Raw genomic sequence first — 57,061 nt, 5'->3', positions numbered from 1 at the left:
CGTCATCAAAGATGGCAAATGAAGAGGACCTCTTGCAAGCTACGGCTCACCGGCAGAGAGGGAACAGTGAACCCAGGCAGACATCTTTTTTATTCATCATGTCACTCGCTTGGGCTTCTGCTTATGCAAAAATGGGGCACAGCAATAAAGAGAGTACTGAACCCCCCAGCTCTCTGCTGGAAGGCTTGGCAGGGCTGAGAATTCGGCACATCTTGACTAAAATGTCTGGCATTAAACTCTTGCTGAACTGGAGCAGGTATCGACGAGTAGAGGCAAAGACTTCCTGCATTTCAAAGAGGATGTGTTTGCCTTCCAGATATGTTTCCTGTTAAGAGTTTCCGTTTTAAGTATGTTGAAATTCTGGGTCAGCCAGGTGATGACACATAACATGATCATTCACTAAAGATTAAACAATAAAACATTGTCAGTGTGAAAGCAAATTGACAAAGAAACAAAGAAATGTCACCTCATGACCCCTTAAAGGTGCAGTGTGTGTAGAATTAAGTGGCATCTAGCAGAACGGACGGAAGTGGAATAATATTCATAAGTATGTTTTAATTAGTGTATAATCACCTGAAAATAACAATCATTGTTATTTGTTACCTTAAAATGAACCCTTTATTTCTACATAGGGAGTGGGTCCTCTTCCACAGAGCCCGCCATGTTGCATCATCATGTTTCTACAGTAGCCCAGAATGGACTAACCAAACATTTTTTGCGAGTTTAGTGGTCACCGTAGGTTCTCCTACACCCTTGGAAGGAGAGGTGTATTCAGTTGGTTGGACTGAATCACTGCTAAATGCTAAATCCTACACACTGGTCCTTTAATGAAAAGTTCAACTTTTCATGAGCTATGAGCACACGAAGCAACGAGTGATTTTTAGTAATGCTACCAGCAAGGTTATATGGATGGCAATAGTCCGAACGGAAATATCAAAACAACTATCAGATGGATTAAAATGACACTGTATACAGACATTCATGGTCACCAGAGGATGAAACTCAAGGACTTTGATGATCGATCTCGACTTTTTCTCTACGGCCACCATGAGGTTCATATTTGTGTTTTTTAGAGAAACATCTCAACAGATTGACATGAAATTTATTACATATTTCCCACAAGATGAATTGTAATAAAGTCTAATAATTTAATAATCAGGTCAACATTGTAATATGTCCGGTACTTTGGTTTATGACCAAATACCTGCAAAACAAACGACATTCCCATCAACCTCAGCTATACTTTGGTAATTAAACAATGTTTGCGTGTTAACTCTGAGATGGTGAACATGATAAACATTATACCTGCTTATTTTGCTCTTTTAGTCTATTGTACACACATCTGTTGCACGTCTGTCCGTCCTGGGAGAGGGATCTGCTCTGTTGCTCTTCCTGAGTTTTCTTCCATTTTTCCGCCATTAAAGGTTTTTTTTAAAAGTTTTTTCTTAGTCTAATCAAGGATCTAAAGATAGAGGATGTTGTATTGCTGTACAGATTGTAAAGCCCCCTGAGGCAAATTTGTAACTTATGATATTGGGCTATATAAATAAAAATAGACTTGACTTAAACATCACGATGTTGCCATGTAGACCGTCAGTCTTGTTACCTTCTCAGATTGCATTTTGAGTAGATTTTACAAGCTTGAAGGGGTAAAACTCTCCAGCATTTCACAAAAACATAGCAATGATGAGAGAAAGTTTATGTACCAAACACAATTAGAGCTGAAACAATTAACTGATGAGCCAATTAGTCGACTGACAGAAGATTTATCAACAATTTTCATGAGTCATAAATAATTTAAGTAATTTATTATGCTGAAATGCCAAATATTCTCTAGTTCCAGCTTCTCAGATGTGAACAACTGCTGCTTGTCTGTTTTGTATGATTGTAAATTTAATATTTTGGGGGTGTGGACTGTTAGTCAAACAAAACAACCAATTTGAAGGTGTGACACTAGTTTCTGGATGCATGCGACGGGCAATTTTCATTCAATTTGTAGTCTAAACAATTAATCATAGGAAATGATGGCCAGATTAGTCACCTATCAAAATAATCTCCAATTGCAGTCCTAGCTACAACATCGGTGTTGATCCACATCCGAACCAGGACAAAGTCAAAGAGACTGGCTGATTTAGCAGTAATTTATTGTACATTACAACATTTCCCACAAACCTCCAGCACACTAGAGTGTGTTCACACAATGATGGATGCACAGCGGCCATCATCAAAAGACACAATCATCATTATAATCATTAAAAGTGTCATAGTTATCATCGTCATAAGTCATTTTAACTATTACCACCACCAGTAACCCAACACCACCTCACATGAATCTCCTTCTGAATATCCAAACAGAAATGTCTCTGCTGAAGCAAGACCCCACTGAGGTCTGCAACGCCGCAAACTGAGGTCAAATCGCTGAATTTGTGTTAACCTGCATGGGACTTACTTCTGATGGGCAATTCAGATCATCCAATCAGAGATATGTAAAATACTGTCCTGACTGTCTAAACCTTCTGGTAGTTTTTATCTTCACATTTAAATCTGTTTCACAAAGCAGATTTTACAGATGATTTCATAGAACTGCTTCGTGAAACAGGACCCTGCAAATCTGTGCAAGTTACGACGAAACACCAGGAATCATTTCGTAGATGCTCCCAATTTGACCCCAGTTTGCATCATTTCATACTGCACATACCGGAAATCACACTGTACAACAGCAAGGGCACTGCCCCGAGTTTCTTTTAAAATGGACAACACGGACAACAAACATACAAATGCAAAGATGTACAGTGGCAAAGGAAGGGTGAGGTGATTATATTTTGTTTGTTTTGTTCTCTTTTTTTTGCCATTGTAAAAAAAAAAAAGAAGTTTTATTTGATCCCAAAAGCATTTTGTGATAAACACTTTTGGCCACTGCATGGGTATACTTGGAGGGCCAGATGGGCTTTATTGAGCACAAAGAGAGCGGTGCCCCCCTGGGAGTGTGCAAGGTGGGCCTGGGACAGTCACTTCTGGAGAAGGGAACCACTTATTTATTTATTTATTTTTTTTACATCACTGCCACAGACCCCAGAGGAGCCCAGGGGTCCATCTGACTCCATTTAGTGTCATCTTTTCAGTGAAAGATGAGGAATGAGGCTCAAGTGCAGGCCGTTATCGTGTGGCCGTTTCAAGTCACGAAAAAATAACAGCGCAGGTTTTAAGAGCAACATCAAGCACAATTCTTAACACCGAACTGAAAGAAATAAACATTTCAAACACCCTATTGAACATTTTAAATTGATTTTCTTGAACATCTTTTGAAACCTACAGAAGTCCTGTGAATTCACCTTTGATGGATTCATCTGTCAGGACAAACGCGACCACAGATGTGTGTGTAGCTCTTAAAGGCGTACAGTGTTGATTCGCAGCGGCTGCACGTTCTTGCCGTTGGCGTGACTCTGGCCGGGACTGAAGTAGGGGAAGACCTTGGTGGGGAATTTCTCCCTGTAGGTGTAGAGCCAGGACATGTCGTCTGCGTTGTAGAAGATGAGCAGGCCTTTGGGGTAGTCCAGGTACACCCCCACCTTCTCCAGCTTGCTCTTGACGTTGAGACGGGTCCAGGGCTCGGTGCAGGCGCTGTACTGGTTCCCGTCGTGCATAACAATGCAGTAGAAGCCGCGGCTTGGCTGGATCTGGATGCTGCCCTTGCGACTGACTGTCTCGCTGGCCACACCGATCATCCACTGGGTCTTCTCTGACACCATCACCTCCCAGTAATGGACGCCCGACACAAAGCCCTCTGCGCCCAGAACGGACACCTCCACGTCAAAGCGGCGCGGGGAGTCCTGCAGCGGCTGCGGGTGGAGATTCCCGTAAGCCACGATGGTACAGTCATCTGAGAGGATCAGTCTTTGGTGGGCTGTGATGGGGTCGAGAGTCAACGCCGCTGGCACTGAGGAAGAATACAGATGAGCTGAGTTTAGCATAGAGACAAATTAATTTCAATTTTAGATTTAATATAGCGGAGAGACAACTGCCAGCCTAGATAAACAGGCCGATCATATATATGAATATAAGAGAAAACAAAAAAAAACAAACACATCAATGTGTTATGACTGAGTCGGGACAAACAGAGCAGCAAGGACTGCAGTGTCATTCTCAGCGCCTCATTTTTCTTTAGTGCTGCAGATGCTGCTTGAACAGTTTTATGCTGAGGCAGACGCAGTAAGTAAATACATCCAGACTGTTCAGACACTTTACAGGAGAAGCAGGTCAAAGTAATGACCAGAGGGTTGTACTACGAAGTGAGATTAGTGGGTTAGCGAGGTGTGTTGAGCCTAAAGCCAGGGTTTTCAATGTCACGAAAGGTGGCTCTCTTTTAACCTGGCTACATCACCATGGTAATTTATACTGCAAACTTAACCTGGTCCCGAGCAGGTTATTTTCCGAGTTTCAGCTTAAATTGGCAATAAAAAGTGCTGCGCTTTTACTAACTACCTGGTACGCAGCTATTAGAACACCGATTAGAAAATTGATTAGTCTTTTATCATACTTACCATTGATTTGATATGTCGTATTGTAAATTTGTAATTTGAGGTTAGGGTTACTTGTGGGATGGGATTTTGTTACAATATATCAAACTGTTTCAAATTAATAAAAAACTAATGAAAAAATACTTTGAACAAAAAAATGAATAAATAAATAAATTGAATCGTCTATTGGTATTTATCACAGATAATATTCAATCTATACTATTAATTTCACTTTGATTTGGCCAGAATCTAAAGTGATCTCCACTTATCCTTCATTATGGGACAGAGTCAGACCTGAATGCACCTCTTGAATATAATGTTTAAATCTGCTACATCAAGTTTAAGAGCTCTGGATGTGGGAGGCATGAAGAGAGCATTGAGTGGTAAAATAAGTATATTAACTAATTATGAATTAGTTTTTTAATTAACAAATTTACACAATCAGTTATTTTCTGCCAGCATTCCTCTCTCGCCTTATTTGCAGCAACAGTGTTGCTTTTTGCTGTGATAACGTATTATTATTCATCATATCTGTCCATCATAATGATCTGTTCCTCCTGACTGAAGTAGCCGGCACGCGATCGGTCGATTTTGTGCGGAAAAAAGAGTCAAATGACACACCAAACGCCTCGTTTTATGGGGACATGCGCAGAGCCTGAAGCAGAAAGCCTGAGTTAACAAAGAAAGTTCATAACTACCGTTGTGATACCAGTTATCTCTGATCACGAGTTTAGGGTTTGTTGAGCCAGCTCACACAAAGAGAGCTTGGGTATGTTGAACTTGCTTTGTAGTACACTCCTCTGATCTCTGAAATGCTCCCATGGGAAAATAAACAAACAATCACAAAAAATCACAGGCAGTCTGACAGAAAATTTGTACTGATGAAGATTTTACATTTTGACCAGGAGTTCATGTGAAAAGCTTAAAAGGATGGTTTTGATTTTATCTGCTCAGGTTGTGATATATAGATCGAGATTAGATGAGATTTTTGCCTCCACCATGACACAGCAGAGGTGGATGGAATTACATTTGTGGAGCTCAAAGCCTTGAAAAATTATATTTTTAAAAGATTTTTTTTTTTTGTGGCATTTTCAAAACTGACATTATATTATATATATATTTTGATATTAGAGACAAAGAAAGGGAAAAGTGGGGAGAGAGCAAGTAGTGATTACATGAATGTGCAGGGACATCATGAAAAAAACTTAAAATCAACTTCAAATCTCTCCATAAACCATGTTCTGTTATCTCACTGTGGACAGTTTTAATTGTAACTACTTTCTACCAATGAAATATAACTACTGTGTGTTATCAAGAGTAAAGAGGACACTGTTATATATAAAATAAGATGAGAAGGCCTTATATCTTATAAGATACAACAAGATAAGAGATGTTTCTGTTTTATTGAAAAATTAAAATGTAATTTTTAAATGCTGTGAGTACCACAAACAAATTTCCATTCACCTCCGTGTGTGGGGTTAAAGATATATATCAGATATCCTGAAACCTGGACAAATAAAACCAAAACTATGAGTATGTCAAGAAAGCACTAGAGGTAAGTGTTATATGAAATGTGTTTTGTATTTTGGGTGAAGTGAGTCTTTTAGACCAACAGACTAGTGGAAACATTTCAGTGTATATATATGTATCACTACTGCCAGAGTTAGAGTAAAGTGATCAAAGCCGTGCCCTGTGGTAAAAGATGACTGATGGCTTGTTATTAAACGGCGCACCCAACTGCTGCTCCACTCTTATTTCAGGAAACGAGAAGTTGTGCGACTGCGAGTAGAGCACGATACATTTTTTATAATCTGTTTTTACCTTCATGCATAAAGCAGTGTCTTCAAAGTCAAGTGCTCTCTGGAGTCTGATAAGGTGGCTCAGTTTGAGCAATACCATACGAACGGTGCAAACAGTACAGTGAGGCGGTAATTATAGCGACGGCGGGAGGAGCTGCTCCAGCTCGCTCCACAGGCTCCAGGCTGGTGGGAGGCTGATTCTCAGTTTGCAGTTATGCGGTTTTAGGGAGGGAGGCTCTGCACCCAAGTCTGCTGAAAGCATTCAGTTTTTAGGGAACCATGACAGGCTGAACAATAACTGCTTGTTCCCTTTGCTCTTTTTTACATAAAGCAGATGCAGGAAAGAGTAGGAAAGGCTTTTTTTCCCCCCAGTTCCTCTGTATTTATATCTGCTGGGATAAATGGAGGTGAAACGTCTGGTGGGCGGCTAGCAGACAGGACAACGCCTGCTTCACTCAATGACATCTCCAGTGTTTGTTACAATCAACTCATTAAAATTTCATAACCCGAGCGCCTCTTTGTGTCATGCAGAGAAACATGCAAGAACACAAACATCAGCGGAGGAACCATTTTTCCTGCTGAACGAGAGAGAGAGAGTGAGAGGAGGAGGCAGGGGGGGGGGGAAAGCACATCGTCTGGTAGTTATTCCCACTAACCCATCAGTGACAGCGAGGGATGAGGGATGATGGGAGGAATGTCTTTGTCCCCGTCTCTGGCAACCACTGGTGATGGATTGTAACCAATTGTTCCATTTGGCAGCCAGTCAAGGGAGGCCAAAAAACTGCCTGGCCTCCCCTCAGCAGCCAGCTGGAATGGGAGAATTGATTGAGTAAAAAAAAAAAAAAAAAAAAAAAAATCCTCGGCACATTATTTTAAATAATCTCCTGTGAGTGAGTGATGGCTGTAGGCAGAGGGAGTAGAGCGCCTCTCAGCACTGTCAAATGCAGAAGGACATCACCGCCCTCCAGGTCTGACCACCATTTCTCATTAACAGAGGGGGGGAAAAAAAAAAAAAAGCTCAAAGCATACAGACAGACAATTTTAATGCTGGTCAGGATTAGTTCCTGCACTGTGTATTTCTGAATCAAACAGTCTGCAACTGAAGGAAAATTAGATAATCGGTCTATTTTGACTCGATTGTGACAAACACCGGACATATCGCTGTCCTTTCACCTAAATTTATCCCAGAAAATATAAAAAGCTCTTTCCTGACTCTGCTCTATCTAAAGGAACAAGTAGTCATTGTTCACCTTAGAATAGATTCCACGCTGTATGTTTGTTAACCCTCATGTTTGAGTGTTACACGGCTCACGTTTCGGTAATAATCGTTCACACATACCTGGAGAAATATCCTGGAAGAGCGACTTCCATATCGTGTACTGTAAGGGCCCCATGTACTTGGATGTCGGGAAGTCTTCATACGTCAGATTGGTCTCATGTATCTTCCCTTTAATCCTGGGACAGAAAAACAGATCAATAACAGGCTAAATCCAATTTGCTGCTTTCCACCCAAATAATGCTGAGCCTTGTTCAACCCACCATGTCGATGCTTTGAGTCATTTATCTGATTTGTGTCTTGGAAATGTGCTGTTATCGGCATTGGACAACTGACAAACTGCTTCATAAATCTCCAGTACAGAGATGACTATCAGTGAGAGGAGGTCAAAGCTCTAATGCCATTATGATATGATAACAATATGCACCTCCACATGAATCACTCAGTGCACTTCTTCATGTAGTCCAAAGTTCAAGATATTTAGTGGGTTGGTTACAGCACTGAAATCCGCAAAAGCACAGAACAATATGTTGAAAAAAGGGACTTTGCTCTGTAGCATCAAGCTACTTGTAGTGTACTGTCTCACAAGGGAAACTTTTAGGGCCCATTTTGCTTGTGGTTGTTATGTTTTATTATGATTTGCAGGAGCTTTCTCATGCCAAAGCACGACATAAGATCAACTCTTGAAACCATCACAGTCCACCTTATTGTATCCCCTCAAACTGGAAGATATACAAATGTGTGATGCCCAATATAAAGTGTTTTATTAAGGTGTTGAGCCACCATGAGCCTCCACAACAATTTCAGTGCTCCTTGGCAAAGAATGTACATGTCTGTGGATAGAAGAACACCATTCGTCTAAAAGATATTCCCTCTTTTTTTGCTTTGATGTTGTTTTATCTGCTTTTTATACAGTCAGACTTGTTTGTTTCTTCTAATCTATGACATCCACCTACCAAGGTACTGCTGATGACAATTAGCCTCTTGGCAAGATGTGACACATTTACATCATATCAATGTTAATTGATGTGTGTTATCTCTAATAAATAAATGAAAAAAATAAAGTGCTGTTTAACATTTTGGTCCAAAATCTCCTGTTCAGTCGGGTTGAAAGACTGTAGATTGTGACTCAAACCATCCAGAGACACCTTGTTACCTGTATGGAAGCATCAGAGTTCTTTATGTTTCTCCGCTCATTTATTCCGATTTTTTCCATAATTTGTCGCCCACCTGCGTGTTGTTATGGATGCTACTGCTGTGACACAAGACTTAGATTACGGTCCTGCATTGTGGTCAGTGCAATGTAGTGACTCACATTAACCGTCTTTTCCTGTACAGATACAATTTATGGACCCTATCTATAGAGCTGGTTTGAAATAATATAATAACACTGCCTTTATTTGTGTAAACATTTGTCTGCAAAACTATATTTTTCATTTGTCAAAAAAATCCTCTCAATGCATCAGTAATTAATACTGTGTTAAGATAAGCTTTTTCTAACTAACTTCTGTTAGGAAGCTATACCATCCACCCTTAGATTAGATCAAATAATACTAATAAAACTATTTTAGCACTATTGATATTGTGATATGAAGTCAAGGATTTGTGATGTTTGAATCCGTCACTCTCGCTAGCTTTTTATTCAACCTCATTAAGCTGCTCTAAGATATTAAACTGTTCAATTAAATCGTCCTCAAGTACCCTCCCAGATTAAACACTGCAGCTGGTTTATTTCAGGACTAATACACCATCTGTTCAGGGATTAGCTAATGCTGTTGCTCAAATCTGTACTTCCTCCAAATTTTCAGCAGCCTTACTGAGCAAAAGCAAGAATACACATTTTGAGTGTATCACCGTGGCAACAATGTTAATGCAATTGATAACACAGTTTAAGTGTTGACATGAGACTTTGAAAGCTGATTAAATCTGATCCTTCTTGAATTACTTTCAACCACATTCTCTTTCTTGCAGAGATGATACTAAGGCTGTTTTTGCAAACTCAGGGCAGGTGAAGCACCTCTCCGATGTGACAGCTACTCCTTCCAGGAAGTCGTGGCGCCCTGTCTCGTTGAGGCGCTCCTGCAGGATCTGGATGCCCTCCTTGACGTCGCGCAGCTGCTGGCTGTAGCGTTGGATCTTGTGCTCGATGTCGGCCAGCTTGCGGGCCGTATCCATCTCCAGCTCTTCCAGCATGCTCTTCTGGCGCTCGCGCAGGAAGCGGTGGAGGCGCTCAAATGCGTCGCCGATGGTTGCACGCAGGCTCTTGGCTGAGGACTGGAAAATAGAGGCAAAAGATAAAACCAAACCATCCTCTTTTGGGTTTTTTATTAGTGCCATTACAGGACTGCAAGTATTTTACTCATCTGGGTTCGTTGAGTGTTTCAGTCACAGTAGCCTGACTCTTAATTAGGTAAGGGTCAGTAATTCAAGGGCTTACAAAGTGCTCTAAATTGTGTTAATATTACATTAACAATCATTCATTGATTCAGCTCGTATTGATTTTATGTGGCTCTCTGAGAACAGTGTGTGTACAACCTTCTACAGAAAAAATAAAGTAGTTTTAACACTTCTATAGTGAGTGAAAACAAACAAGAAACTGCCTAAAAAGATGACCAGGAGGGGGTCGCGAGGGACGTCCTCTGTGGGAAGTCTGTTGATTACGAGACCAACGTACAGCCAGAAAAGCTGAAGCCAATACAGACAGAGCCGAGCAGCTTGCGGGGGACAGCAGACTGGCAGCTGAAGAGACGGGGGGGGGGGGGGGGGGGGGAGTTGAAGAAACAGATTTGTAGCCGAGAAAAGAAAAATGGGAAGCTGGATATCAAAGAGAATGAATCATCTGAGTGTTAGCAGTCTGAGTGTCAGAGAGACAGAACAAAGAGGTTTTATGTGAAAACCCTGCAAGAGGAGCCGGAGCCTCTTAATTTGAAGCCTCTGAAGGATGCAAAGGCTGGACTTCATTCAGCATTTTGTTCAAATGTTCTGTCGTCCATCCTTAACAGTCATCGTTTTACTCAAAAGTTTAACTTGTGTTTGTACACAGTTTCAAAAGAAATCCCAACAGCTGCCCATCAAAGACCAACTCAGAACAAGAGAAAATTAATGACTACTGAATCAAAGTGAACTAGATCTAAATAAGACTTTCAAATGAAACTTATTTGTATGAACCTTTGATGAAATAAGCCTAGTTTCCTCTTGTGAATATCAACCACTCCTCTGATCTTAGGAGAAGGAGTTGGATTTGGGAACTGTGATCTGAGCTTTAATTACACTTGCCTAAAAACTCAATCAATCCCCTTCAAACAGCAGGCCTGTGTCTGCTGCTCTTTCTCAGACCAGGGGCAGGTATTCTCTCTGTGCCTGTGGGAACCTATTAAGATGACTATTTCTCTGCAAGCATGAGAGCTATGACATTAAGGTGGGCTGTATCTCAGCCCTCCTACCTAGTTAAGAGTTGAGAACTGATGGTATGAAGGAGGAGGAGGAGGAGGAGGAGGAGGAGGAGGAGGAGGAGGAGGACTGCAGCAGCCCAGCGATCAGTCTCACAGACATGCCCGCTGCTTTGGCCCAGCAGGCTGTGGTGGCACTGAAAGGGTGTCTGCAGCCCTTGGAGACAGGAGACTGGCTACCTTTCAGGGAAGCATGTGATTATCAAGCGTATCCCTGGTGGGTATATGAATAGTACACAATGTCTATCCTACCGATGAAGATCCTCCCGAGCACACATGAGCCAAAGACTTAAATTGGAGTGCAAGGCAGGGACATTCGACTAAAACGAGCGCTGGGTTGCTGCAGGGTTTCCTCCTCAATCTTTCTACACGCAGCTCAGACTGATGTTAACTACAACGGAGGAGAAAAAGCAAAGAACAAACAACCTCGAATTTAGCAGGACGAAGAAGAGACGCAGGGAGACTTTTCATTGTCAACCACCTAAATGCATCAGAGATCAATGTGGTCACAGTGTGGCCCTCTTCCAGGCAGAGCACTCTGTGCAAATGGATGTAAATCTAATGAGATCAGCTCATTTCCAGTGAGGAGTGGGGGCGGCTGAGAGGCCTGCCTCATGCAGTTAAGAGTGAGTCGATGGATGGACTGAAATGGATGGGGCCTGGCTCTCTCTGGCAGCGCAGGGTCCTGCAGTGCAGAACTTGGACGGGAAGATGAGTGATGCCCTGACGTCGGACAGCAGGTACAAAAACAGGAGAGAAGAATGTGCTCCCGAAATGACAAGTAATGCTGACGGCTGCGACACTGTCTCTGCCAGAGACCCTCCCCTGCTCAATAGCTTCAATGTCACTACAGGAGAGAGAAGAGAGAGGCGTGTGTGTGTGTGTGCCTGTGTGTGTGTGTGTGTATGGGGACTGACATATTGACTGGATGCTCATGGTTCGCTAATTAAAACAAGGTGTTGAGATTAAAGAGATGCTCAATAAACCAATTTAAGTGTCGGAATTTAACTGTCAATCCAAATCAGTTAGGGAGGAAGATGGATAATTAGTGAGTGAAAGACAGCACACGTTAAAGGACCAGTATGTAGAATTTATTAGCATCTAGCGGTGAGGTTGCAGGTTGCAACCAACTGAAAACCAATTTCCTCACCCTCCAAGCATGTAGGAAAACTTATAGGTGGGTGCAAATCTCATGAAAAACGTGAAAGGCCAGTGTTTGGTTTGTCTGTTCAAAGCTACTGTAGAGATATGGCGGTGCAACATGGCGGGCTCTGTGAAAGAGGACCTGCTCCCTATGTAGACATACATAAGATAAGATTCTTATTTTCATGGGATTGTACACAAATTAAAACATACTTATGAATATTATATATTTATGCCAAGTCCGTTCCACTAGATGTCTCTAAATTCTACACACTGCACCTTTAAAAACAGAAAGGTCCTTTATTTCCTGCTCACAGAGACATTTTGGTCATTTTACTAAGTGAGTAATATGCTCTCATTTTGGATGCAAACAAGGATGTCTTGTTTCTGTAAATATCAACACAATCTGTTCTGCGTGACTTCAGATGCCAATTGCTGCTCTATGATTACTTGTTGAATTAAAACAAGAATTATCATTGAGAAGTGTAAGTAGCACCGCATATGAGTAGGGCTGCAACAAACAATTATTTTCCATTATCTAGTAAATGTTCGAACATAGTTGAGAATGGCTTTTACTTGAGGCCAAGGTAACATCTTAAAATGAATCTAAAACTCAAAAGATATTCAGTTTAATATCATACAGGACAAAAAAGCAGCACATGATCTCAAGTGAGAAGCTAGAACAGGGCAACATTTAGCATTTTTGCTTGAAAACTCACTTGAGCAAAAATAGTGTTCTATGTAGTGTTCAGTGTAACAATTAGTACAGGATAATTAGTCGATTAACTGTTCAATCTTAAGTTGTTTATCCAGCAAAAATGCCAAACATTTCCTGGTCCCAGCTTAATGTTAAAATCTTCTGTTTTACATCAGCATAAACAGAATATTTTAGACTATTGGTCTGATAAAGCAAGACGTCACATTTTGGATCTGCAAATCTGTGATGGCCAATTTTTCCTGATATATAAACAAAATCGATAATGAAAATGATCTTTAGATGCAGCTGTAGAGACAATGCTGGCTGTTGATCCAGCTCTGTATATGAGAACTGTTGTCGTTACAGTACCTTGGTCTCTGTGAGTTGTCTCTGCAGGAGCTGCAGGGCTTCAGTGTGTCCCTTCTCACTGTCCTGCAGGGTGGCAAGCTGCTCCTTCATCTCCCTCTGCAACACAACAAACACCAAACAGGTCAGAAACTAGTGACATTAAAACTACATTCAATCAGACAAACTAAGAGATTTTATTTAATCCGGTATGACACTCCACTGCTGCTTTGTTTAAAAAAATGTCTCAAAAGCACTGACAGTTACATAACAATAATGCTAATATATTTGGCAGACGGATATTTTTGCAAGTCAAAATCCTATCGTGTTGATTTAACTTGTATTATTTGCATAACTGCTCACTGTGCTCGGGAACAAGGCGGCAAAGCCTCAGCTACAAAACAAGTGAGCCAGACGGAGAGTGAGATATGAAAGAGATGAAATGAAATCTCTGGAGATGTTGGGCTGTTTCAGAGAAAAACTGGGTCTCATCTCTAGTCAGGCACATGCTGGCAGAACCTGCACCGTTCAGCCACCTCCAAGTCTCCCCGAGGCAGGAGCGAGACTCTGTGGGAGCTGGCTGGGACGGCTGTCCTGAGTTTTATGCAGGTCCCATGTGCCAACAACACCGGTGCATGCAGATTCAGGTTTTAGGACAGAAGTGGTTCAGCAGATGAACTCCCTTCAGTGCAGACTTGTATGTATAAATGTACAAAGGCTCAAGGTGCAGCTCTGTGCTTCGAAATCAGCACTCGGCCCAACTAAAGATGAATGAGCGGGTAGAGACTGAGTTTGAAATTCAGTGTCTCATTGAAAAAGCTGAACCTGTTGCTAGGACACCATATTGGTGTTAAAGGACGGCTTCACGTTTTCATTCTTTATTTTAGTCTTATTCACATGCCCATGTAAGATGAAAAAGTTTTAGGTTACTGTAATTATTCTTCCTGATACTGCCGGCCTTGAAGAGATCTTATTTTGACTTCAGTAGAAGAGATGTGGGATAAAATCCTCATTCTGTGCAAAAATACAGTTTAAGGTTCAGCTGAAGTTAATGAAGCTGCGGTGGTCTGAGCTAGTCGTATGAAGTCGGCGTCTTCCAAAGCGAAAGTCTTTTTAGTGTGAGATTTTTGTAATGTTGCCTTCTATATTTTGTATTTATTGTCATTTCTATTTTTTTTTTATTTTTAGAAAGACGACTTATTTGATGGATTGTATATAAAGACATTGGAAGCAACCTTATGTAGGCAAGGTAGCTGAAAACATTTGGTTGTAGTGTATTGGAGAAGTGTTATGTGTCTGGATTCATTTTGAGAGTTTTCCTCAAGACCAAACACCCCCCATCTGACCAGATTTATGAATCAAGATAGCAGCAATCAAAACACAAGCCTTTATCAGAGAGACATACAGGTTAAGCAATCATACCCATGTATATATGAGGAAGTACTAACATTGTGTTACTACAGTGATGTGGATCCTGTTTTCATCTGATGAGTCTGAACACTGCAGCATTTCATGAGCTGGCAGACTATTAAAACCTGAATAAGCATGACTTGCATTTAACGAAAAAAAGCAACAAACAAAACAAAAAAAACCCCAAACCTAAATATCACAAAATAACAAAGCCTTTTTATGGCAAAACAGCATTCTGGTAACAGTCTAAGGAGTCTGGATCTCTGCTTATTAATAAAAAAAACAAAAAAACCCCAAATATGAACAACAGCATTACACATTATGAATGAGACAAAAGCTGGCAGGAAAAATCTTATCTGCTCTGATTCCAGGTGAAATGAAAACTGGAATCTAAAAGGAAATACAACCTGATACAAGCCTCATTTATTTTAAACCCCCTTGTTAAGCCACCCTGCTGCCTGGTCTCTTTACTCATGTAACCTGTGCGTCACCTTCTCTGTGATCCACAAAGTGTTGCCTCCCTTGAACACCAACTGCAGCAAAAATCCACCAAATGGAAGTGTCAGCTTAGCGAGGCTAATGAAACAACCATCACTCAGCTACCGGGCTGAAATAAATGCCAGAGGAAATCTCCACTGACAGGAAAAATACATCATAATTTAAACCATCTACTCTAAAAGGAAAAAGGTAACAGAAGAGAGGGGGTAAAAAAAAAAAGCATCAATTTGTGATGTATTAGAAGATCCTTGACCTCAGTTGTTGCAAAATTAAACAGGGCAAATGTAGTCTGTTGAAGATGAAGCGTGTCTCTTCTGAAAGACAGAAAAGGAGGAAAACAATGGTTGCTGCAGAGGGGGAGCGTGACTCTCCATGTTAATGATAGGAGTGCGGCAGGCTCAGCAGGCTCTCCGCCTCATCGCTACGCGCTTGTCTGCAGCAGGTCAAAGGCCGCTCCCACACAGTGGGGCAGACTGATACTGACAGACTGGCAGAGAAAACATGTTCCTTCGACTCTTCTGTTGCACATCGTCTGACTGACTGGTCGGAGAAGGGTAGTGTTAATCGTGGATGCTGCCAATAGATTGATATATCTTACACAAACCCACACATCTCTGAAAACTCCACATCGATCGCAGAGGGTCTCTTTTAATACACGACATTTTAAGATTTGTTATGCAAAAAGTCATTTTCTGGGAGTTTTGCGTCATCCTCTGCATCACAGTGTGTAACAACCTTGATATACCCACCCTGGTTTCCTGTTACTGAATAGGACTTGTCGCTAAAATTAAATACACTGGAGAACATGTGTACTTAAGCTGAATTTAAGCAGGCAAAGCAGGCACTGTTGCAGTTTAGAAACAGCAAAAATCAACCTCTGTGAAATCATCTTCATACGTTTCAAGGCCCCAAACCTCCTCCATAACGTGCAATTATATAATCCTCTTTAATCTTCCTGGAAGCAAAACCCGTCCTTTGAGTATCCTACAGATGGAGATTTTCTGTGATGACATTTCTAGCAGAAACGAGAGAAAAAAGCCGCAGCTGTAGTGTCCATTACTACACACGGGCATAAGAATTAGATCTGAATTGGATGTGATTCACGGACATCTGGAGAAGGGCTGCAACTAACGTTTACTTCCATTATAGATTAATCTGTCCATTATTTTCTTGATTAAATCGATAAGTTCTTTGGTCCGTAAGATTGTGAAAAATGTTGATCACCCTTTCCCAAAGCCTCAAATGTCTTGTTTTGAAAAGATATTCAGTATACTGTCATAGAAGAATAAAGAAACCAGAAAATATTCACATTTGAGAAGCTGCAATCATCACTTTTTTTCTTAAAAAATGACTCAAAACGATTGATTATCAAAATAGTTGTAGTAGTTGGCAATGAATCGATTAAATGACTAATCGTTGCAGCTCTTATCTAGAGACAGAGTGTGTGTGTGACGGCGAGCAAACCCTTATTATGAGACACAACAAAAGCAAAAAGATGCAGGTGGATGAATGCTGGTATAATCAGAGACTCTGACAGAAGTGTGTGTGTGTGTTTTTGTCTAGTGTGTGTGGAGGTGTCTCTCTCCTGTCCATCGCATCTGGCCAACACAAGTCTGACGTGACATTTCCCCAGGACGTCAAGTTGCAGGAAATGGGGGTCACGGCTGGGGGATTATAAATCTAAAACTCATTTCATCCTGCTGTCATTCCCTTCTTCCTCTTCCACTATCGTCACGCTAGAGGCTCTTGGGTTTATATTTACAAGTAAATGAATAAAATAATAGACTATTGGTGAATGTTTCTCCTGAAAAATTGTGCATGGAGCTTAAAATTTCCTCAAACTTTCTTCACAGCTGCAAGCTTTATTATGTTCAGCAGCTTGCTCAGGATTTAAAGAGCATTATTGGCTTCAAACTGCCAGCCCTGATGAAGAGGCGAACAAAAACAACATGCAGTGTCACAGCATGAATAATAAAAAGCCTACAGGATGGAGAACTTCCTCTCACACACAGACAAAAGTATCTTCCAGTGATTTCACTCGCATACACAGGATGACAGGAAAAAAAAATAATAATAAAGAAAATTTGCAACTTATCTCCTCGCTGGAAGCAGAGGATACAGGATGCAGAGCCAAAAATGCTATTTAGACTTATAATTTCAGTGGGATGCCTTCAAATGCTTATCATTCAGCGGTACGAGTGCAAAACCCCAGCAGAGCCCACAATAACTCAACATACTGCCAGTGATTTTCACAAGGACATTTTAGCATAACCTTCGTACAGGCTGAGGGGTGTAATTCTGTCAGGTAGCGGACAGGGTGGGTAAATAGACCCACGCCAATAAACGCAGCAGTGAACACACAGCAGCCGTTACAGTCAGGCAGTAAGTTTACGGGCTTGTTGTGATTTAGCATGGGCTGAGTCTGAAAAAATGTTGCACACACCCAGATACAGAGTCACAGGGGCTACAACATATGGCAAGTTCAAGGCTGTGTGCTTGGATGTAATGCACTCACACACACACACACACACACACACACACACACACACACACACACACACACACACACACACACACACACACACACACACACACACACACACACACACACACACACACACACACACACACACACACACACACACACACAACAACTCTCCCATTTTTCCTTACCATTAACTATTTGTAGACAGAGCACACGTTATGGGCGCTTTTACACCTCACCTGTTTGGTTTGATGCAATCAAAATCTGATACATTTGCCTGCTGGTTTGGTTTGATAACGTTGGTGTGAAAGCATCAATCATAAGTCATCAAGTTTAAAGCAGATTCTGGTGAGATTTTGTTTATGTTGTAAAAGCAAATCAGATCAACCACAGGATTATGTGGACGTGTGATGATTTTAGCATTAGTGAATCAAAAGCTACACTATTGTTAAATCCATCTGCTGATGGTGAACTGTAAAGAAAGAGATTTCCTGATTGGTAGGCTATAAGTGATGTATAGCTTTATATGATATACTGTACCATATAACAAAATGAAAAGGAGTAAAAAGAGAGGTGTCCTATTCTGTCTATTTTAAAGGTGCTTCTTTCTTGTCCTGTTTGCATCTGTGCGTCACTATTTATACATGATATTATATTAAAGGTCCAGTTGAAGTTTGGACTAACAATACTCATGATCATATGTTTTTGTGAGCTCTTTGTGACACCAGAGAACATAAATAAACTGATGATGATGATGATTCACACATGACTTCATGTTTTCTCCTCTTGGTTTGTTTGTGATAAGTCATTATGAACACAAACCAAACTGGAACTAAAAAGAAATAAGTGTATCATTTTCTAATATTCAGTCCTGCTCAATCACATGTTTTTCTGTGATTCCTGGCGACAGGAAGGGAATAAAAAATGAGTTAAATGGCAGGATGACAGATGAAATGTCAACACTCATGTCATTAGTAGATTCAGCTGAAGGTAAATATGGTACAAATGAGGAGAAATGCAAAGAAACAAGACAGCAAACAGAGGAAGGAGCCAAGACAAATAATCTGCTAGTAGACCAAAAGTAAGTGGAACTCTAAAAAGTGCTGCGCTTTCTAATTGGGATCCAGAAACAAGGACTGAGTAAAAAAATATATCATCTCCACACACACATACACACACATACACACACACACACACACAGAGTGCGGCCCATCTCATCAGCAGGTTGTCCTGATGAAACACAGCGACAAGTGATGCGGCAGCGACAAGACTGTGCATGCGTGGTCCTGTCTTTGCAGCGCGAGGACCCTTTAACAGCACTCAGTGCCAAACCGAGTGCAGCCTGGAGACACTGACACAAACTGCAGCGAAAGAGCTACTAACAGCAGACAGCAACGACTGATGTCACAACTACAGAAATGCTTGCTGTCATATGAACTTTATGTTTTGAGATGTAGGATTTTAAAAATATTTTTGTGATGTGTAGTTCTTACAAGGAGTGCCATTCAGTGCAAAATCTAAATGCAGACCGATGACTACTGGGAATACAACACATTGTGTAAGCACACAATTTTCCTTGAAATATAATAGAGGTCATCGTTTTCATCTGTGAGGCAATAGCAGCTGATTTACTTCAGTGAGCAAAGTTATAATAAACTGTTCAGGCCCTTCATGAAAATGTTTCACCTGTCTGTCTGGTGCGATGGCTGCTCTGCTTTCAGCCCTGGTGGCAACTGAAACAAAAACTTGTGAAAAGAAACAAAAAGCAGAATAACAAAAATGCTGTCTCAGGCTGCAAGGTCGGGTGTGTTTGTTCCAAGACATCAAATTGAGCTCAAGCTGTGCCTTACATCCCGGAGCCTTGTTTCCTTTAGCATCAGCAGAGCCTGCAGCCTCTCCGGGGGGACGAGCGCGTCCCTGCAGCCTGAGCTCAGCCAGCAGAGCAGGCAGAGGCCAGCTGAGCTGACTGAGCAGGACTGGCTCAGAAGGCTGGAGGACAAAGAGACACTTTTCACCTCCAACATCTGTCCTATTGAGAGAGGGGCCGGCTGAGACAAGAACAGTCTGTACGGTATGTTGGTAGGTGTGCATCTGTCCCAAAGGTCTGGCTGTGGTGCTGTCAAACTTTCTGTTCTGGCCCGACAGAAGTTATGAAAGATGTTTCTCTTGTGTGCATCTGTAAACTCCACCAACTCCTCAGTTATAATGCAGGCCCTGTTCTATGACAGCTTGTAGATACTTGTATTACTTGTAGATAGCCATACGTTATCATTTTTATTAGGGCTGCAATTATTTTTATTTTTGATTATACTTTCTACTAATCATGTTGAAAAGAGTAGATTAATCAATCAGTTGATTGACAGAAAATGAATCTTCAACCTTCAATCTTGTCAAGCAAAACTGTCAAACACTCTGGTTCCTGTTTCTTAAATGTGAGAATTTGCCGCTTTCCGTTTTTTATGACTGTAAATTAAATATATTTGGGGTTTGAACTGCTGTTTAGACAAAACTTGTGATGAGCATTTTTCACTATTTTATTTACATAAATCAAAAAAAACAAACAAACAAACAACAAAAATAACAGTGAGTTGTACCCCTAAATCATCATTGTTTAGTCAATAAAATCGCTGAAAAACACTGAAAAATGCAAAACAAATTGTGATTTCTCAGACTATGAGGTGATATGTTTGAGTTGTTTGTTTTGTTTGACCAACAGTCCAAAATCCAAAAATGTTCAATTTACAACAACACAGTACCAGTCAAAGGTTTGGACACACCGTCCCATTGAATGAGAAAGTGTGTCCAAACTTTTGTATATAACAGAAAAGCATCCAATCCCCACATTCAAGAAGCTGAAACCAGCAAATGTTCTGCATTTTTCATGTATTTTCTGTTGATCTACTTTATGTTTCAGCAAGAATCCCCCCCCCCCCCCCACCATTGGACTGTTCAATTCCCAAGCATCATATAACAACAAATGGTAAATCCATCATCTGGACCATAAAAAATGTCACTATTATAGTATATGCCAAATATGTGATAAAAAATATATTATATTTGACAGATGGAACAGCTCTGCTCTGAATGATCTTGGAGCATCAGATCACAAATGACCCCCACATCTTCAACTTCTATTTTACAGGGAACATTTGGTAAAAGCAGTGAGGATGAGTGGAAGCACTGTTGCTGGCGGCCTCCTCCAGTCCTCTGAATATAGGGCACGTCATGTAAATGATGAATGCTCAGAGGCTGCTGCTCCACTTCCTGGAGCGAGGAAGGGCACAGAGTATGCAAATGTATTACCCCAAACATGAATAGCTCAGGAAGAAAAAAAAAAAACAACACTACATGTCAGTTTTAATATTTTTACCTTTAAAATGAAAAGAAATTTATGATGTTTGAACTGCTGACAAAGGTCTTCAGATTTTCTAAGCTGAGGGAGTTAGAGTTAAGTGTGGGCGGCAAATTAGGTGGATGTCTGAGACAAACAGGTCTCAGAGCCATCAATGTTAACTTTGATCATCTAAATGGTGCAGGACAGGCCATTTAAGAGGAACAGGGGGTTTGTTGTTGGCACTGGAGTGGAAATCTGAGAAGTGTTGAGTGATAAGAGCAGGCCTGCTGTTTGTACAGAGTCACCTTCAGTCTGGAGGCTCTTACAGCTCGTCTTGTCCCGACGGCTGAGCGGATCTAGCTTCTACCAAGCTATTTAAATAAGCAGTCCGAGGTACTGACAATTTTCACAGTTTAAAAGTTAGAAATATTTCACAGGCAGCCGGTTCCAGTGCTCACGGGTCTAATGTGAATTTTCTTGTTATCAGAATATTCTCACTGAAGCAGCCAGTTTCAACTCCTCTCTGAAGAGCTATCCATCAACTCTGTTGGAAGAGACATGCTAATCTTACAGAGGGTTATACATCATCTCAACAGGCAACTGATAAAGGAAAAAATACATTAACATAAAAAAAAAAAAGTACTTCCTTTAGGCTTGTAACATTACACACTATCTTTTCAGACCTTTCAGGCCTCCTCAGATTTTACCATCGTTGTGTATCGTTCTGAATGTTCAGACCTAATGGGTGACATCACGCTCACTTTGAGCTTTAGCAGTCTCAATAACTTACACTTTGAGTAAAATCTACGTTCAATGCTTAAGGTAATCTCCAGCAACGACAATGTTCTGTGTTTTGAATCGGCAGCAGCTGGATGCAACGCCTCCGTCACGGCTCCTGGCTACTTCCTGATCTATCAGCCCTAATGAGACTTTAAAGCTGATGCTCTGCCGATACTGATTCTCTTAATTGACTTTTCTCTGCTTATGAAAATCAGGAAACTCAGATATGAGTAAAATCATCTCCTCCTCGCTGTGGTTTCTGTGGTTGCCACGGTCGCACAATGAGCTGTGGTGCCAAGTTGAAAAAGCTGAACCATCATAAATTTCAACTGCGAGAGGCGCAGCAGCAAGTAGAGGGAGGGCGGCTGCTGCTCGCCATTGTGTTTATATTGAAAACAATGGAGGCGGCAGTGGCAAGTCAAGTCAAGTCAGTTTTATTTTTATAGCCCAATATCACAAATCATTTGCCTCAAGGGCCTTTACTATCTGTACAGCAATACATCTTCTATCTTTAGACTCTCTGTTACACTTTCACTTACACTTCAATTGCTTTTAACTATCACATGTAAACTGACACTTTACAGCGCAGACACTTGAACTGTCTTCAGCACTTCCACTTCAACTGAAATTTCAACTAGTTGTACCACTGACATGTAATTTGACACTTCAACTACATTTGTTTGTTGCTCTTTGACTGAAAAATGAACTGCTTTCAGTGACTACGTGTCAACTGACGAGTTCATCTGCTTTCAGAGATTACACTCCAACTCACACTTCAACTCCTTTTAATTCTACACTTAAACTGATAGTTCAAACCCTTTCAAGTCTCACATCTTCACCTTGGGAAAAAAACATCTTCAGGTTTTTTGAGTCGCGCAGCTTCCATAGTTCATACACAATTTACTCACTTACACTTCAATTAACACCTTTCAGTTCATATACTTGAGCTTCCACCATAACAGATACTTCCAGCTCAATTTATGACATATGTTTCGACTAACATTTCAGCTCCTTTCAGTGCTTGAACTTCCTCTGGATCTTCAACTTCTTTCCAGACTTTCACTTCAACTGATCAAATGATTCAAATTTTTCTCAGTGCTTAAATTGACAATTCAGCTTAATTCAGTGCTGAAACCTCAACTTATTCGAAAACTTCTATTTAAGTAATTATATCTCGACTTTCGCCTCAACTACAACTTTCACTGTTTCGGAGTTAATTTAATCTACTTAAAATGTCTCAACTGCAAAATTTCAGCAGTGAGTTCTCCAATGTTGCCTTTTGTTGTTTCCAAAGAAAGAGGTCATTAGTTAGACTTGTTTTAACAGCTATATTTGGAAGCTCCACCTTGCTGTGCAGAAACAAGAAACACAGAAAAACAAAACTCAAATGTTAGGCATAACAAGCTCTGGAGAACTGCATTTCCTGCTAACACTATTATCTCTTTCCTACTGCAGAGTGGACACAGTGAGTAAACACATCCTGAAAACGACCCTTGGATATGTTTGACTGCCAGAGGATTTTCACCATAACCTAATACACGCTGGTGTCATCTTTTAAAAAAAAGCTTCTTAGGATTATTCAGACCTCTACTAGTCAGCATGTTGTTAATATAAAACCATGTAGTATGTGTCAGGCATACAAATCACCTTGTGCAAAAGCATGATGTTGTTGCATGCCAGCCAGCGCCACACGGCAGGGATAACAAACAGAGTTGTTTGCCTCTACTTCGTCTTAGCGGCATGGGTGCAGCTGGAAGCTATTCTGTTATAGCTGGTGTGTATGCAGGAGTGATTGCTACAGCTTGCCAGCAGCTCTATCTGACCAAATAAAGTCTGCGTCTGCTTCTCTTTCACTCAGTCCCCCTGACGTCAAATAAATATTTGGGATGTATGCCTCTTTTGTCAAGTCACACTGTAAAATAACAAGACTGTTTTTCCAGACAGTGTTTTGGCAATACAGGTCTATAAATTTTAAGTACAGCCTCCAGTCAGGTCTGCATGTTACTGAATCTCCTGATGATTTCCAATGATCTGCATATTATAGACTGGATCCTCATATTAAAAACTAATTTCAGGTAATGCTGTTTAAAGTTAATGCATGTCTTGTTTGCATAATATTGAGCAGCTGCAACCAACGCATGTCTTCATCGAGGTTCCCCAAACTTTATATATTAATATCAGTTTTTCAAGAACACACTATCTTTGTTTTATGACTTAATTATATACATATATACTTGTGACCAGAGTACTGTGCAAACAAGATACAGCAAATACCAAATAAATGATTAATAAATAAATCTAAGTAACTACCACAGTAGAGAGAGCCAAATATGTCCTCCCTTTAGTCTGGCTGAAGCAAGTGAAACAGACTTGCTTCAGCCAGACATTGTTTGCATAGAGGGGTTCTTTCATTGGGCGCTGTAATAATTAAAGGGTTTTTTATCCATATAGTCAGATAAATGTGTAACTGCTGCTGTAACTGGACAATAAAATCTGAGCAGCTAATCATTTTTCAAATCGTTCAACAACTTTCGGCTCCGATTAGACCCACAGATGCTAGAGTTGATGAATTTTATATGAATTTATTCAAATTTTACGGTCCAGCACAGAAGTAGATACAGTTCGGCTAAAAATATGAACAAAACTCCCCCTCCCTCCCCCCCAGGATTGTGATATTGCTTTTCAGAAAGACGGATCTGAAGACTCAAAATATGTTGAGAAGCAAAAGCTAGTGGAACAGAAGCTAACCTGAAAGTTGGACCCCATGTGGATCTCTTTTTAAAAAAAAAAGAGGTATCTGCGTTCATGCTAAACAGTGAAAACACTGTTTATGTATGAAAAAACGCTCACAAGATCTCAGTCCACGCTTAACAGCAGAAAAATGGCTAAATCTCTTATTTGTCCTTTTATGGTCAGGAAATAAAATTAAAGCCGCAAGCAGAGACGAACGGGCCCTCGTACCTCGCGCCCGTCAGAAGGAGCGGCAGCCGTCCTTTCACTACTGGAGGTCGGTTGAAACAGCTCAGAATTTTCAGGATTATCAGACACTGTGTGAATGGGTAAAATATTATTTCCTGTGTGCAGTACGTGGCGCTGGAGATGACATGTTGGAAATTGTGTATCCATTTGATGAACTATGTGTCATTTAGGCTGCACTTCCTGTTGCCTGTTAACAATACTACATAAGTGAAATATTAATGCAGCGATACATTTATCAGAAGGCAATGGACATTTCAACATTTTCATGAATATTGCACATTGCATGTAGGAGATAACTATCACACAGCCAAAACCAATTAAAACCAGCTGGTTACTCAGATGTTGATTAAACCGGTATTTTATGATAGAAAAGTCACCTGGCACAATCAACATAACCACACCTCAGTTGTCCTCTTAACTAACTAACTCACAACCCTTTTTTTGCTTTTGCGACGTGTTTCCCTGTCTACACTAAAACACGGTGTCAGTGCTTTCAGATTCATCCACTCTGGAGACTATTTTCAAATTGCTTTTTATTTTTGGGAACTCAGAAATGTCAGCTTAGTGTGGACAAAAGGCCAAAGCAGGAAAAAAAAAAAGATTTTCAAATTTGGCTGTTTTAGCGTTAGTGAACGTACTCTGAGACCCTGTTTACACTTTGTTTTAAAATGCGTCTCGAGTGATTGGATCACAAGTGGACAACGTTTAATACAAGTTTAAACAACCACCAAGATCCGATCGCTCAAACCACTCGCTGAGTTGGTCTGAGAGGCATTTGACCACATGTCTTTTGTAATGTAAATGCTAATGTGTCCTGATGCGTTCCTGACTAGGAAGTAACAGGAGAATACATCATCAAAGGATGTGGTGGTTGTTTTGGTGACAGCGTGCCAACGCCAACAGTTCGAGTAGACCATCCATGTGTATTATTTCTTGAAACATTTTTGTTTTTGGAACTAGCTCATGTGAAACAAATATGGTGCTTGTCTGGCTAAAGACTGACGTAATAACTGTGCGCGGGGCCCTTGGACCTTCTAGTGGAAGTGACGTAGGCACTAACGAAATCTAAAAACAAATGGTCGGCTGGACACCTTAGAGATGCACGATAGACACAGGCGTGAACGGCGATGTGTCTCGGCTGTCAACTTGTGTTCAGATCACCGAAACGCATTTTAAAACCAAGTGTAATCAGCCTCTTAAAGACCAATCAACACTCGCAAGCATCTCTGCCTCTCTCTAATCCATAACATCTTTTTAATGAAACTCTTTTTATATACGCCACTGAGAAATATGTTAGATGAAGTGAAATGAGTTTTTGAAAGCATAATGTGTTGCAGAAAAAAAAAAGTAATGACTTTCAATAGAGGAGTTGGGAGTTTTCTGTCACTACAATATATTAGACTCCTGATAAAAGGGATGTTCTTACTTGACTCTTCATGATTAAAGCTGCAACACTTTTCACAGTGCTCTGAACCATCTGACAGCTTACACTTTTAATGCTTGAGGAATTCTCACTTGTTTTACAGCTGCAGTTATTGTAAGTCAAAGCAGATAAGAGCTTCTGCTAAATGCCTGAACTGTAAACAGCTGCTAAAGCAGGAAACCTTGTTAATGTGCAAACTACAGCTGTGTCTCAAATCAGGGGCTGCATCCTCTAAAGACTACATTTGAAGATCGAATGCGTCACAGCGGTGCAACCAAGCCAGTCCCGTTTTGAAAGCTCCTTAAAATGTTTCTGAAAAATGCGGCTATCTTTTCCCGAATTCTGAGGATTTTGCACCAACAGGCAGCGATATGGCAAGATTTTGAGCCAGGCTAAGCTGTCACTTTATTTAGTTTTAATATTTTTTCCAGGCGAGAAAAAAAAACATTTAGGTTCCTAATATGTGGTCAGTTTATCCAAATAACGCCTATTTGGAAATTTGCTCCGATGTTTTCGGAGATGTGAGAAGACGCCGCTGGCCGGGTGAGACCAGGCAGTCATCTCAGCTGTTAGTAATCCGACTCCTGAGATGATTGGCCGGTCAATGTCCGTTGTCATCCCAGGGAAAACATGATCCCATGAACTGATATGTGCAGTTCTTTGGTGATTTACTGCCAGCTCTGATGTCTCTGTAGCATTTTGATATATGATATAATTCCTTTTGGAAGATAAATGTTGGTCTCACAGATGAAATCTAGGAGAGCAGAGAGAGAACGGACAAGCCCTTCTCTCTACTCCAGAGATCAGTTGAAAAATAAAAAATACTGAATGAATGAATTAAAATAAAGTAATTGTTAAATACATTGATTATTTTATTTACAACAGACTTTACAACTATTTACAACATAAATAAAGTACATAAGAAGTGGAATAACAGGGTGTCTACAGGTCCTTAAAAAGTCTTACAGTAAATTCAATTTTTATAAATAATAGGCCTTAGAAAATGTGTTTTTGAGTATTTTGGTTCAGCTGAGCAGAGAGTCCCTGGTGGTGCTGCTGGACCTGGATGGGCTACCACAATAATAAAATTAAAATTTCTGGCTTCATTTCTACTAGCTGTGTCTCGATTGTCAACTGCAGCTGTCAAGGTTGCTAGGCGACAGGAGCGGCACTTTGTGACGCAAGAGTGAGGGCGGGCAAAAATGACGCAAATAGGAAATCCACCGCAGACCAGACCGTCTCATTTAACAACATTCAAGTCCGACCTTACAGTTTATGGAGGACACGCCTTTGTAGACCATGTCGTTTGAAAGACGCAGCCCCTGAATTGAGAAGCAGCTTATAGGAAGCAGGGCGAGGACACACAATACAGCTGGCTGCTCCTCACTGATTAACCTGACCCTTGACCTAAATGCATTATGGGAAATAAACAAGCTCTAAGAATACCTGACCTGAGAAATCAGAACTGGCTGTACATCACATCAACAAGCATTTAGGTGTTATGGAGGTTAAATTGCTAATGAGGATACAAGTTATTATACAGGTCATACCAGGGTAGTCATGCAGAACTTAGTGACTTATTCACTTTTATCTTGTTTTTTTTCCCTATTCAACAGATAATCACTAAAACCGATTATTTAACAAGCTTTTTTTCCCCTTACAACTCTGATAATTACAAAAGAACTATTGTTTAATTTGACCCTTAACCCTGCACATAAAACTGAAACTGAGAATGTGAAAGTGTTCCCAGCACCTGCCCTGCTGGCCTATCAGTCACCGCCTATCCCTCTGCACCTGGATTGCGACGAGAACCACGGGTTTGATAAGTAAACAGAGATACAGCTCGATATTTTCTCTCTCTCTCTCTCTCTCTCTCTCTCTCTCTCTCTCTCTAACACTAAGGGGAGGGCGGTCAGATCTGAGTCTGGCTGATTTGGAAGCTGAAATGAGCAGGACTCCTATCAGCAGCAGGTCTAATTAAATCATCTGCAGCAAATCACAGACACAGGGAATTACAAGAGATTACAGCCTGGTTCGGCCCTGCCCAGACCCCCGAGAACAATGGCCTGTAATCTGTCTTAATTCCCCAGCTAATCAAGCAACGCAGGGCTCAGAGTCTCATGGCTGCGGCGGCGGGGTGCAGCGGTTCACAGCTGTCCAGATATCAAAGTGGCACAGACAAAACTAAAAGGCAGAAAAGTCTGAATTATAACTGCTCTGTGGTCATTCAACATTCACGGATTTTTTTAATATTTACCGAAATCTGCAACGGTCTCTGCCTAAAACCCGTCTTCCTCAAAATTCTCATTTCATATTCATCGCTTTTTACAGGCTGCTCTATGTATTAAGGAGTTAGAGAAAAAAGTTTTGTATAACACCTTTCACTGCCTGGTCTTTTATTCAATTAAGTCTTCATAGCGGTGTCACTAGCGTGCAGGCTGCTTTCCCTGCCTCACATTAGGGGGCCAAGAGCTCAACATTAAGCCTCACTTTAAGCCGCAAAACTTAAAGGACAGCACTTCCCCTTTCATTCACTAAGATGACCAGGAAATCCCTCCTCTCCCCTCTCTCTGGCCTGTAAGACCAGTTGCAGCACGCGGAGCACTCCCGTGACCTGCGGGTTTAACTGGCTGACAGGTACATGTCCAACTACTGATGTCGCTACAATAGATTCAACTGAAATGAATCATCAAAATACAGTGCGTGTAGGAGCTTGTGTACTTCTGTGGAAAAGGATCACAGACCACACCTCCCCAGAAGACTCTATTTCTTGAGGCTGTATAATGTTGCAATGCAAATATATACTCAGTCTCCAGTTTATTCAACATGTAATCCAAACTAATACAGTCTAACAGCGCTGCAATAAATCTTAATGAACGTGACAAAATTCAGTTGAAACCATTTGACCGAGGTGGTAATTCATCATTGAGGATAGACTAAATATTATAAACACTCATTGTCTGTATTATGCAATACAATTCAACTGCACCCCAAACTGCAGCCTCCCAGATGACAATTAAGTTTAATCAACACTTCTTTCTCAGTTTCAACAATAACTGAACATTTTAACCTCTGTGAAGGTTGAATTTGTACGACCAATTCTAAAAGTGTCTTAAGTTGCGACGCTTTTGGGAAACAGTTGTTGATCACGAGGAGATTTGTAAAATGGATTTTACGACCGTCTTTACGATATTCAAGATACCTGAAGATACTTTTGGGAAACAGGACTGTAGTCTCTTTGTATCCTATAGTGTGCATCTCTTAAACATTTTTTCGCCTGCATGTTTCTTAGAAACAGACTCCTCGGCGCAGGAGGCTGACATAAACATTTCTAATGCACAACAGATGTACCGACATCTGACTCATTTAAGTTATGCGCGAGCCAAAGTAATCATCTTAACAAGACTAAATATTTTGTGTGATGGACGCTGCTCCGGCTTTACTTTCTCCAGTCGATGCAGCCGTTTATCTGCTAATCTAACGACAGCATGGGCTGAAGTAAACATGCAGCATGCCTCGAGCATCATCAGTGGTATGAGTAATGAGTGCAGTATGAGCTACCGCCTCTCTCTGGATGAGGACGTTATGCCAGCACTCCTCTAATGGAACATGACTGTTGTTTCTTTCCCGTGGCTCCACTTCCGCATGAATGCTGCCTCTCTGCCACACCACCCTGAGTGACCGCCAAGCTGTACAAACTCATTTGTTTGGGATGGGTGGGTGGTGTTGGGAAATAAGATGGATGGGAGGCTGGGAACGATGTTCCTCATAAAACCTGGTTGCCAAAAATGATCTGTGGCGTTTAATAAAGCACATAACTCAGACGCAAGGAGAAGATTTCTGAGAGAGAAGATGGCACAGGAGAGAGAGAGAGAAAAAAAAGGGGGAGACAGAGAAAGAGAGAAAGAGATGGAGCTGCTGGAGAAAAGGAGAGCAGACTGAGGTAAGCCACAGGGGAGATGGCAGCCGTGGGTGCCCTTGAAATTGCCTGACTCATTACTGCAGCAGCACGGTCATGCGTGGTGATGGTAGACTCACAGAGCGCTCTCGGCCGGGCTCTGACAGTCGGGAGAGTGAACGACAGCCCTGTTTTTAAAACCGTCAGAGGAAAGCTTCAGAGGCTGGCATGCTCATCCTCCCTTTTCAAAACACCATACTTCATTACAGAGAGGCAGATTGGAAAAACACTAATGCATTTTCATAATTAACCCCTGTGTTTGTGGTCTGATAAGGAAAGAATAATTAGGTATAACAATGGTGTTAATAGAGGACAGCGTGCAGTTGCATCTGGACACTTTGAACGATAGGCGTGTGTGGGTGACTCAACACCACAGTAATCATTTAGTTCTTCAGCAGTGTGGGCTTCAGACTGCAGGCCAGCGTCACTGCACAGCTGCTATTCATCTTTCACATACCATCTGCAGTATCTATAGTCTCTGGAACAAAGTTAAGTCCCTAAATATGCATGAATAAACAGGGTCTGCAGTATTATAGCCCTCCTTCTCTTCTTATCTGGTCTTACACCGCTGTCAAGTAGAGCGTAAAGATGTCTCTAGGGCATATAGACAGCAGGAAGAGCCCTGCAATACTGTGGTCACACACAGCCCCCTGACAGTCTCGATCATCGCAATTAACGCGCCGTGGCTGCTGCGGCTCCCGCTTTGTCCACCGCAGGAGTTGACTGCCAACTTTAGGCCAAAGTGGTGTGATAATAAGTGCACAGCTTCGTCCAGCTCCAATCAGGATTACAGCGATCCAGCCAATCTCCATTTAAGATGCTGCCAGCGCTCCGAGTGTAGCATGACTGAGGGAGGCGACTGTTATCTCATCACCATTAACTATGTTGCCTAAAATAAAGGCATTATTTCCCAGAACATAAAGCACATACTTTAAAGGGTGAAGGATGTGGCTCAGTAGATAACAATGTCTGGCTTTGACCTCATTTAATGAGTTCAAAGTAAGACTGAAAAAGTAAAAAAAAATTTCCCGACAAAAAACAGCGGATGAAGTGATTCATTTGCTTGATGCGTATTAAGAATTTGATTGCGCTTCAGTTGAAAGTTTCGATTCTCAAGAAGTTTGAAATTATTTTGCATTGAGAGGGTTTTTTTTTTTGTACGTTAGGTTTAAATTGTGTTTAATGCCATCCAGTATGATCAGTAGAATAAACCCCCTTCTAATCATAATGCGTTTGTTCTGTAGATTCTCCGCTCCCTGAAGCAAATGGCCGAGCCGCAGACAAATCCTCCTCGATCCTACCTTAATATCCTTTATGTTGTGAAATATGCGCGAGCAAGTAATTATGTGTTGGCTGAATTTTTGCCAGATGTGTGTGCGTCACCATGCAACGGTCGGGTGCTGGATGTGTTTGAGCGTTACAGATTTGGCCGCAGGAGCGTTTACGGGGATGCAAATCAGCAGGAGGTAAAGCTCTCGATGCAGCAACAAGATTCAGGGCCTGAGGTCAGCGGAGTGACATGCCAGGCTAAGGAGATTACAGCCTGCTACAGACCAACCAAAGGCTGCCCTTGTCAATGGCCACCAGCCAGCCAAACACACTGTCAACACATAGTTAAGGCGGTGGTGGCATGACATAACAGAAGTCTGTCATATTTCTGAACCCTGTGGGAATCTAGTCCGTTTGAGAATAGAAAATCAAAGGCTTTGGATACTGAAATGCGTGGTAACAGTGAGTCAAAGCTTATGTAAAATATAAGCCACGAATGCTTTCACATTGTAAAATTGTGAATTCTACTCTTCCTGATGAAATGTTTCACCAAAGTTAGTCTTTATTTCTTCAGCAAGTCTTGTTGAGATCAAGATCTCTTTTGCAAGAGAGACCCCGAGAAAAATAGAGAAACCTAAGAAGAAATTCTGACAATTTGGCCAAAACACAGCGCTTCTGAGTCATGACAGACCATGTTTTAATGTTTCTGTATTTCATCATGGTGGCCCATTAGAGGCGTTGGTTCAGGCGGCTCAGTTTTAAATAAGCGTCTACTGCAGATGTTGAAACTTCACTGTCATCCTTGTAGCGTTGATTATGAAACAAACTAACCCGTGTTCTTCTGTCTGAGGATAAAAAGGATAACAACAGGGAGGTGGAGGAGGCTCCTCTATTGGGCGATGAGGTGAGAAGATGACATGACCTAAAAGCAAACACTGCTGGGAAAATTGGAGCATAATAGCGAACCGTTATTACTCAGACATTATTTTTTTTGGACACAGACTATTAGGCAATTTAAACCAAACCACAGAAGTTATCCTTCTACTTTTTGTGAACTGAAAAAGAGTCATAATTTTCAAGAATCTCACGGATGATTAGCAATATAACGTTAACAGAGGCAAACAAGAGAACAAGATTTAAAGCAGACCCAGTTAAAGCCAATCCTGAGTGCCATGTGCCAAACTGTCAAACAATTCGATACAAAGAGGCCAAGCTTTGGCTCTCGACCTACCAAATCCTTTCCTCCTCATCTACAAACTTTCCCACCCTAGAAAAACACTCAGGTTCATTTTAAAGATGCCATCAAGCTGGCAGTGCATGTGCCTCTCTGGCCTAGATGGTCACAACACTGGAGCTGATTGCAGTTACACTTTAACACATCGTCACCATGTTATTGTTGGCACTTCAGTTAAGCATTGTCGAGCCTCGTGTTAAAAGGGAAGTTTGCGTCTGCGGGCACAGCTCTCACACATTTGTTCCTATCTGACACACAGCTCCTGTCTGCTCACTGGAAAGAAAAAAGGAACAATAATGAACCTTGTTCAAACAAGTGAGAGAATAAAGTTACAACAGACGCGTTCGTAAACATGAACTTTGTGATCTGAAATGACATAATAGAAAATAACTGTAACACCATCTGCAACCTTGTTCTGATGTTTTTCTTTGTAAGGATAAGAAATTACGTAACAAACCCACAAACCCCACTTGTAGATCTTAAAAGGCGAGTACGCCAAGCTCATCATGGGACATGGTTGCTTCCAATGGGTCCCTCTGTGTACGCATACTGTACTCCCTTTCAGTATTGTAGATCTGGGAAGCCTCCAAAGCTCCTGCCAGAGTACAAAATGCCAGACTTCCGCCTTGAAAAGAGCTCCAAGCAAAGGGACAAGCTGCTGTCCAAGAAAAAAGAAACGTCTTGTGCTGGGCCTAATTACTTCTGCTCCAAGATTATACAGTTTTGACCTTTCTCAGGCTTCCAGCACAGAGCCTGATTGGAAATTAAGGAGGACACCATTGATGTTCACAGTGGTGTTAATTATATTTAATGCAGAACACAGAAGGGCACAGCTGCTCTATACCACCCACCAACCGCCTGACTATGTTTACATGCAATCTATTAATTTAATCTGTTGAACTTGTCTTTCATTCCAAGTTTTAATCCTTTATTCTCTCCTCACAAACACGTCAGTGGATTTAATTGGTGACTATTCAATTAAAACATTAAAGAAAATTTCTTGTAAAAGCCGATAACAATTTACAGCAGTTGACTGATTTTCCATTTAATCTCATTTGTTCATGTTAGTCTTGTTAGTCACTTATTGGTTAGTCCAAACCAATAAGTGAGTAACATATCTGTTCTGTGAATTAATGTCTAGTCGACATAAAAGCTGCAGTAGCGGCTGCTTTGTTTTTCATGATGATCTAAGAAATATCTCGATTTAAGAGTTCTTATCATTGTAAATTGACTTGCATGTATATAATCTCATCCAAACTTGTTGCTATTTTTGAGGCTGTCTTTCCTGTTGCCATATTTCTGGCTCTGGCATATGAAGACAATGTCCCTTAGCCTAAATCCATCTTACAAAGCTCTGATTGATTCAGCCATCAGGGAGCACGACACTAACCAATTTGAATCACTGAAAAATCTGAGATGCCAGCAGCCTCCAAGGTCTGCAACCAGGCTAGCGGATGTTAAGGCTGGGCGATAACATTAAATGTAATGATGTTTTTTGGCTATTTATAGTGTCGTTCAAAAAAAATAAATGACAAAAATGAATGTCAATCATCGGTTTTGTCAGATGTTTGAATCAGTTGCGGTCTCTATATAAACCTGCTCACTGACTGTGATGCAGAATGAACTTGCCAGTATCAAAGATACACTTTGAGACGGATATAAGAGGTCTCTGCAACAAGGACATAAGATAATAAAGTTGCATGTGTTTTTAAAGAGTCATTTAAAAAAAAATGTACGATACAGTAAAGATGATAGCAAAATCAAAGTTACGAATCATCAAAACTGTGAAACCAGAATCTCAGATAACATTACTGTGACATCCGATGTGGCCTTTGTTGTGGTCTGAGCTGCACTGACAATGATGATGAGTATAAACCCCCCCAAAGATTCAGTGGCACAGTTGAGTGTTAACCATCAACACTTTTCTTATCAGAAAGCTCCCTCGTCTGCCAAGAAAACTGGAAACCAAATGTTGTTTTTTTTTTTCTATGTTACATACAACAGATGTGAACATCTCCATTGGTAACAGCAGACACAAGAAACAAGACAGACGATATAAAATTAGACAGGAATGTGTTTCTGTGCGTACTGGAACGAAGGAGGAACAGGATTAGGAGCTTTGTTTCACAGTTATTGGATTTTAGCTCTGTGGGAATGGAATTATCCAAACACTGAGAGGAAAGTAAACACTGAACCATTCCTGCTAATGTGGAAAATATGACTCATTGTGAATACATAGGACACATTAAAATAAGCTTCATAAGAAGTTTGTATCATCAAAGTCTCTGTCAAGAAATATTCTTATAATCGATCATTGAGGGATTTCTTTTACATCTGCTCATGCGCTTGAGTTCCTTGCTGAGTCAAGATCTCTTTACTCAAACAAACCACGTTTCTCATTTGTATAAAACATAATTTAAACACTTGGATGTTTTGTCTATGTGATAAATGATGTGAAGGAACTTTACAGAAGCAACCACTGGACATAAGATGCTCATGAGCAAAGAATTAAACCCCATCAGTGGAGCCGCTCCGTGGCAGTAGAGGACTGAGGCTGAGCTGTCTGGGCAGCTCGCACGGGGTGAACGAGTGCAACTGGCTGAGTGTGATGCCTGGTGCTGATGGGCTTTAAGAAAATGTCAGCCTCACCCTTGCTAATGAGCTGTCAAAGTGTGTGTACTAGAACTGACCTGTATCTCCTCGTAAGCCTCGTCAATGGTGGTCACTTGGTGCTGCTCGTGTAGCGCTGGTTCGTCACAGAAAAAGCACACAAGGCTTTTGTCGGTGAGGCAGAAGAGCTTGACCTTCTCGTGGTCCTTGCAGGGATAGGAGCTCCTCTGGGCGTTAAGGATGGCGTCCAGCGGGAAGGCCGAGTAGCGCTCCACAATGTTGGATAACTTGAGGCTCGGCGAGAGGAGAGGATCGGTGAAGGTCCTGCGGCACTCAGGGCAGTCCCGCGCTCCGTGAGGCTCCTGTCTGCTCCAATGCTCGGTGATACACTTTCGGCAGAAGTAGTGCTCGCAGCCAAAGCTGACCGGGTCCTGGTAAATGCTGAGGCAGATGGAACAGAGGAGCTCGTCCTTCAGACAGCAAGCCATTTGCAAAGACGGAGACTGAGCGGCATCTACGAGGGCAGTGCTTTGGAGCTGAGTGTACTTGGTTTAATCTTCAGCTGAGTGGTTCACTGCCATGTGGGAGTTGACTGACAAAACTCAGGAATCTTGGAACTTCACCTTTATTGTCTCTGTTAGAATATATTAAATAACAACAATGAGATGTCAGTAATCTGTGATTAGAAAGTACCATCACCCCTGCATGATCTAATACATTTATAACAAAGAAATCATTGACAGCGGCAAATTCTTTGGTTATACATTAACACAATGATCTCCAATGTGTGCCCATTTTCCTTATAGTCTTCCTCACAGAGATTTCCATGAGCTGTCATACAGCTAACAATTTATTATCGATTCATTTGTCAATTATTTTCTTGATTTATCAATTAGTTGTTTGGTATATAAAATGGCAGAAAATGACAAAAAATGTTGATCACTGTTTCCCAGAGCCTAAGCCGACGTCCTCAAATGTCTATTTTTTTCCCTGACCAACAGTCCACAATGCAAAGATATTCAATTTACTGTCATAGAGGACTAAAGAAACCAGGACATGTTCACAGTTAAGAATCTGGAATCAGAAATTTGGAGATTTTCTTAAAAATGACTCAAAACCATGAATCGATTGAAAAAATAGTTAACAATTAATTTAATATGTAATTAATGGTCTAATGGTTGCAGCTCTAGTTTAATTGATAAATCAGTCAACAGAAATTTAATCAGCAACAATTTTGATAACTATATTTTTTAAGAAAAACATTCACAAGCTCCACAAATCTTAATGTCTGCTGGTTCTCTTTACCTTTTATGATAATATATTGAATATCTTTTGGTGTTGGACTGTTGGTCAAAAGAATCAAGTGATTTGAGGATGTCATCATGGGCAGTTTTCACTATTATTATTAGTCTTTATTAAACAAGGACCATGCATAAAAAACATTCATCTCAAAATGAGAAAAGATGATTTAAGCCAGATTTAGCTATTACCTAATTTCCATCAATTTCCATCATTACCTTCTAACATTTTATACACCTAACCACTAATCAATTCAGAAAATAATCATCAGATTAACGATTAATGAAAATGATTGTTAGTTGCAGCCCTATTTGAAAGCACTATTGCTCGGGGAACACTTGTGCTATTGATCAAATCACCTTAAAAACAAGCACAAACTTAAAGATGACAGAGTAAAGAACCTGCAAAACGTCCCATGTTGCTCTTCTAACCTTTAAAAATTAAACTCCATTTTAATGCCATTTCATTTAGCTGTCACCAGAGAACAGATGCAATCCAGTTCCGCTTTGCTTCCTCTACACCTGCAAAAACACCTGCACACGTTCGAGATGCTTTTTTTTTTTTTATCAAAACACATTTCAACCTTGCTGCATCCCTTTTTACACCCTCATTGTGGAGGATCTTTTCATTTCCAGAGCTGACAGTCTGCACCAACCAACAGGCAAACACCTGCAGCAGTATTATCTCCGGTGCTGTCTTCCAACATGCTTTCCTTTTAAATTCCCCTTTCAGGAGAGTTTCAGCAGCCCGGACTGAGCTGTCTAAATCTTCCTATCAACCACAAACTATCGAGTCAACATCTACAGATTAGCGTACATGCTATTTAATTGGCTTGCTCCACCTTGCTTGCTAGCTGGATTTGTAAACATAACCGACCAGAACCACGACACCAGCAGCCACAGTGGGAGGATGAGAGGGGACAGACACACACAAAAAAGGGGGCAAAACACTAATTTCATATGCTAAACATTAAAACAGGTGAATTCGGGGAAGGCATATGAATCGTAAAGGTATCTTCATATGACAATTAATAATCTAAGGAAAGGATAAAACGGAGAAAAAAATCCTTCAACTCACCAGTGACTCTGCGGCGACATCAGCGGCTCCAGAGCAAGTCTCTTCCAGGAAGGAGAGCAACACACAGCGGCAACAGACGAAACCAATTGTTTTGAACGATGGGGGGGGGGGGGTTATCGAAAGCAAAAATGTTTACAGGATAACAGCAGTCCGTCTATGGATACGACGTGAGAAGAATTTGAGTCAATCAATATTTGATGTATTGTTTTAAGTGATTTTTTAGTGAATACGAGACGTAAAAAATAAAATAAAATTTGGAAGTTGTGTCCCCCTCTAATAATGGAATGACTCAGACCCCCCCAGCTCTCCCCCGCTCTCCCGGTTTTCCTTGCATCGCTGTTTTGCTACATTGATTGCAACAAACAAACACACCAAAATACACCGATTGCAACTTAATCCGTATGTGAAACTGTTTAATTTGAAAACAAGTGTAGGAGTTGCCATCAACATGGACTGTCACTGTTCAAAGAGACGTCTTTACGAGCCGAGCGACAGCGGTGGTCAGAGGCTGCAGTGTCTGCTTTCAACCAGCAGGTGTCAGGTCAGGAGCGTCCGCAGAAAACTCCCCAGTATTTCCAGTTTACATGCGGTGAGCAAATATTCATGACATACACCCATTAAACTAATCACTCACTCATCCATCTGACGGAGCTTCCTTACAAGAATTATGGGAAAATCACAGGTTTTTTTTTTTTTTTTTTTTTTTTTTTTAACCAATTTAACACATGTAGTTCAGTTTAATCATCATGAGGAGAACTGAAACCAGTTGTATGTTCTATCAGGAAGGGGGGGAAAGGCCTGAATTATAAAGTGGGGGTGTGGAGTTTAATCAAAGATGGTTTTGAGTTGCATTATGGGAATTGTAGGATCTAGCATATCTGGAGCTTGAGCCATACTGGAGACTAAAAGTCAGGATATCTGGGGCTCTGCTGCACCAGTTCTGACCATTCTTTTGTTTAACATGTCTCTTTTGAGTCCACTAACTTCATAAAAGTGCAATACTAAATTGCTGGAGTTTTCCTTTCATAAAAGGTCTATAGTTTTTGTGTATTTTGTCTTTAAAATGATGTGTACATGTATGACACCAATTTAGAGTCACATAGGCTACATGTTTTGTATGTAACTTACGCAGTACTTTTTCCCACCCATCCCCCACAGGTCCTTTTAAAATTTATAACAACTCGATATCAGTGAAAATACAATATTCACATGTTTATTTACACAGTACTATTTATACATATAAACACACAAAGTGGAGGTTGATCTGTCATTTCATTAGTATGTTTCTTGTCATGAAACATACTACACTTACAAGTGCTTTTGTCAGTCAGAAATATTATTTTAAATGTTGTATCATTATAGAAAGAAGGTGTTGATGCAGGCGACTCATGTACTGTAACTAGTGCTCTCCTGCACTGACATCAGCGACTGCTTGCCGGCTTCTTGCTGTGGGATACATGAGCACTCTTCTTCCTCTCCAAAGGGGAGTTTAGGGTCTGTCTGCATGACGCATGAGTCTGTGGGTATGACGGATGATGTCTTGCTAGACCCGTTTCCAATGTGGAAAGTGATGTTGACGTTGACTTGGGGACTGGGGGTCACGGGGCTGATGATCTGCGGGCTTGTGGACTGAAAGGAGGACTCTGTTGGGATACTGGGCTGTGGTGTGATAGGCTCAGTGTTGGACATTAAGGTCATGGGCTCCGACAGAGCAGAGTAAGGATTGTCAAGGGCTAGGGTGGATTGCAAAGGGCTGATAGACTCGTGGCTGCTGCAGCCATCTGTTCTGGTTAAAGTGTCAGTATTGCTGCTACACTGACTGAGGTCATTGCCGTCTTCCACTTTCTCCAGCAGACACTGTTGTTCTGCCGTGGTAACTGTGAATGAAGTCAGCTGAGTTTGATTGATCTGCAGTTAAAAGAAGTGAAAAGTTAAATTCTCAGTATTTTATATGGCAACAACTACTGTACACTCAGAAAACAGGACAACTCACTTCATCACCACTTTGACAGTTTCCGTTTGCATCTACTTTAGGAAATCTTGCTGTGTCTAGGAAAAAAAGCAGATTGAACATGCATAAACAGTGAGTAATGCAGTCATGACAACAATATCAGATGCTGATATAGACACTTTTTATCGTCATTATGACTCCTTATAATCAAATTGAGATGTTGATGTAATCATAGCTTTTCCAAAAAAACAAGAACATGATTAATGCACTTTTTTGTAGGCTACATTTACCTTTATTCCGGATTGCTTTACGAATGCACCGCCAAATAATGATGATAATCAAAAGTAAAATGATCACAGTGGTGATGACTGCAACTAACAGATAAACAGACACAACACAGTGGCAGAAAGAAATACATGTCAAAACACTGATTAGAGCTCACGTATTTCTTATTATGACTGCTTAGAAACACCAAATCGGTTGCTGTACCCAGTTTATTGTCAGTTTCTGTACTTAGGGATGGGCTTTTTGTTGGGTAGGACATATCAGTTCTCCTCATCCCTGGACTTGAAGTTGTGTACGCAGGCTCACTTGTTGAGGTCTGAGGCTGTGTGCTGGCCCCCGATTCACACACTGTGTCTGAGGTAGTGTTGCCTGTTTGGACAACAGCCCTCCCATGACAGCTGGAGAGAAACACAGAGAGAGGTGAAATATCTGCACTCCAAACAGCTGAATACAGGTATGTCCGCACTTCACTCACTTTGTATGAGGCCGACAGGGGTCCGTGTAGGAGACTGTGTCAGAGAACGTCCCGGCAGGGCACGGTTCACACTTCACATCTTTGTTTGCTTTCCCTGAAAACCACACCGAAACAAGTTTGATTTTTACTTACATTTCACTACTGCATCATATTTAATTTTAACTTAATGATACACACTGTAACATGGCATATTTTGGATTAGCCTAATACATAAGTTTGATAGTGTACAGTGGTTTTTATTTAATATGCCAGATTTGACACTGTAAGTTTGATTGTATGTTTATTACAGAAATATAGAAATATTGATTGACCTTTGCAACATGAATACACTCACCGAACACTTTATTAGGAACATCTGTGTAATCTAATGTAATCCAATAGAGCAACTCTGCCGTAAATTCTACTTTTATGAAGCTTATACATTTTCAGGGTTTTTTGACATTGTCGGAAAGGTGATAATTCTACTTTATGTTTATTATTGAGGTCGTAGTGCGTGGCGGTGGTGTACTGGGGTGCATTACATTGAAAACTGTTCCTAATATTTTGTCCACCCTGTTAATATACATGAGGGGGGTCAAACTGTAATTACTTTGTTGACACGTGTAATTTTCAATAAATATAGGGCCCCCCTCGAAAACAAGATGGCGGATATTAACAATTTTAAATACAATAGGTCTGCAATTAACAATTATTTTCATTTTTGATTAATCTGCAGATTATTTTCTTTATGAATTGTTTTGTCTATAAAATGTCAAAAAAAAAATTAGTGAAATATGGCAGTTATCATTTCTTTGAGTCCAAAATTCAAAGATATTCAGTATTCTATCATATATGACACATTAAAGTTTAAAATCCCCACATCCAAGAAGTTGCAACCAGCAAAAGTAACGATTATTATTATTGTTATTATAGTGAAGAAGATACGTTTCCGGGCATCTACTAGTCATTGACTGTATGTATCAATGAACATGGTGAAATGTGGTGAAATGGTGAAAAATAGTAGATGCTGCACCTGACACAGAGACTCCAAAACCGGCATTGCATTCAGTGTACTTCTGACATTCGCTGCATTGTTCATTGCTTTCATCAAATCCCATGAAGCAATACATCCCAGGCTGGCACACACAGTTGGAATTTGCAGTAGAGGAGCAATTCTGGGCTGGCTGCAGACCTTTTACTGGTTATACACAGAAAAGTATAGTTCAATTGCAGGGGCAGTGATGTGTAAAAACAATAAATAAAAGCTGCATTTTTATAACATAGAGATTTAAAGTGCAGCTACTGACTTGTTTTGCATTTGGAACAGGAGAAGCAGTTCGGACTATAGTTCCAGTCCGTGATGTACCGGCCCTTTGGACATGATTCACACTCAGTCTCTTCAGATTCAGAGCACTTCTTTTTCAGTCGCTGTCCTGTTATAAAAAGATACATGAATAAATCCATGTTAGTCACTTTTAATGCATTTCATAATAGCATATAGTCAACTATAATAATCCACTAGAAACACAAACAATTCAATACATTTCAGTATTACTAAAATATACTACTTGGTGCTTACCTCACTCTATAGTACAGGAGTATAGTACATACACAATAATACACAATTATACAAAACAATTAACTCAAAACTGAGTGGGAGAGAAACAGTAAGCAGGCACATGAGATCAAGTTATTGCTTGAGCACACCAGGAATTTTTACAGCCCAAATCGTTATAAGAAGATTGGGAAGGGGTGGGGATGACATCTGATTAAAAAGCTTTAAAAAGGAAACTCACATGGGACCATGTCTACACTAATGCGGGCAACGTGTCTGCATTTCTGCTCTTCATGAGCTCCAACTTTGCATGTTGCACTGGTGGCCACCCCAAGATCACTGATGTCGCAGCAGGTGCTTTTTAAAACCAAAACACTTTCGTCTGTACTTTTCATCTCTGTTCAGAGTCTGGAGAGTGGTGCATTTTTAAACATTTTAAAACCAAAAACACAAGAGCAAAAGTGGTTTATCTGCTCTAATGCAAGCTGCAATTGTTACCATGTCTGATATACCTACAGTAGCAACTGAGCATTAGCCTCAACACCAAGGAGCACAACATAAACCATGTACCATGTTCTATTAGGCTACAGTTTGTGTTAAAAAAAAGGCCACTTCACGACTAGCACATCCACTCAGTAGTATTTGCCCACTGTATGAAGGCTGACCCTGGAAGCTACCAGAGTTTAGGGTGACATCCAGGTCACTCCCAGTCAGGGTTAGCTGAGATAGCGGTATGTTTGCCAAACAAATCCTCATATTAAAAGCCTTTCTTGTGTAACATTTAAAGTGAAACATACAGTTTCAAAATTCGAACAAGTTTATAAGCAGCCAAACAAGATTATGTTGTAACAAAATGTCAGTCAGATCTTAGTTGTCAACGTCACACTACATAGTAGCATTGTCAATGAACTCATGGAGTTAACATTTAATTAGAGAGTTAAAGGACCAATGTGTAGGATTTAGTGGCATCTAGTGGTGAGGTTGCAGATTGCAACCAACTGATAACCTCTCCCCTCCCCTTCTCCTTCCAAGTATGTAGGCGAACCTACAGTGGCCTCGAAACTCATGAAAAATGCAAAAGGCCCTCTCTAGAACCAGTGTTTGGTTTGTCCATTCTAGGCTACTGTAGAAACATGGCGGTGCAACATGGAGGGCTCCATAGAAGAGGACCTGCTCCCTATGTAGGTATAAAGGGCTCATTCTAAGGCAACGAAAACACGATTCTTATTTTCAGGTGATTATATACTAATCAAAACATACTTATGAATATTCCCCGAATCCTACACACTGGTACTTTAACTACAGCTGATCAGCTGAAATGTCAAACCTGCTTTTCTCTACCTCTGTCCGAAAAATATTACAAAAATTACTAAGGATTTTGAGCCACCATTGCCATTGTTAATTACATATGTGCCATGTGAGAATGAAACATTTGACAAACGTAGCAACAGTAATTGAACAATGTATAGTGAACTGTACTGAGTGAGACATTTTACAGTTCAAAAATAAACTTGTCAGTGCTATGATAGAAAAACATGTAATGATAACACTGTTTCTAACTACCTCTAATCTATTTTGGTATTTCTGTGGTGCATTTTCTCTTATACTGTCAAATATACCGATACTGATACAGTATATATCTGCTCAGACGATATAATAGCCCGGCCAATTTATCAGTCTAGCTCTACTTTAAAGTAGTAATTTTTCTAAAGTGAATAGTGTGCATAGTAAGCTCAGGGTGGCATCACATTTCTTGTCTCATGAGCCAAGTAAATAGCAGCTGAAAAATGTCTTTAGCTACAGTAAGTGTTATAATCTTCTTTCACACCTCCACGCCCAAGCTTTTACCAACTTGTGTCAAGACTTGTGCCACCAATTTTTTTTTTTTTTACTGTGTATGGAGTCAGCTTTGTCTTTCAGTACATTATGCACCTGAGTGTTGGTATGAGTGGGTGTCATCTAAGAAACTTTAAAAATTGTTAGATCTTACCAGGGGGGCACTTCTTGCAACACAGGTGGGAATATTCTGGCACATACTCTCTTACCGAGTCGTTACACTTTCCATCTGACCTTTGATAGGGCACAGACCAAACCTAATGGGAAAGAAAGAATATAGTGAAGGGCAACTCATCTTCTGCTGTCCAGATGAGGGATTGAGAACATTACAGTCTTTTCTTGTAACCCACTGGTATACATGAACCTCATTAAAACGGCTGCAGTTTCAAGGTAAATTGAGTCATTTTGATATGAGTTACATGGAAAATATTTGCATCCCACTTTTGTTACAGTCAGACACGCTCCTTTGAAATGCACTTTCTCTGAGGTAAACCAAAAATCTACAACTCCATCAATCAGTCAGTAAATGTAGTAATTTTAAAGTCAACAGTTTAGTCATTAACTTACAAAGGAAAACAGATAAGTTGACCAGTGACTGATAAAGTGTTTTTGCTTGGTTAAACAGAAGCTTGAAATAGTACCGGGCTACCCACACCTGAGCCCACTTTTTCGCTTCTGGTAATGCTGCTGGCCTGAGCTGCAGACACAGTCAAACAGGTACCTATTGTTCTGAATTTGAGGAGGCATATCACCTTTATCTCTCCTCTCTGTGGGGCCCTCCAAAATCCTTGGACTCGGGGCACTGCACACATGCATCAATGCAGTCATTCACGCACAACCTCTCTCTTTCTCTCTCAATACAGCTCGCACACAGTATTGATGTGCTGGAGGAAGTCATGACAAAGTGTGATTCACACACCTGTCCTGCGCTAAAGACGTGAAACCAGTTCACCGCAGTGCCCTCCGATGACAAGCAAAAGTTAAAATATGCTGACAGCAGCAGGTTATTTCTCGAATTACAGGAAACAGAGGCGGCAACCCAGAAGCCCTCGGCTCAGGAGCGCACAGTGTGACCACTGGTAGCACGGGGTGTGACGATGAAGACAAGCTTCTGTGAAAACTTCATGTTCTTAATTACCGGCAGTATGTCACAGAGAACATTCTGTTGTTTCCTTTTTCTCTTGGCTGTATGCCCAAACAAACTCACCATTTTCAAGAGAAATTCACAGTAATACTGGAAGTAAAAATCATTTCCTGACTGGCTGCTTTAACAGTGAGATATTCACCTTGAAACTGCATTAGATGCCAAACAACTGAAACCAAATATTCATACAGGTCCATCACACCACAACTATGTGTTAAATCTTTTTCTACTGTAATGTATCATTTTTACACTAAGGACAAAACTGATATTGATGTAGAAAAGAACATTTTTAAGAAGCGTTTTACAAGAAATGAGAAATTCCTGTTTTGGCTCCATGCCAGGGTACAAAGATAGCCGGACTATGAAAAACATGTATAAAAGCGAGGAAAAAACTTTCAGCTATATGACACAAAAATCATTTAACACATTTTTAAATGCTGATTTTGAATGTACTTTATAGTTGTAATGTTTAACTTCACACTCACTCGTGACATTGTTTAACCTCACACAAGTGTATATTATCTCTGAGCAGTGCGTTGGTCACACCCGCTGATATCCAACCTGTCCGATGTCCCGAGCAACACCATGCATAACAGACTCACAGTCAACACACAGGGCTTACCTTGGTAACGTGGACATTCAGCAGAACCAGTAGTACCAGTATGTCCTTCATTGCTTCTTTAAAGCAAATTGTAGAATGTAGAGAATAAAGTTACCAGCGTGTGAACTGTACTGTTCATTTTACAAAGGCGGGCCGGCAGTCTGTGCAAGACAGGAGCAATTTCCTTGAACTGAGCCGAGTGCTTGGAGGAGGAGGAAGGAAACAAGCGAGCAGTGTCTAACCCACATTTACTCATCTGCTGCGAATAACCAGTATGAGGTTTAGATGAGGTTCAAATCCGATGCTGTATTTCCACATGTTAGACAGCTGATACTGTATAAACAACAGAAAAATACTATAAATGTGTTTTTGGTTGACTTGTAGCTAATTAGAGGAAAGAACAGTGCCTGTGAAGTGTGAAACCCCCTTGGAAATTTTCATGCTTTCCAACATTGAATCAAAGGGGATTTAATGTGGCTTTTGACAGTGGTCAACAAAATGACACATAAATAACAAAGTGAAAACAGATCTCTACAAAGGGATCTACCAATTACAAACTAATTACAAATGTAAAATACAAAATACTTGCACAGGTACTCAACACCGTCAATAGAACAAGCCAGTCATCTCTGGTGTTGCCAACTGGTTTTTAGAAGTCATGTTATTAATTAAATTGAGATCACCTGTGTGTTATCAAAGGGTTTCAGTCTGGAAACCTGGTCTCAGCATTTCAGTCTTTAGTAGAAATGTAAAGACCCTACATGACTAGAAGTTATCCCCTATGTTTTGCTCATAAATTAACTTAAAAAAGTATGGAAGCTGTGTAGAAAATTGAAACCATGTGAAAATGAGCTATTTCTACCTGCTGCCCTCCGTATGTTTATTTGATTTGGGTGATTTGGTGGGAAATATACAGCGCCGGCTTTGTGTCACAAAATGAAGCCATTTCCAAAGCAGGATGTAGATTTCCTCTTGTTTATATGCTGACAGGCCCACGCATAATGTAGTCCCAGAGTGTCCTCTGTAACAATACTTGTTTTAGTTAGAACAGGATTTGAATCATAAAGATAACGAAATCATTTACTCAGTGCGTAGTTAAAATGAATTGATCTGTGCCTGTTTCTGTGCAGTGGCAGGATATTGTGTCAGTCAGTTACACAACTGCAGTCTTTTTGTTTTGTTTCACATTTACCTTAGTGATTACAGTAACAAGTATCTCCTCTAGGTGCAAAAGTACATCTCTGACTGCTAGATTTTGTCACTGAAGCTTACAACTTCATCCCCGACCTTAATCTCCCGGTGGAGACGCGGGAATGAAATCATACAAATGTGAAAGAAAATTTTTTACCGTTCTGTAGTCTAAACATGGCTTCTCATTATTCAGTGTCGGTACTGTACTGATATTGTGCCCACTTTAGTGCCCCTATGCCTCACTTTTCTTCCTGTCTGAGAGATTGACATTTCAGAATAAAGTTTCCCCTCCCACATCCTTAACATGTCTGTACATAATGTACAGCAGTCACAGCTCTGACTGTAGTCCATTGTGGTCCTGTCATGGTTTGTCTTTACAGTGTCATTCTGAGGTCATTCTAATCACAGTATTAACTGTGAACTATTTTAACCACACAAGTCCATGTTTGAGCCAATTTACTGCAGATATCTTTTACCGTCCTTTGCTGCTGAGTAATTTACAAAGTGCAGCGTAATGTCAGATTTTTAAATGAGACTGATTTACATATGGACACAAATGACCTGCTTTTGATGTGGACTTTTCAAATCAAATTTTCAATCAGTCTATTATCTGAAAACAGCAAGAGCACATATGATGACACAGTGATGGCTTATCCGTGTCAAGCAAGTTTCAAATCCTGTGTAGATTTCCACATTGTGTGAAGAAGAAACCAATGACAACACTTCTATCAGCCTCTGATATCTGCTGAGTCCACAGTGAATTACATGTTACTTACAAAGATCTGTAGGAGCTTTAAGCTGACTTGAATCACTGCAACAAAGCGTCATAATGGCCGTCTAATGAAAGTGAGAAGAGCATAAAAAACAAGCAAAAAAAAAGAAGAGAAGATTTGAAGATATAAAAGACCACAACAGTCTGTGATAAAAGTCACATGTAGTATCTTAAAGCCTCATTGAACACCAGACTTTTCTCACTAAGCCCACATCAGCTCTAAGATAACTATCATCAGACTGTCTGCTGGATGAAAAGTAAACCAGAAAAAAAAAGCTGTTTGTAGTACGTAAAAGTATTACTGCTCAAACACAATACAGGACAACCGAAACTAAAACAAAACCGTAGATATTGTTGTTGTTTTCATTCCACTGATTGTTCTAAACACACCCTAATACACTGTTTTGATACTACTTCAATGTCAGTGTGCAAACGATACAAACTGGAAAAACCATAGTGTCATAGGTGGGATCACTACAGTATTTGACATTAAGCAAAAGTGGTTGTGGTTTCCTGTGAATTGCAACCTCTGTACAGTACATACGTTGTAGCCTTTGCTGCTGCAGTTGTTCACAGTCCTGCAGTAAGGAAGTATCAGAGGAAGTTAAAAACAGAAGTATGCATGGGCCTGGGAGCCAAAGTAAACAACTGGAAAGAGAAACATAAACTGGTGTCTGAGCAACAGAGATGGTTTGAAACAACTTCCCAAATGTGGGCGAAATTTACAAAGCAAACACAAATTTAACCTTTGTTATGAAATCTGCATGTCTTAATGTCTTCAATTTCCACTGTGGTGTCATCCACAAACCTGCTGACAGTCACATGTGGGGTGTCATTAATTCAAATGAAGAACTCAAATATAGCTCCTGTCAAACTGAAATATGCTGCTCCATCTTGTAAATCGTTTCCATGTTACTGGACTCACGTTACGTTCAATCTCTGACTCAATTCATTCCACTTAAAACAGATGATCTCATATTTCAAATGAATCTATTTAAGATCAGGCACTTCAGAAGAAACCATTGTTTCACATTGAAAAATCTAATTTGAGAAAACATATTTAAACATTATAGAAAAGCATTATTGAGATAAAGCTTGTACAAAAAAGAAATAGAATTAAAACATGAACAAAAAAAATATTTTTTGGGTGATGCTACACAGTGTTTCTGTTGCAATAATCTAGAAATAGAAGATGCTTTGTCAGCACACAGGGTGAGATGTGCTTCTCAGTTTTCTTCTGAGTGAGGAGTGTTGAAAGTTGTGACGAGCCAAACGAGACACATCTGGGATCTGGTCAGGGTGCTGGTTTCTGGACACTTTGGGTGCAGAGAGATCCTGAAAAATAATTTGAGAATTGTTCCACTTATTTCCTCAAAAGACTCAACCCATAATATTCTTTGTTGTTTTTACAGGACCTTATCAGTCACATTTCCGTCATTATACTACTTTGTTTTCCTTTGAGATACAATAGCAAGTCTCACCTCCAGGTCCTTGTTTTTCATATTCAGACTGCTCCGCAGATCAAGGCTGGTGGGTGGCGACAGGGTGCTCTGAACTGTGTTTGACCACCCTGACAGACAGTGCTGGACAAGAGCAGAGAGAGCCACAAAGATTGAAGCAGCTTGTAGTACATGAATAAAAGTTAATTTATACATAGAGGTGTTAACAAATCGTGTGGGTTTTCTCATTTGAACACTCACTCACCGATGGTAACCCCAAACTATCAGAAGGATCAAAGCTGCATCGCCGGTGAGCTTTGTACCTGTAAGGTGGCAAGAGGGTGGAGCGAGGGATGCTAACCCTTAGAAGAGGAAAGAGGAAAATTAATAAGACACTATATGACACTATGCTCCGAGACCACGGTGATTGTGAAGTGCCACTACAGACAAAGCACAAATCTTCTGAGCAAACATACCCACTCAAATCTGAACTGAAGGGATGGAAAATAGGAACAATCTAAGAGCCCAATATGGTTGATCCACTTTATTTTAAGTTGCACATTATATTATTTTTAAATGCAGCCCTTATTTTAGGCTACTCAAAATGAGAAAATAACACTTATTTACTATTAGAGTACTTATTATTCCTAACATCTGTGTATAATAGAATGTTAGTTTCTTTCATGTTGTTGGTGTATATACTCATTCACACCTCACATCAACTGTATTCATTTTCTATGTGTGGGAGTAGCTGAACACTAAAAACAACCTGTAGAGATAGTGAGTTTGTCAATATGAGTGAATCCTTTCACTTTACATGTAGTGACTTTATACATCAATATAAAAAAGAGATTAGATAAACTTTATCAAAATGAAAATTACTATTAATTTTTGTTACTTTAAATAGATTCCTACAATTCCTTAGAGGATGACCGCACCCTTGTTGACAACAGAGATGAGCCTAAGATTAATCATTTTCATTGGAAATGAGAGGATGACTAACACACAGAGCCTAGAGCCCTTAGATTTGTGATGCAATATCATCCAGCCAAAGCACTTCTTCAACCCCTGTTCTTAGTAGGACACAGTTGTGGACAGCTGCCAAAGGGAGAATTAGCAACAAACAGCCCCAACAACCAAGTGTGCAGCTGAAGAACATATTTGCTCCATTGTTGCAGGAACCTGGATCTCTGTCTGATGATCTGGATTTCCTCTCACCTTCACACAGCAGGGTAAGGCCTGAGAGTAAATCTGAAAGTAAAAGGCTACAGGGAAAGCTGACGACTAGGCCTCAATCTCTGATTGTGGGAAACTTTACTGTAAAAGATGTAAGAAGCATGTGCAGTAAGAACATCAAAATACTCTGCTTTCCCAAGGGGCTGCACATCCAACGGTGAAAAGCATCGGTGCACATAGGGTCTGAAGTACTGAAACAAAACTTTACTGATCTGACACACTCAGCTCTTTGAATGCTGAGGTGTTTATGAAAGGGCCTCTACCACCAGTCAGAAGAGGAGTTGAGAGTTTCAGCAGATTGTTGGCACCGAACACGTGGCTCTCAACTGCATCTACCATCCATTCAGTGCATTTTATTCACAATTTCAACTTTTTTCGGGGACCACAGACATCTTTTTAAGGCAGACGGACTTTGCCTTAACAAGTCAGGAGTAAAACTGTTCACCTGTAACCTATTGCGTCACCCATCTGCCAAGGACAACACAAGAGGAATCAAAACAGGAGGAAGACATAACACAGCACAGCAGAAACCTTGAACAAGAGCCACCTAAGCCCCCGTCTGAAGAGACCTTTAAACAATAGTTATCAGAGCCAAGAGGAGGAGTCTCCACCCCCTGTCACCAACAACCGCTTGTGAGGATTCAGCTTTTTCACCCCCCTCCCAACCCCATCCAGGTCATCGTCCTCTCCAGTCACCCTTTCTCCCTCCTCCCCCTTCTTGGAGTTCACTGGAAGAGCTGGTCACTGCCAGGGCCAAACATATCCCCTGCCTTACTCTCATTTTCTCTCTAAACTCCACCAGTTTTGACACAATCCTCACAGCCACGATGCCCCCTCCCCCATCCAAACAAGATGGGATCTTGTCTTGCTCAATTCCTGTCTTGATAGGCGATAGAAAAAGAATGATGAATCTGCTAAGAAACAGGAAGCACTCATCCGGTTCTGCAGTCTTATCAAAGTTGGCATCCATGACTTGTCAGCCACAGTCTGATGCAAAAAAACTGGTAAGATAATGCTTTTAACACACTAAATCTAGCTTTATTAAACATCAGGTCTTTCTCAGGAAAAACATTTTTAAATCAATGATTGTATTATCAAGCACAACTAAAACTTAGTTAGACCAAGATAACATTTACTTCTTATGGAATCAGCCCCTCCCAACTTCAGTTTTATGAGTTAAGTTAGAGTGCAAAAGAAATAAGGTGAAGTTGCCAATTTGTCTAATGATTCCCTCCAATGCAAGAAGATATCTTATGGAAATTTTGGTATGTGGCTCTTCAGCTGGATTCCTCCTCTCGAGCTATGTTCCTAAATATCTACAGGCCACCTAAATACTGTGCAACCTTTTTTGATGACTTTGCTGAACTGCTGTCTATGTTGACTTCGACTGTGTGGTTATTTTTGGTGATTTTAACTTCCGTGTTGACAGCCGCCAGCACAGAGGAACTACAGAGTTGTGCTGTGTTCTATGGACTGGCTCAGCATATGATGCGGCCCACACTCAACGAGGGGCACTGTCTGGACTTGTGGACTTGAGTCTGAAGATTTCTAAGATTGCGGTGACTGATGTTGCTCTTTTTGATCATTCCTGTGTTTTCTTTGAGAGCACTATCTCTGTGCACGCAAATGTTTAAACATAGGTCGTCACTGAAAACACTAGAGAAATATTTTCTCTTCCACACCCACCCTCTCTTACGTCTCAGTCAATGAGCTTGTAGATAATTTCAACTCTAAAATGACAAATGTTACTGATGCCATTGCACCCACTAAGGTGAAGGTGGTCTCTGGTAAGAAAAGATATCCATGGAAAAATGCCACACTGGTCAGAATAGAAAAAAGAGAGTGTCAAAAAACTGAATGCAGGTGGGGAAAAAAAGTCTCAAGGTTCATTATGACATCTATAAAGAGAGACAGCGCATTTATAATTTGGAACTGAGAAATGCAAGGTGATCCTTCTTCTGTGACATCATCGCCAAAAACAATAATGCATGTACCTTGGTTGCTCCTGTCAACAGGCTAACAAACCCTCCTGTCAGTAGTCTCCGAACTTCTGTCCACCAGGGCCTGCGATCAATTTGCATCCCTCTTCCCTGACAAAATTCACAAAACTCAACTGGTTTGAGTCCTACTTAAAGAACAGGGACTACTTTGTGTCTATAGGTAATTACACATCTGAGCAGATAAAAACGACCCATGGAGTTCCTCAAGGTTCCATTTTGGGGCCTCTTCTGTTCAACATCTACATGCTCCCACTAGCTCAGATTATGGAAAACAACAAAATATGTCACCATAATTATGCAGACAACACACAAATATAACTATATAACCAGGGGACTATGGTCCAATACAAGCACTAAGTAAGTGCATGGAACAAATCAATGATTGGATGTGCCAGAATTTTCTTCAATTAAACAAAGACAAAACTGAAGTAATTGTTTTTGGAGCCAATGATGAATGATTCAAATTCAGTGCCCAGCTTCAATTGACAATGTTTAAAACCACAAACCAAGCCAGAAATCTTGGTATTGTCATGGTCTCAGACCTGAATTTCAACAGCCACATTAAGACAATTACAAAGTCAGCCTACTATCACCTGAAGAATATACCAAGGATTAAAGGACTTATGTCTCAGCAGGATTTGGAAAAACTTGTCCATGCATTTATCTTCTGTAAATTCGACTACTGTAACAGTGTCTTTACAGGTTTCCCTAAAAAAAAATCAATCAAACAACTGCAGCTGAATCAGAATACTGCTCCTCAAGTCCTCACTAAGACCAAGGAAGTGGATCATATCACTCCAGTTCTTAGATCTTTACACTGGCTTCCTGTCTGTCAAAGAATTGATTTTGCAACACTGCGGTTGGCTAATAAAGAGCTGAATGGTTTGGGGCCAAAATACATTTCTGATGTTCTACTACGTCATGAACCATCCAGACCTCTCAGATTGTCTGCTTTCTGTTCCTAAAGTCAAAACTATACATGGAGAGGCAGCGTTCAGAAGACTTTTCTGTTTGCCGCTGCCTTTTATTAAATCAAATAACTATTCATTTCTCACACTGCACTGTAATATTTATTCTTGTAATTTATCTCTTATTCTATTTTAGCTTGTTTTTATTTTCTGTTCTCTTAGCTCTTTAATGACTGTCTTTAATTGTATTCAAATGTCTTTTTATGGTGTTTCTTTTGCACTTTATCTCCATGCTTTTAATGTTTTATGTAAAACACCTTGAATTGACTTGTTGCTGAAATGTGCTATATAAATAAAACTGAGCATTGCTTTAGTTCAGGCAAACCACCAAGTCAAGCTCAGCTCACAAACCCAGCTACATCAGCTGATGGCTCAGCTGATTCCCCATACATGTATATAGTCTTAGATCATAGATGGCCAGAGATTGCAGTTTAAGTTCACATCATCATTACCTGATGAGAGCTGGGTCAGCTGTAGTGTGAAGGTGGGAGGATTTATGTTTTTTGCACACAGGACAGCACTCCTCAGAGTGAAGCGGGACCGGGAACAGTCTGCTGTTAATCCTGTAAGAGAACGTACCTGCACAAAAAGTGAATGAGCAGAGATTATAATTATTTGAGCTGTCACAAAAAGACAAGAGAGTGTAGCTTATTCAAATGAATGACTCCTCTTACACTGATGAGTGTCCGTGTTAGCCTCTGGGCTATCCTTGTCTTTTAACAGCGGCAAGACTGAATGGTTCTCCTCAGAAAATCTATAACAAGAGCCAATTGATAGTCTTTTAATGAAGCAGTCATCAGTCACAGGTAAACCTGACACACACAATCAGCCGCAGGTGCAATCAAATGAGAGGCACTCACTCTGCTTGTGGGCTGTGGACACATTCGTCTTTATTGAGTGATCGAAACGTGCACAGATCATTGAAGAACTCGTCAGAGCGCTCTATCAAGGAGTCTTCCACATCCAGGACTCCTTATAGAGAATAGACATCATCTGTTAGTGCTCCATTAGATGACTGTGTGTATAAGAAAGAAACTGGCAGAGAGACCAATAAGGTGCACCTGCTATCCAGTCATATCCAAGTAAAGGCTGCAAATGATGTCTGTCTGAGGCAGGTATCTCTTCACATTCATCAGACTGAAATGTTACTCGACTCGACGCCTCTCTCTACAGAAACAAACAAGTGGTGCACAGTATTAGTGATCAGCAGTTTGGGATGAATCATTCCTTTAAGCCAACCAGTTTGGACAATGCTGCTGACTATGAGATAACAAAGATTTGGGGAACAAGGTCAGAGTAGGGCTGATGTTTTACTCAACATCATACAATTAAATACAAACAAATTGGAGACAAACTTGAGTCAATAATCCTGTGTTTCTTTGGCTTACCTGTTCTTTGCTGTGATTTACTAGGCAGGACTTTGTGCTGAATGGCCTTGTGTCTTGTAGCCTGTCACAGTGGACTCGGGTTTGTCCGCTGCAGTCTCTGTGTGACGAATACTCTGCTGTGTGTTCAGCAGTTCCTCCTCTGTGTTTGAATGTCAAAGATGGTGTTGAAATAGTTGCCTGGAAGCCTGTTTGTCTCCCATGTGGATCTGATGGAGACAGAGAGACAGTGATTTCTGCATCAGCAATTCAAGGATTATTTTATTTGTCACATTCACACCACAGAATGTATAGTGAAATGTAAAGTGAAGACTCTGCACAGTACAATAAGTACAAAAACAAAATGTGCAGTATAAAAAACACAGTTAAAGGACTGAGTACGATATCAGATATCTTGTCTTGTTTGACAAAAAATCTCAACTCAAGGTCCTCATCATCTTATCATGTGACTGAATTTCCATACATAAGTTGGGTGATAACAACTAAGCTATCTCCATTTGCTGAGAAAGACCATGAGAAGCGTTTAAAAGCCCTGAACCGATTTTTTAGTGAAACCACTATCTCATCATAGTTTTATTTTCCCCAAGTCATTGGCAATGCAATAACAGTTGAAACAAAGAGTTGTTTAAAGGAGTAGTTGACCCACAGATAGTGAATCTGCTAAAACATGAATTAATCTTTTTAAGAATATTTTTAAGCAAAAAATGGCAAAATTCTCTTGCTCCAACTTCTCAAATGTGGCACAAATTCACAATTTGATGACATTTTATAGACCAAACAATTCATCAATTGATCTGGAATAAAATTCATTAATTCATTTCCAATTAAAACAATAATTTGTTGCAGCGCTAAATGCAATTACTTTGTAATTGTTATATAACTACATTTGGCTTGTTGTTTTGTACAATAATGTAATTTAAGCTGTTAAACCTGGTTATGAAACCTTGAAAAAGTTTTTTTTTTAATGTGATGTGTCTGGGTTAGGCCAAACCTGTCAAAATTGTTTTTACCAACTAACTAGGTTAGTGTAGAGATAAGAAAAAGTAAGTTAAAGACCCCCTTAAACTTCACTTTAAATGTGTTTGTATCAAACTCAGTGTTTCAAAAAAAGGGGAAAAAAGAGTGGCTGTGGGAAAGGAGGGGGCTGTGAGGAGGCAAGTATGGCAGTGGAGAGAGAGCCAGGGGAAGCTCTAACAATAATGGTATAATATGATCCTTAGCAGTTACAAAAAATAAAAGAGCATAACTGGATGGAAGTGGTCATGCCAGATATGACCAACTTGGGCCAAAACCTATTTCAGAGAGTTTGCGCCAACAACAGATGACGTAAAAAAAATATATATATATATATTGGTGTGGTTGGCCAAGTACGAAGAGGATGGACACAAGGCGTGAACTATGCCGACCCTAGGGTATATAACACAACGCCCTGAGTTGCGAAACTCAGCAATGGGTTGGTCTGTTATGATCACTGTATTGTTCTCCTTTCTTGCCTGGCATTAAAGTACATTTTTGCTGCTCAGAAACTCTGACTCCTGAGTTTTGAACAACGAAGAGAAGTTTGGCCTTGAGTTTTTTCAACAGAGACCCAGCGGAACTGATACGACAGAGGCTTCAAGTTTCCACATCATACTTCTGTAAGCTGAATACTGGACCAGGATTGGCTCCAAACTAGTTGTATCACAAATCCTGCTCATGGATCCACCCCTTAAAATCAGATTTTCAATGAGCACAGAGTAACTTTCCACTTCCAGCAGATGAATGTGAAAACAGCCTTCTAGTGTCAAACTCTGCACACACATCATTCACGGTGAAGCTCAAACATGCTACTGCACGAACAAGAAGAAAGACATATTTTTGAGTGGAGGGTGACTTTAAGAAAGCCTGGACTATTGACACAGAATGAAACACCAGCCTTATCTAGTATATTGCTAAACTAACATCTGCAGACGTGTCTTGTGCCTTTGACCTCGATATGAACAGTTTCATTACCCGCAAACCTCACGGTGGATTTGGCTAGGGCGGCCCTGACAGTACCGGGGTCTCCATTAGTCAGGGTCAACACCTCCTTAGCCTCGTCCTCTCTCTCCCTCTTGCGGCTCTGACTGCAGCAGCCGCCCGGACGCTCCAGCTTCTCTGTCTGCTGCGCCAACTGGATCAATAAATCTCTGTTACGCTCTCGCAAAACGTCCAATCGGTCTGTCGATAACATTTTTAAAAAAAGTTAATGCTTCGTTAAAAGCACGTTTACCAAACAGAGGGTGAAACAGACAAAACTTTGGGGACTTTTGTGATTTAAACGTCTCCAGCATAGCAGCTCCATAACAACGCGTTGACAACAATGATTTGATTGGCTACGAACTTCCTACCCATCATGCCTTGCAACCGTTGGAGGATTTTCTTAAAGAGACAGACACACATTTGATTTTTAGCTACAGTGCAGGATGTTGAACAACAGAGGGCGCCAGATACTAACTGTAATTAGAGATGCTGGACAGAGTTCATGCTGAGTACAGTTAACAGTGGTGGAAGACGAAGTCAAATCCTTAACTTAAGTAAAAGCAGAAATACCACAAATTATACTTCATTAACTATAAGGTGTGGTCTTCTATAGTTTTCTAAAAAAAAAACAACAACCCCAAAACAAAACAACAACAACACT

At 40.5% G+C, this 57,061-nt stretch overlaps 3 protein-coding genes across 6 annotated transcripts; all 3 read right to left on the bottom strand.

Annotated features, from left to right (window-relative positions):
• Positions 1-2,127: 2,127 nt before the first annotated feature.
• trim62.1 (tripartite motif containing 62, tandem duplicate 1) lies at positions 2,128-37,686 on the bottom strand. The gene is made up of 6 exons (XM_044348056.1): positions 37,583-37,686; positions 35,287-35,840; positions 13,251-13,346; positions 9,610-9,866; positions 7,656-7,771; positions 2,128-3,937 (listed from the first exon to the last, which is right to left on the bottom strand). Exons 2-6 carry the CDS (start codon positions 35,692-35,694, stop codon positions 3,387-3,389), a joined length of 1,428 nt encoding a protein of 475 aa, XP_044203991.1. The 5' UTR covers positions 35,695-35,840; positions 37,583-37,686; the 3' UTR covers positions 2,128-3,386.
• Positions 37,687-38,769: 1,083 nt separating this feature from the next.
• On the bottom strand, positions 38,770-46,938 carry tnfrsf1b (tumor necrosis factor receptor superfamily, member 1B). Of its 2 annotated transcripts, none has more exons than XM_044348057.1 (9): positions 44,416-46,938; positions 43,818-43,920; positions 41,580-41,705; positions 41,306-41,470; positions 40,294-40,387; positions 40,023-40,216; positions 39,824-39,907; positions 39,576-39,631; positions 38,770-39,490 (listed from the first exon to the last, which is right to left on the bottom strand). In XM_044348057.1, exons 1-9 carry the CDS (start codon positions 44,473-44,475, stop codon positions 38,969-38,971), a joined length of 1,404 nt encoding a protein of 467 aa, XP_044203992.1. In that variant the 5' UTR covers positions 44,476-46,938; the 3' UTR covers positions 38,770-38,968. The 2 variants fall into 2 exon arrangements, with proteins under 2 accessions (XP_044203992.1, XP_044203993.1); XM_044348058.1 differs by having other exon boundaries at positions 45,430-46,938.
• Positions 46,939-48,487: 1,549 nt separating this feature from the next.
• On the bottom strand, positions 48,488-56,747 carry LOC122980249 (migration and invasion inhibitory protein). 3 transcript variants are annotated; one of them, XM_044348061.1, is made up of 10 exons: positions 56,651-56,745; positions 56,437-56,551; positions 54,403-54,608; positions 54,076-54,181; positions 53,875-53,986; positions 53,689-53,768; positions 53,467-53,593; positions 49,076-49,172; positions 48,853-48,954; positions 48,488-48,706 (listed from the first exon to the last, which is right to left on the bottom strand). In XM_044348061.1, the coding sequence occupies exons 1-10, from the start codon at positions 56,720-56,722 to the stop codon at positions 48,572-48,574; spliced, it is 1,152 nt and encodes a 383-aa protein (XP_044203996.1). In that variant the 5' UTR covers positions 56,723-56,745; the 3' UTR covers positions 48,488-48,571. The 3 variants fall into 3 exon arrangements, with proteins under 3 accessions (XP_044203996.1, XP_044203995.1, XP_044203994.1); XM_044348060.1 differs by having other exon boundaries at positions 56,392-56,551; positions 56,651-56,744; XM_044348059.1 differs by having other exon boundaries at positions 56,341-56,747.
• Positions 56,748-57,061: the final 314 nt, after the last annotated feature.

The sequence above is a fragment of the Thunnus albacares genome, chromosome 4 (assembly GCF_914725855.1).
Source record: "Thunnus albacares chromosome 4, fThuAlb1.1, whole genome shotgun sequence".
Lineage (NCBI taxonomy): Eukaryota > Metazoa > Chordata > Actinopteri > Scombriformes > Scombridae > Thunnus > Thunnus albacares.
Note: the sequence above shows the minus strand (reverse complement) of the source record. Positions and strands in the feature narration are given on the sequence as shown.

Coding starts and splice junctions, on each gene's coding strand:
- trim62.1 (XM_044348056.1), bottom strand. CDS start 35,694: ATGGCTTGCTGTCTGAAGGACGAGCTCCTCTGTTCCATCTGCCTCAGC. Junction 9,867..13,250: donor GACAACTCACAGAGACCAAG/GTACTGTAACGA, acceptor TCTATTTTCCAG/TCCTCAGCCAAGAGCCTGCG. Junction 3,938..7,655: donor CTTCCAGGATATTTCTCCAG/GTATGTGTGAAC, acceptor ATTCTTCCTCAG/TGCCAGCGGCGTTGACTCTC.
- tnfrsf1b (XM_044348057.1), bottom strand. CDS start 44,475: ATGTGTGCAGTGCCCCGAGTCCAAGGATTTTGGAGGGCCCCACAGAGA. Junction 41,706..43,817: donor TTGCAAGAAGTGCCCCCCTG/GTAAGATCTAAC, acceptor TTTTTATAACAG/GACAGCGACTGAAAAAGAAG. Junction 40,388..41,305: donor TTTTGGAGTCTCTGTGTCAG/GTGCAGCATCTA, acceptor TGTGGTTTTCAG/GGAAAGCAAACAAAGATGTG.
- LOC122980249 (XM_044348059.1), bottom strand. CDS start 56,611: ATGTTATCGACAGACCGATTGGACGTTTTGCGAGAGCGTAACAGAGAT. Junction 54,609..56,340: donor CACAAGACACGTCTGCAGAT/GTTAGTTTAGCA, acceptor TGTCTCCATCAG/ATCCACATGGGAGACAAACA. Junction 53,987..54,075: donor TGGATATGACTGGATAGCAG/GTGCACCTTATT, acceptor ATTCTCTATAAG/GAGTCCTGGATGTGGAAGAC.